The sequence below is a fragment of the Lathyrus oleraceus genome, chromosome 4 (genome assembly GCF_024323335.1).
Source record: "Lathyrus oleraceus cultivar Zhongwan6 chromosome 4, CAAS_Psat_ZW6_1.0, whole genome shotgun sequence".
Classification (NCBI taxonomy): domain Eukaryota; kingdom Viridiplantae; phylum Streptophyta; class Magnoliopsida; order Fabales; family Fabaceae; genus Lathyrus; species Lathyrus oleraceus.
This window is the reverse complement of record NC_066582.1, coordinates 108,016,767-108,088,855: the sequence shown is the minus strand read 5'-3', so window position 1 is coordinate 108,088,855 and position 72,089 is coordinate 108,016,767. Positions and strand designations below refer to the sequence as shown.

The 72,089-nt window shown below is 35.1% G+C and overlaps 2 protein-coding genes, 1 long non-coding RNA gene and 5 other non-coding genes across 9 annotated transcripts; 3 read left to right on the top strand and 5 right to left on the bottom strand.

Moving 5' to 3' along the window:
* The first annotated feature begins 13,765 nt into the window (after positions 1 to 13,765).
* LOC127073787 (agamous-like MADS-box protein AGL65) lies at positions 13,766 to 17,726 on the top strand. Of its 2 annotated transcripts, XM_051015008.1 has the most exons (12): positions 13,771 to 14,081; positions 14,189 to 14,374; positions 15,117 to 15,176; positions 15,269 to 15,287; positions 15,409 to 15,473; positions 15,559 to 15,574; positions 15,677 to 15,738; positions 16,192 to 16,288; positions 16,464 to 16,511; positions 16,596 to 16,723; positions 16,935 to 17,325; positions 17,395 to 17,726. In XM_051015008.1, exons 2-12 carry the CDS (start codon positions 14,190 to 14,192, stop codon positions 17,395 to 17,397), a joined length of 1,074 nt encoding a protein of 357 aa, XP_050870965.1. In that variant the 5' UTR covers positions 13,771 to 14,081; position 14,189; the 3' UTR covers positions 17,398 to 17,726. The 2 variants fall into 2 exon arrangements, with proteins under 2 accessions (XP_050870964.1, XP_050870965.1); XM_051015007.1 differs by lacking the exon at positions 17,395 to 17,726 and having other exon boundaries at positions 13,766 to 14,081; positions 16,935 to 17,337.
* Positions 17,727 to 42,734: 25,008 nt separating this feature from the next.
* On the bottom strand, positions 42,735 to 44,004 carry LOC127073786 (uncharacterized). The gene is made up of 2 exons (XR_007785867.1): positions 43,786 to 44,004; positions 42,735 to 43,058 (listed from the first exon to the last, which is right to left on the bottom strand). It is a non-coding gene; the product is annotated as an uncharacterized LOC127073786 (long non-coding RNA).
* Positions 43,174 to 43,262, bottom strand: LOC127077608 (small nucleolar RNA R44/J54/Z268 family). The gene has a single exon (XR_007787399.1). It is a non-coding gene; the product is annotated as a small nucleolar RNA R44/J54/Z268 family (small nucleolar RNA).
* LOC127077610 (small nucleolar RNA R44/J54/Z268 family) lies at positions 43,329 to 43,416 on the bottom strand. The gene has a single exon (XR_007787401.1). It is a non-coding gene; the product is annotated as a small nucleolar RNA R44/J54/Z268 family (small nucleolar RNA).
* Positions 43,491 to 43,579, bottom strand: LOC127077609 (small nucleolar RNA R44/J54/Z268 family). Its single transcript, XR_007787400.1, has one exon. It is a non-coding gene; the product is annotated as a small nucleolar RNA R44/J54/Z268 family (small nucleolar RNA).
* Positions 43,644 to 43,717, bottom strand: LOC127077607 (small nucleolar RNA Z267). The gene has a single exon (XR_007787398.1). It is a non-coding gene; the product is annotated as a small nucleolar RNA Z267 (small nucleolar RNA).
* Positions 44,005 to 51,944: 7,940 nt separating the features above from the next.
* TRNAI-AAU (transfer RNA isoleucine (anticodon AAU)) lies at positions 51,945 to 52,018 on the top strand. The gene has a single exon. It is a non-coding gene; the product is annotated as a tRNA-Ile (tRNA).
* Positions 52,019 to 65,455: 13,437 nt separating this feature from the next.
* Positions 65,456 to 69,388, top strand: LOC127073785 (chaperone protein ClpB1). Its single transcript, XM_051015006.1, has 6 exons — positions 65,456 to 65,715; positions 65,917 to 67,070; positions 67,186 to 67,367; positions 67,601 to 68,235; positions 68,400 to 68,877; positions 68,965 to 69,388. The coding sequence occupies exons 2-6, from the start codon at positions 65,921 to 65,923 to the stop codon at positions 69,256 to 69,258; spliced, it is 2,739 nt and encodes a 912-aa protein (XP_050870963.1). The 5' UTR covers positions 65,456 to 65,715; positions 65,917 to 65,920; the 3' UTR covers positions 69,259 to 69,388.
* Positions 69,389 to 72,089: the final 2,701 nt, after the last annotated feature.

Below are 72,089 nucleotides of genomic sequence, written 5' to 3'. Positions count from 1 at the left end.
AGACTTTGGGATGGACCTAGTGTGTCTTCCACTAGTGCAGATTGATGTTATTCTGGGTATGAACTGGTTGGTGTTTAACCGAGTTTCTATCAATTGTTTTGATAAGACTGTGGTCTTTCCTGAGAGTGAGGAAGGAAAGAGTTTGTTTCTATCAGCAAGGCAAGTGAATGAAGAAGTAGCTGATGGGGCAGAGTTGTTTATGCTGTTAGCGACTTTGGAGGCTAAAGATAAACTGGTGATTGGCGATCTAGCCGTGGTGTGTGATTTTCCTGATGTGTTTCCGGAAGAGGTGAATGAATTACCGCCAGAGCGCGAAGTGGAGTTCTCGATTGATTTGGTACCTGGTACTATACCGATATCGATGGCTCCTTACCGTATGTCTGCTGTTGAGTTAACTGAATTGAAGAGTCAGTTGGAAGATCTGTTGGATAAGAAATTTATTCGTCAGAGTGTGTCACCGTGGGGTGCACCAGTGCTATTGGTTAAGAAGAAAGAAGGTACTATGAGGTTGTGTGTGGACTACAAGCAACTGAATAAAGTGACGATCAAGAATCGGTATCCTTTGCCGAGGATTGATGATTTGATGGATCAGTTGGTTGGTGCAAGTGTGTTCAGCAAAATAGATTTGAGATCTGGGTATCATCAGATCCGTGTGAAAACCGAGGATATTCAGAAGACTGCTTTCAGAACAAGGTATGGACATTATGAGTATTCTGTAATGCCTTTTGGTGTGACTAATGCGCCTGGAGTATTTATGGAGTATATGAATAGGATTTTCCATCCGTACCTAGACAAGTTTGTTGTGGTGTTTATTGATGATATTTTGGTGTATTCGAAATCTGAAGAAGAGCATGCTGAACATTTGAGAGTGGTTTTGGGAGTTCTACGAGAAAAGAAGTTATTTGCTAAACTATCCAAGTGTGAATTTTGGTTAGAAGAGGTTAGTTTTCTTGGTCATGTGATTTCAAGAGGTGGTGTTGCTGTTGATCCTTCTAAGATAGAAGCGGTATCTAAGTGGGAAGCTCCGAAGTCTGTTGCTGAGATTCGAAGTTTCCTTGGTTTGGCTGGTTATTATAGGAAGTTCATTGAGGGATTTTCTAAGTTGGCGTTACCGTTGACGATGTTGACTAGGAAGGGACAAGCGTTTGTTTGGGACTCAAAATGTGAAGAAGGTTTCCAAGAGTTAAAGAGAAGGTTAACTACTGCTCCTATTCTGATATTACCGAGTTCGTCGGAATCATTTGAAGTTTACTGTGATGCTTCATTGTTGGGTTTGGGTGGTGTGTTGATGCAGAATAAGCAGGTTATAGCTTATGCTTCAAGACAGCTGAGGGTTCATGAGAGGAACTATCCGACGCATGATTTAGAGTTGGCAACTGTGGTATTTGTTCTGAAGTTATGGAGGCATTACTTGTACGGGTCAAGATTTGAGGTTTTCAGTGACCATAAAAGTTTAAAGTATTTGTTTGATCAGAAAGAGCTGAATATGAGACAGAGAAGATGGTTAGAGTTTCTGAAGGATTATGACTTTGGTTTGAATTACCATCCGGGTAAAGCAAACGTAGTGGCTGATGCATTGAGTCGGAAATCATTACATATGTCTATGCTAATGGTTAAGGAATTGGATTTAATTGAGCAGTTTAGAGACTTGAGTTTGGTGTGTGAAAGTACTCACAATAGTGTTAAATTGGGAATGTTGAAGTTAACAAGTGGTATTCTGGATGAGATCAGAGAGGGTCAGAAATCCGATGTGCTTTTGGTTGATAAGTTGACTCTAGTGAATCAAGGTCAAGGTGGCGAATTCAGAATTGATGAAAATGGTATTCTGAAATTTGGTAGTCGGGTGTGTATTCCGGATGTTACCGAACTTAAGAAGAGTATTCTTGAAGAAGGACATCGTAGTGGGTTGAGTATTCATCCTGGAGCTACGAAGATGTATCATGATTTGAAAAAGTTATTTTGGTGGCCGGGAATGAAAAGAGAAATTGCGAGTTTTGTTTATTCCTGTTTGACTTGTCAGAAGTCAAAGATTGAGCATCAGAAGCCGTCTGGGCTAATGCAACCGTTGGCTATTCCAGAGTGGAAGTGGGATAGTATCAGTATGGATTTTGTTTCTGGTTTACCGAGGACAAGTAAGAATTTTGAAGCTATTTGGGTGATTGTTGACAGATTGACAAAGTCGGCTCATTTCATTCCGATTAGAATGGATTATCCGTTAGAGAGATTAGCTGAGTTGTATATTGAGAACATTGTAAGTTTGCATGGTATTCCGTCGAGTATTGTTTCGGACAGAGATCCTAGATTTACATCGAAATTCTGGGAAGGTTTGCAGAAGGCTTTGGGAACTAAGCTGAGATTGAGTTCTGCATATCATCCGCAGACTGATGGTCAGACTGAGAGGACGATTCAGTCACTAGAGGATCTTTTGAGAGCTTGTGTTTTGGAGAAAGGAGGTGCTTGGGATTGTTATTTACCTTTGATTGAGTTTACCTACAACAATAGTTTTCATTCGAGTATTGGTATGGCACCGTTTGAAGCTTTGTATGGTAGGAGATGTCGGACACCTTTATGTTGGTATGAGTCCGGTGAGAGTGTTGTGGTTGGACCGGAGATTGTTCAACAAACTACGGAAAAGATTAAGATGATTCAGGAGAAGATGAGAATTGCTCAGAGTCGTCAGAAAAGTTATCATGATAAGAGGAGGAAGTCACTTGAGTTCCGAGAGGGAGATCACGTGTTTCTTCGTGTTACTCCGATAACTGGGGTTGGTCGAGCTTTGAAGTCAAAGAAGTTGACACCTCGATTTATTGGTCCTTATCAGATTTTGGAGAGGATAGGAGAGGTAGCCTATCGTATCGCTTTACCGCCGTCACTTGCGAATTTGCATGAGGTTTTTCATGTGTCTCAGTTGAGGAGGTACATTCATGATCCGTCGCATGTAGTCCAAGTAGATGATGTACAGGTGAGAGATAACCTGACTGTTGAAACATCACCTATGAGGATTGAGGATCGAGAGTTGAAGCAGTTGCGGGGTAAAGAGATTGCCTTGGTGAAGGTAGCTTGGGGAGGACCAGCAGGTGGCAATGTGACTTGGGAACTGGAGAGTCAGATGAAGGAGTCTTATCCGGAGTTATTTGCTTGAGGTATGTTTTCGAGGACGAAAACTCTTTTAGTGGGGGAGAGTTGTAACACCCCAAATAAAATAAGAGGATTATTTAAATTAAGTTAATAATATATTTAATAATTTAATTAAATAAATTGAATTATTGGATTATTATTATTATTATTATTTGGAATAATAATTATTTGGAAAATATATATAAGTTGGAATAAGGAAAAAGGGTTTCAATTGTTGGTAAAGAGTTTTCACGTGAAACAGAGAAGCGGTTGAAAAGTGAAAAGTGGAGAAAGGGCAAAGAGGAGGAGCAAGAGAGCAAAGGTTGAAGAACGGAAAAGCTTGAAGCTTAGAGATTGCCGGATTTTCTCAGGTAAGGGGGGTTTATCGTCGTTTGATGGGTATTATAGATTAACATGTCATGGGTAGTGATAGCCGTTGAATTGACCCTAATTGGGATTTAGAATGCTGAGAAAATTGTGATGAATAAGTTGTATGAAAACTGAAATTGAATCGATAATTGTATGTGTCGTGATTTTCCGATAATGTAGCTTTTTACGGAAGTTGAATCGGAGGTCCGGAAGTCCTCCAACGGCGGAAAATGCGGAGAACTCTGCATTCTGCCTTGTGTTAGCGCAGGAACTGCTGTTTTGTCTGCGTTAACCGGTTAACCCAGGGTGTTAACCGGTTAACACTGTTATAATTGTGAAAATGTGCTGTTTTGCCTGCGTTAACCGGTTAACCCAGGGCGTTAACCGGTTAACACTGTTGCGTGTTGCCAGAAAATGTATTTTTGTCCTGCGTTAACCGGTTAACCCAGGGCGTTAACCGGTTAACACTGTTGCAGAGTGGGAAAATTGATATTTTTAATGTTGTGAACATAATTGGTGATTAGCCTTTTTCGTTAATTTTGATGAGTAATTCTGTTGGGTTATGTTATGAAGTGTTGATATAAATATGTTGATAAGTTGCGTTAAAGTTGTTGAAAATACTGAGTTGTAGGCTTGATGAGCCAAAGTTGATTATAAGTTGATTTTGTTGAAAATACTGAGTTGTAGGCTTGATGAGCCAAAGTTGGTTATAAGTTGATTATGTTGAAAACCTTGTTGTGTTGCTATTATGATTATGTTGTCGAAAGTTTAAAGTCGTGTATGCCATGTACATTTCATATGCATTAAGTCGGAGCTTTGCTCACACCACGTTGGCCTGGATTGGCAAAAATCGGAGCTTTGCTCACACCACGTTGGCCTGGATTGGCAAAATTTTAAGTTGAAAGTTGAAGGCTTATGCCTTGATGCCCACTAAACTGGCAATGATTTTAAGTTGGGAGTTTTACTCTGAATGGTACCACATGCATGACGAGTCGAGTCTCATTTGAGTTGCATTTTATGTTGTTGTTGAGTTGCAATTTATGTCGTTATTGAGTTGCATGTTACGTTGTTATTGAGTATGATATTTGAGTTGATGTGCCGTTACTGAATGCATGATATGATTAGGGTGATTAACGTGTAAATTTACTTAACATAACATGATAATTTATAATGTTTGTTATATCGATTGAGGAACTCACCCTTACAACTATTTTTCAGGTAACGAGCAGTGATTGAGTAGAAGCTAGTGCCTGGAGTCTAGTGTAGTCTACTTAGTGGGTCGTGCTCTGATAGATGTAACATCGGGACGGGATGTTTAATTGTTTTATTGTTGATTGTTGAACCTTTTTATCTGTAATATGTTATATGTTGGAATGGTTGGTTGATTTATATCCGCTGCGAATTATGCAAACAAAAATGTTTATTTTGATTGAATAAAGAGCATGACAGTTTTTATGGTGTGAAATGTTGTGTGACACCCTTGGTGCATGATTACTCTGATATATATATATTTGTTGTTATTAAATAATTGGGGTATTTTAGAAGGGTGTTACAGAACCAGTTTACATGTAATATGCTACATGTTTTGAATGATTGATTTGATCTCTATCCGCTGCGTATTGTGCAATGCTTTATGTTTTGAATTAAATAATGAGCATGACTAAATATTATGGTGAATGGTGTGAAGTATTTGTGTGACACCCTTAATTGCACCTTTACTCTGATGTATATATTTGTTGTTTTAATTAAATATTTGGGGTAATTTAGAAGGGTGTTACAGCATGCTCTTTCCTACCTGTCCCGTCGTGTTGACCGAGAACACAACCCATGGAATTGTCTAGTACTGTCAAATACATAATCAGCGGTCTCCCTGGGACCGGAGGCACAAGGATAGGAGGATTCTGCAAATACTCTTTTATCTTCTCGAACGCCCTTTGACAATCATCATTCCACCTGATAGCCTGATCTTTTCTCAACAATTTGAATATTGGCTCGCACGTGGCTGTTAGGTGAGAGATGAACCTTGCAATGTAGTTCAACCTCCCTAAGAAACCACAGACTTGTTTCTCTGTTCTTGGCTCAGGCATTTCCTGTATCGCTTTCACTTTGGTCGGATCCACCTCAATCCCTTTTCCGCTAACAACAAAACCCAGTAGTTTTCCAGATCTCACCCCAAAAGTACACTTGTTCGGATTAAGCCTCAGCTTGAATTTCCTCAAACGCTCAAACAGTTTCTGCAAATTCACCAAATGTTCTTCTTTTGTATGAGATTTGGCAATCATATCATCAACATAAACCTCGATTTCATGATGAATCATATCATGGAATAGAGTCACCATCGCTCGCTGATATGTTGCTCCGACATTTTTCAGACCAAACGACACCACCTTGTAGCAGAAGATGCCCCATGGGGTTATGAATGTTGTCTTCTCCATGTCTTCTGGTGCCATCTTAATTTGATTATAGCCAGAAAAGTCATCCATGAAGGAGAATGCTGAGAACTGAGCCGTGTTATCCACCAAAACGTCAATGTGAGATAAGGGGAAATCATCTTTAGGACTAGCCTTGTTCAGATCTCGGTAGTCAACACACATCCGTACCTTTCCATCCTTCTTAGGTACCGGAACGATATTTGCAACCCATGGCGGATAATTTGTGACTGCTAGAAACCCTACATCCAACTATTTTTGCATTTCTTCCTTTATCTTGACAGCCATCTCTGGTCTTGTTCTTCTGAGCTTCTGCTTGACCGGAGGACAACCTTCTTTGAGCGGCAAGCGATGTACCACGATGTATGTGTCAAGCCCTGGCATGTCCTGATAAGACCAAGCGAAGATGTCAACATACTCTTGCAGCAATTCAATCAACCTCTTCTTCACATTATCTTCCAAAGCAGCCCCTATCTTGATTTCTCTCTTGGCGTCCTCGGTGCCGAGATTAATCACTTCAACAGACTCTTGATGCGGTTGAATGACCCTTTCCTCTTGTTTTAATAACCTGGTAAGTTCTTCAGGGAGTTCACAGTCTTCATCACCCTCTTCTTCAGCTTGAAAGATTGGATTTTCAAAGTCGAAGTGAGCCATAGCAGAACCGTTATCAATAGGATCCGGTGATGTGCATCTGCATGAGTGATGGTATGTGTTTATGAGTGTGAAAAAAAAAGTGAAAACTAAACAAAACATTGCCATTTTTTTTTTGAAAAACTGCAAAAATAGAAAGACAGGGAACGAAATATTTGAATGCAAAAAGACGTCCTTTATTTATGATAAAAAATGCAAGTGTCACATAGATGAGCCCTACAATGAGTCATTACGCCATGGCGGAACGTAAGACTTGGATATGCATGAATAAACAAAGAAAATTACTCCTCCAGACAAGTGGCTTGGACAATCTCCTCAGAAGACCAATTGTTGAGAACTTCGCCCGGGATCCTCGGACGCACCCAGTTATCAATGTCGCAATCACTATCCCCATCTTCATTGTTGACCGCAGATACTAATTTGACTTCTCCTTCAACCATGTTAACGTTGGCTCCACCATGCTGGGGCATGGGATTGTTGACGACATTAGGAGCTGGTGCAAAGTTAACGGCCTTTGAATCAATGAGGTCCTGAACTACGTGCTTAAAAGCTTTGCAGTTCTCAATATTGTGGCCAGGTGCCCCAGAGTGGAAGCTACACCTAGCGTTGGCGTCATAACCCACCGGAAGCCTACCAACGGGAGGAGCCAGATTGCGCAACTGCATAAGTTGTAGTTGTTGAAGACTAGAAAGCAACTGAGCGTACGACATTGGAAGAGTGTTGAAACGCCGGTCCATCGTCCTTGGCCTCGGTTGATAGGCAGGTCTGTTACCCAATTGTTGTGGTTGGTACTGAGCTGGTTGACGCTGTGGTTGTTGTTGTTATAGTGGTGCTGCAGCTGGAATGGTCACAGCCGCAACATACGGTTGTTGATGATAGTTCTGAAAGTTATTCCTCCGGTTATCCCTGTTCTGATAAGAAGATATGGCACTTGCATCCCCTTCTCTCTTCTTCTGTCCCTGAATGAACGGCTTCTTCACCCCTGATGAGGATCCACCTCCACTCTGGGTCTTGTATGTCCTCAGGTAATTCTCCACCCTCTCTCCGGTAGAGACTACATCAGCAAAATTAGAGGCATTGCAACCCACCAGGCGCTCCAAATAAGGTCCTGGCAGAGTGTTCATGAACATGTTAGCCATTTCCTTCTCCAACATAGGAGGTTGAACACAGGAAGCTGTTTCTCTCCAGCGTTGAGCGTATTCTCTGAAGCACTCATCGCTTTTAAGAGACAGATTTTGTAGTTGAGTTCTGTCCGGAGCCATGTTTGCATTATACTGATATTGCTTCACGAAAGCCTCAGCCAAATCCCTCCAGCAACGGATGTGGGCTCTGTCCAGCCTCATATACCATTCCAGGAATGCCCCAGCTAGGCTGTCCTGGAAAAAGTACATAAGCAACTTTTCGTCATCGGAGTATGCAACCATTTTACGGAAATAGGCTTGCACATGGGTCTTCGGGCAAGAGTTGCCATTGTATTTGTCAAATATCGGGACCTTGAATTTCGGTGGCACTCTCACACCTGGGACCAACCCCAAGTCAGCAACATCTACTCCCAGAGGATTCTGTCCTTCCACTGCCTTCAACCTCTCTTCCAATCTTCTAAACATGGGGTCCACACCATGACCCATACCAAAGTCTTCATGCAGCAGGGGGAACTGATCGTCCTGATCATCATGAACGGGCTGTTGACCGGAGGTGACATGTAGGATTGTGATAGGCCCCGGTCCATTGGGTCCATTAGCCTCTCCAGCTGGAGGATCAGTCACCGTCTCTGGTTGAGCAGGGGGATTCCTCTGTATCATCTGCCTGAGCTCTTGCTGTCCCTGAGCCACCCCTTGAACCACATCCATGAATTGATTCATGCGGATTTTCATCTCGGCGAACTCTGCCTGTAGGCTTTCCATTACTCTCTGTTGGTTTCTGCGGGTACCGTACCGGTGAATGCCTGGGTCAGCTATCCTGCTGATTGGAACACCAAACAAACTGAGAACACTGTGGCGGTACCTGTTATGCAAGACATGCTAATGAATATGTAAATGCAATGACGTGTTTATCAATTCCAAAGGTATTCTACCCCTTTGATTCCAGTCTCTCAATAGTTAAACGATGTAAAAAAAAGACTAAGCTGTTGATGAGAACCAAGAAAATTCCGACTAGAATCAAGTAGAAGATATAAACCCCACAGAGATGGATAAACATGTGTGAATGATTATGAATGCAAAAAGATGTGATGCAAAATGATGTGAATGCAGTGCAGTGGCATGGGAATCAGGATCACTGTATTTGCTTGAACATCTGTCAGGTTGCACTGTCTGGAGAGAAATTAAGAGCACACCAAACAAAGGTCATGGGATGGATCATGTTATCCTTAATATCAACCACCCATTTTGGTGGATTATGGTTTACACCTTATTAACACCCAAGTTTCATTGATATTAAGGATACCTGATCGGATCAACCATGAATCAAGGGTTTGTTGCAAGTCACGAGCATGGAGTTTAGGTTAAGAACCACCCAAAAGGAGCGTACTAAGGTTTAAACCTGCCAAACATGTTCTACAAAAGGTTCCCATAGTCATAATCCCATCTTTCGGATATTATCGGAGGAATGACTACTCGTATTCCAAAAATATTCTCAAGAGAGACTCTTATGAGTGTAGTATCGCGTAACAATCGTATTAAATCTTACACTTGAACGACTTTCGCACTACGTCCTACGAATAGGCCAAGATGGGTTTGGTAAACTAAGGTCCTCGGCTTCTAAGGTCTATATTGGAAAAAGTAATGTCTAACCACAACTTACTTGTGTGACATTATTGATCTCAACATGACCTCCACCAAGTGAATGGGCTTGCAAGTCAACTTGCTAAGGAATAACTCCACACAAGTCGACAAGACTATGCCATTCTCCTATCCTAAGTGCACTCGAGTTCAGGTATAGAACTCGTCTCACAAAGATCACCAAGCAGCCATAGCCAGCCAACAGATACAACAATGATACGTAACCATGCAATAAGGTAAAGCAGGTAAATAAATAACTGTACAAAAGCATGAACACCCAATAAACAAACAAACTACAAAAGCTAGGAGGGACTCGCTTAGGGAAACCGGGTCCCCAGCAGAGTCGCCAGCTGTCGCAACCTGAAAAATTCAGTGTGCGAAAAAATAACCGGCGAAAGAAAATGACAGAAGAGTCGCCACCGTGCGTTATTTATCCCAAAGGAGGGAAAGGAAACGCTCAAAGTAAACCTGAAAAGAGGAAAGGAAAAGACAAGGTCTCGCCACCAAATCTTGGGTTCGGGAGTCGGTTATGCGAATGGAAGGTATTAGCACCCTTACGCACCCGTAATACTCTACGGGATCCACTTTTGTAGTTCTTGTCTAAAGGGTGTGAGTTTATCTTGTGTTTTTTACTAAAAAAGGGGTTAAATGAAAATGACTCGCGCGGATGTCGCATCCACTGCATACGTCTCTCATCTGAATATGAGAATCAGAGTCGTCGTAGCTCGGCTGACCTATGGGTTTGGGGGATGTGTGCTCGCTAAGACATCGCGTCTTATGCCTACGTATCTCATTTGGAATGAGAATCAGAGCAAGCCGTAGTTCGGCTAACTACGGGGTTATGGATTGAGTTTTGGACGAACGACGTTACTACGCAATCTACCGGATGCTCGACCTTTGGAGACTTACTTACCTGTAGTAGAAGGAGTAAACGTGTGTTTAGGAGAAGAAAAATCAATGAAGGGTTAGGGTTTGGTAAACTCATGCAAAAAGGCAGTCCTTGACGAAGGAACCTGCATAAAGTAAACACAAAAACATTGCCTCCTATCGAGGTCTTCCAGCTAGGAAAGCAGTAAAATGCAGGAAAAATATAAAAGGTACCACACGGATGAAGATCCGAGGTAACAGCAATTAAAGGAACGATAAACCCTGAGATCCCTTCAAGCTAACATCATCAAAGAAAGTGGGTCAGTACATGTAACCGGAATGAACCTCCAGGGGGTATCCCACAAATAAAGTGGAAAACCACGCAAGTTATCCCTGCAAAAGTCATGTGAGCCCTCACAAAAACTCAACAAACAGGTTAGAGACAAAAAAATAGGGTAATCAAGGGTTGCCCCCAAATCAAAATATAACCACATGAATCATGCCATTAAAATTCACAAAAAAGACATGCATCAAAAGGGTATCAAATTCACCCATAATATCTCAAACATTCAGAGTATTCAAATTCAAAGCTCAAAGGTAATGGGAATAAGGGCAAACCTGATTGGAGAGCTTGATTGAAATTGGGTTGCACCCGTGAGGTTTACAAAACAATCTTTAGGGTTTATGTGAGGCAGAGGTGATTCTGTGCAGTTGAGTTCCCTTCAGGGTTTGGAGGCTGCTCTGAACTCTGTTAGCTCTTCTCTCACTATCTTTTTCCAGTCAGGGTAATAGGAATAGAATTAATTTTGTTTCATTGAAACTCTGAATTTATAACCTGATTTTTGTGGACCTGTGGGCTCAAATGAGAGAGGTCCACGTCCAAGATTTTTTCTTTTATTTATTTATTTATTATTATTATTATTATTATTATTATTATTATTTTCGTTTTCCGTTTTTTTTCGTTTTTCGTTTTTTTTTCGTTTTTATTTTTATTTTTAATGAAGGGTAAATTTTGGGGTATTACACAATCTAATATAATATCATATCATATCAATTAAGTGGTAGAAGTTCTATTATATTGAACAAATATATTTTCAACAATATGATTTTCGTTTCTTATATCTTACTTTATGTCTCATAATAAAAATATTAAAATATTAAAAACAAAATCAGACGAAACAAATTGAAAATGGAGGGAAATTCAAGTAGTTCTTTCCACTTAGTTAATATTTTCTTTCCAAACTCATACTAATGACTTAACAAAGTGAAAGAGAAATATTGGATTTCATTTTTGTGACGTGGATACATCTCAAATTAAGTTCACCTAACAAAGTGAAAGTGTATCAAAATATATACTTGAGAACTGTTAGAGAAAGAAATGCAAAGGAGGAAGATTTTTGAATGAGTTCATAACAATACTTGTGATTTGTTAATCTTGCTGGGTTCTTAGTGGCTCACCCGATTATGAGTCACTATTTTACTCTTTATTGAACACACCAAATATCAAGTTCATCAATTTTTACTTTTTCTTTATGCAGCTTCTGTCTTTTATATTTTAGATGTTGTGAAAGAATTTTCGGTTAAATTAGATTTTGCAACAGTTATCTTCAGGATTTTTCTTAGTATTGCAGTTACATTATATTTTTTTGAAATAATTACACAATGTAAAGGATAAAATAAGGAAAAAAGTAGGTCATGCCAAAATGATGTATTCCCATTATATATTGTTATAAATTCGTTATTAGTATAATTGATTTTAACATTTACAATCATTTAAAAAAAATATTAAGTTTATATTTTGTCAAAAAAATTATTTAAGGTTATATTTAGATTTATAGAATATCACGGAGAATGATATATAAATTTTACTAGATTGTTTTGATATTTTATTAATAATATTTCGTATACTTTACAAATCAAATGAAATGAAAAAGGAAAGAAAATAGGATGGGATGAAATGGGAAAAAATATATATGTCCTTTTTTTTAATTTTGATACTTTGCATCGAATCAATCATCTTAAAAATTATATTTATTGATCGAAGAGACACAACATTCATTTTGCACGAGTCTTTAGACTCTCTATAAAATATCACCACCTTTAATTAGGTATTGACATTGGAAAGGGTGGGGCAAGTTTAAGCAATAACATTCCTAACTCGCCTCCTTGTACCAACCTCTAATGGTGGGAATAGATCAGACAAATTAAGAGGAGTCTACGGTCTAATCTACATAGGCCTAGATCAAGCCCGATTTTTTTTAAATAGAAAAGACTTAGGTTTTCTTATAAGTCTATTTAGCTGAATAGATTAGGTCATAAGTCATAAAAAAACTTGTTAAGTCTATCAGACCGACCTATTTAAATAAACAGGAATAACCTTATTAATATTATATGTACTTCGTACTTTGAATTAAAATATATAAAAAAACAGTTATTTTGAAGGATTTATGAAAAAAAATGGAGAAAAATCTTATAAACAATATTCTTAGTTGTTCTCATAAGTTGTTTTCATAACTTACCTCAAATAAATAGTATAGTATAAAAAACTTATATTAATAGATAAATTTGAATGAGTTAATGAAAATAAATATTTAGTCTCATTGATCTTTTAATTTATTAATCAATTTAACATTAATTGAATTGTTTATTTATAAATATTCAAATGATGTAGACTTTTAATTAGACTAGTAGGTCAACCAAACCTTCTAAAAACATAAACTTGAGACTAAAAATAAGTTTATAATATGCTTCATATTAGACTTATGCTTTAAAAAATTTAACAAATCAAACTTAGATTTGACAAAATCTAACTCGGTCCAGCTTATCCCACTCTTACAAACTCCGCTCCAGCCTCTATCTCTAGTTTGGGTAAAAAATAAACATCCACCTCGTTCTCAATAGAGTGGAACAAATTTTCTCGTCCAGCCCTGTCCCATCCGGTTGAAATTGCAATTTCTTTTAAAATGTATTTGTTTTCATACCAACAAAATTCAATAATTAAATATCCGACCATTTTAATATAATGATAATAGTTGTTTGTTTTTATTTAATCTATACTTAAAAAAAAATAATAAATTTTAAAAAAATATATGGATAATAAAATTATTAAAAATAAAAATAATAAAATATTTAATAAATCGGGTAGGACGAGAGTGAGTGTGGGACGAATACTAGCATCACCTCACTACAATCTACCTTCCAATAAATATATTTTTTTCTCATTAATTCGGGTTGGAGTCTGATGTGGCTTTTTTTTTCCATACTAAACTCCAGTTAGGAAAGCAAAAATATCAAAAATCAAATTATATTATGTTAATTGTAAAAAAAACGAAAAAAACATAATATCCACATATAAAAAAAAGGAAAACTCTAATCAAATATTCTTCCTAACCAACCCTATATCATAATATTTGCTAGCCTAATTGTGAATCTCAATTAAATAAATATAAGTTGATGAAACAAAAGATAATTATATCCACCGTTTCATGCATGAAAAGACACAAAAAAAAATGAAAAGAAAGAAAGGTGACACCATTGAATATATTTTGGACAACATGGCATCATGCAGAAGCTAAAACTTTCCCTGAATGTAAGGGATGGGACAGATAGAGGATTGTGTTTGTTTGTTGGTAGAAAAAGAAAGAAAAAAAAGTGGTTGTTTCTAAAATCTCACCGTTCATTTTCAACTTTTTCTCTTCCTCTGGTTCCCCAAACACCATCCACCGAAATCATAGCTACACCCATCGTCTTCAACAATTCATTTCCTCTTAGATTCGTCATTTTTCTCTCTGCATTTTTTCCCTCAAAATAAATCATCATTTGCTTCCACTTAATTCTTTTCTATATTCGTCTTCAGTGTCTCAACAAGGTTCGTTTCATGTTTTATTACAATTTTCAATTTTTCTCTCTCTTTCTTTTTCTTCGATTAATATACATTTTTAACCTAAAAATAATGTGTTCGTTCTAAATTTGCAGGATGGGGAGAGTTAAACTCAAGATAAAGAAATTGGAGAGCACAAGCAATAGACATGTGACTTATTCCAAGAGGAAAAGTGGAATTCTAAAGAAAGCAAAGGAATTATCAATTCTATGTGATATCGATATTCTCCTTCTCATGTTTTCTCCAACAGGAAAACCTACCATGTTGCAAGGAGAGCGCAGGTAATAACATTATCAATGAATCATTATGTGTCACATGTTTCTAGTATGATCAACAATTTTGCATTTGAATAGGCATGTATTGATTTGCATGTGACTATGTACTTGACCTTGTAATTTCAAGGGACGAAGTTCAAGTTTTTCAAAAAAGAGTTGTAAGACGATAAAGTTTTTCTGGAAGAAAAAAAATAGGAGTCAATAAGTTCATTTTATGGTAACTATATTACTCAGTTTACAAAGTCTGTAGAGTTAGCTCACGTAAGGTGAGAAGCTCTCTATGCATGCATTTTTTTGTATTCGAGTTAGGTTGTTATTTCTCAAACTGTAATGTCGAGATATATATATATATATATAGCCGGATTTGGGCCTGATTTTCCGGGAGCGTCGATAACTCCCACAACTTCTTGTGCATCATCGTGGTCCAAACACACGTCATCCCCACAATCACGCGATATGGATGGAATATGGAGGATTTAGGCGATGTATCTCTAAAAGGGGGTGTCATATCCCATAAACGGGTGCTCGAACCTAAAATGGGCGACCTTGAAGGGACAGTGGGCGAAACATATACCTCTGCCACGCCCCATGCGGGCCCCTCCAATTACACCAATACAAAGCCAATTCACCTGTATATCAGATCAATTATAATATTAGAATCCATTTTTGAAGTTTTTAAAATTCAAAGGTACATATTAAATCTTTGACAGGTTTTTAACAATTGTGCATTTGTTGGTTTTATTTCCAGTAATATGGAGGAGATCATTGCAAAATTTGCCCAACTTAGTCCACAAGAAAGGGCCAAACGGTTAGACAATTTCTTCCACTGAAGTTTTATTTTAATTTCATCCATGATGATGAATGAGCTAATTAATCTCTTTTCTTGTTCTAATTGAGCAGGAAAATGGAAAGCCTTGAAGTAAGATTACTATGCTCTTCTCATATTGCATATACCATTTTGGTTGCAACAAGTGCATATTTAATGTTGTCTCCTCATTTTTTTGTCAATGATTAAAAAGGTATTCTTGTTTAAAATGTAGGCACTGAAGAAAACCTTCAAGAAATTGGATCATGATGTAAAAATACAAGATTTCTTGGGCTCAAGGTAAGCGACTGTAATTATCCTATTTTGAGTGTCTTCTTTGTTAATGGTTTTGAAGATTCTGACTTGTCCTTATTTTCACTTGCAGTAGTCAAACGGTGGAGGTACAATTTATTCACAAACATCATCTTGGTTAATAATTACTTCAAAATCTTAACTTGGTAGTTAAAAGACCAAATGGTTACTAGTTGAATTGCCATTTGCAGGATCTAACTCATCAAGTGAGAGTTTCGCAAGCACAACTTGCAGAAATACAACAGAGACTGAGGTGCAACTTTGGAGCTTTTGGTTGTTAAAGTATTTCTTTTTCTTTTTTGGTGTTATTTTATTGCTCTCTTATTGAACTACTATTCATTTAAACCTCATATTCTCGTTTGCATGCCGGCAATGTTGTTTCAAATGATGCCAATTTACATTTCTCACGCCTATAAAACAAGGCTAAAACAAATCTTTTTTATTTTAGACATGTTTATATGTTTGATACAAACATTATAGATATTTTCGCAATCTATTTGGCTTTTGATTCTTTCAATCATAAAAATGGAGAGGTAAAACAAAGTTAACTATACATAGTCAATTTATGTCAATTACTATCATAAATTGAGAAATATCATTTGGTGTGTATTTATGTCAATTTGTGTCCAACTCTATTCATAAATATGTCAAAAACACTTAAATTGGCCATCATAGTAATCATGTTTTGAATTTTGTAATATCTCAGCTATTGGAGTAATCTAGAGAAGATCAACAACTTGGAACATCTTAGAGAAATGGAAGAATCGCTCAGGGAATCAATCAATCGGGTGTGTATACAAAAGGTAATATTTGGTTTCATACCGATTTGTCATATCTTTCTGTCATTTTCAAGTGGTTCTGATGAATAGCCAATTAAATATTAGATTGGTATTTCAACATGCTTTCATCCCCTTAGAGGATCCTTGCTATTAAGAGTTATGAAGTAGTGTGTCTATTGATATACCATTTTCATTGCAGGAAAATTTAGGAAAGCGCCAATTAATGTCACTTGAATGTGCTAACCAGGTAAATAGTGTTGCATTCTCTCTCTCTTTTATCTCTTCATATTTTCTTCGAGAGAATCTTATTTGGGATTACATTGCTTCATAGTTACCGGAAGGGATGACTTTACCCTTGATGATGACTGGTCTACAAGAATCCCAACCCTTGTCTTGGCTTCTAAGTGGTGATAATCACCAGTTGATGTTACCTAGTGAACCAAAATTTCTGCCATTTAGGTGAGTTAACTATGATATGAAGCTTGCATTCACAATTATACGACAGCTTTCTTTCTATCATAGTTACACGGTCTTAAAAACTATTATATCTGCTTTCTAACTAATGTTCCATTAGACCAATGATTTTTCAAATTTTCCTTAGGAGCATAATGTATATTTCCTTGTGCTTCATCTTACAATCTATTTACTGGTTCAATTCTATAACATACAGTGATAATGGCAATAGAGACACGGAGTGCTCCACCGACATTTCACTCCCAGGGTACTCCAGTTTTATTGGGAATGGAAAAATTGAGGTTGGAAGCTCTCCAAATGTCACTAATTTGGGTCAGGGAAATGGTAACTTGAATGAGTTAAATGGAAATCCAAATCCTTACTTAAATGTACAACATTGTGAGCAGCAGTTTGCATACCCTCCTTCCCAAGATCTCGAGGACCCGAAACATCACCAAACAATGAATAGTAAATCAAATACTACAGATTACCAAGTTAATAACAATTACGAACTTCCAAGATCACTATTTGAAACGGAACATCAGTTCTGGAATTCTACTCCTGGCTCTTGCGGGATTGCCATGTATAATGAAAATGGCTTTCATAGGGTAAGCAAATAGCCTTTTTTTTCTGTTTTGGTTTCTACAAGTTGGCTTATAATTTCCTTTATTTTGCAGTAACTGATTGGTCCATGCCAGCTTCATGAATTAAAAAGGATGATGATTTCAATGATTTGACCAATATTACTGCAAGAACTAGATTATGTTGCTTGCTTATTCACCAATGAGACCAAAGATGTTCCTAATAGAGGGTTGTCTATGATAGTTGTATATAATGTATGCCATAGAGGATATAGTTTGTCCATATACAGATATTTTCTTGCCTTGAATACTGACTTGTTTACTAGTAGTTTTTTTAGTTAAGTTAGTGATCCAAGTTGTAAATTTGATTTCTTTAGAAAATAAAGTGTAATCATATATTAATATCAAGACCCCTAGATGTGAGTCAAGCTTTCTAAGGCCCTGCGTATACCAAATGTAGGTGTATGGCATATTTATTTGATATTGTAAAACAATTTTTAAAGTAAAACAAAACCTTTAAATGAGTTCTTAAAATCAAAATCAAGTTAAAACGAAGTAATCTTATTATATCAACAAATTAAAACTAAAACAATGAATCATTTTTAATGTTAGAGGTGGATTTAGAAAATCAAAAGTAAATACTAAAAATAAAAATTTGGTACATCCCCATTACATCAATGTGATGGTTGTTTTGTATAAATCTCTTTAATTAAAATTATTTTAAGAATTTATTTTTTGACATTCATTTGATATAAAATGATATTATTACTATTAACACCATTAAATATTTTACTATAATTTATAGGTTAAATATCATTTTTGGTCCTTATCTTTATCTCGAGGTTTATTTTGGTCATTTAACTTTAAAAAACACTAATTTGATCCATTATGTCTTCAAACAATATCATGTTAGTCTTTTCTATTAGATTTGTTAGTCAAATTCAAAATAAGAGGCCACTTGACATACACCTGACGCTGACGTGGATAAAAAATTATAATAAAATAGAGATGCAAAGGAAAATTCAGATTGAACGACGGGAAAAAGGAGATAATGTCAGAAGGTGAAACTGAAGGTGAATTTAAAGGTTAAATCAAAGAAGAGAAGCTAAGACTCCATTAATTATTGACAATTGACAACGGTTAGTAATTAGTTTTATGGTCTTATTTTTCAACTATTACCTATTTTAGTTTTTAGGATTTTATGGTTTTAAGTGTTACCTCTTTTAAATTTTAGGATTCTATGCATTAAGGTGTTAAATATTTATGGTTTTAATTGTTACCTCTTTTAAATTTTAAGATTCTATGCATTAAGGTGTTAAATATTTATTTGAAAACGTAAAACAAAATCTTTATATGAGTTCTTAAAACCAAAATCAAGTTAGAATAAATTAATCGTTATATCAACAAATTAAAACAAAAACAATGAATCGACTTTAATTTTAGAGAAATTTAAAAAACTTGAGCCAATTGAAGATGTGGGGCATCAATCCCCTTTTCCATGCTAAGCGACGGTTCTACCATTTGAATTACATCCCCTTGTCGTTGATTTCAAATAATAGCGCATAAATATTTATTATGTATTCTTATTTATATTTGCGTGACCACATTTATTGTCAAAACTAGATGGTTGGTTTGCATAAATTTCTTTAATGATAAATTCTTTTAAGAATTTACTTTTGACATCTATTTAGTGTATATTATAATTAACAACATAAATTATTTTAGGATAAATTATATTTTATTAGAGATTATAACCTTGAACTACTAGTCTAACCTTACTTTCTACCATTTCACCTTATCCATTCATCTGTTTGTTTATGAAAATGCACTTGGTTCCTATAGGATTTTTCCTTTAAGCTATGGAACTAGGTTTGTATTTTTTTTAAATCCATCGAGTTCTTATTGCATTTGAACTACTAGCGAACATCTCTCAAAGCTTTATCTATAGATGTTGGTTATATAATGACAAGTAAAATGGCCACCTAGGAATCATTTCTGAAGGATACTTGATCTTTAGAGGATCATCTTTTCTCCCAATGATTTGATCCTCACAGTAAGATTATTTATACTTTTGTTGATGTAGTTAGTCATAGGGAATTTCATTCCCATCACCATGTGTCTGACCAAAGACTTCTAGAATTATGTCTTTTTCACTATACAAATCTTTGTTATCAAATTGTATATATATTGACTCTTGTACTAATAAGATTTATTTGTTATAAAATTTGTAAGTTTTAGAACATTCATAGTATCCTAACAAGATAATTTTTGCGCCTTGAAATTAATATTTATGTTGGTATTCCTTAGTGTTCATAATATAACATGTATAACCAAATTGATGAAAATAAGAAATATTGGATTTTCTGTTAGCTGATGTAGTAGGTGTACTATGAGTTGATGTAACAGGTGCACTATGAGTTGATGTAACAGACTCGGTAAGGTTTGGTTGAGTCTGAGTTGCCTGAAATGTTGCTGCAAGATTTGCAACAAGCATGTCGAACTCAGGGTCAATTTCAGTCTGTAATTCATTTATCAATGGTTGTTCCTGGGTTGCAGCTCCAGCCTCAGTAGCTTGAGTTTGTGCTTGACTTTGTTCTTGGGTTGTATTACCATATGGTTGGGTTGTATTGCATGTTGCAGTTTTCTTTGGCTTTCTCTCAACATAAAATGCATATCACTAGTAAAATATCAATGTTGTTAATAACATATTCAAAGTATGGGCATGTTCAATACCTTCCTTTTTTAGCTTCAGAGTCAACCACTTAACTTGTACAACTTCTAGCATTATGGACAAATATACCACATCTTGTAAAACAATAACTTGTTTGTGTTCTTCCCTTATTAGGGTCTTCATCAGGTTCCTTCCTCCTCAACTTCTTTGGCCTTCCAGGTCCTCTTTTATATGATAGAGGTAACATATCTTTCATGTCAACCTCTGGCCACGTGTCTTATCCATTAATAGGACTTACATTATAACCATATCATCTCACATAAGTCTCCTTGGAATAATAATCATCCACATAATTTCCAGGGCATTGGTTCCTAAAATCTAATGCAGTTGTTGCATGTCTACAGGGTACGCCTACTAATTCTCAAAAGTTACAAGTGCGTGTTTTTTTGAAGTATCCACAGTAAAACTATTCCTAGTGTGGATATGTTCAACTTTCCATAAGGTTCCACCGGACCAGATTGGAATCCAATTCCTTGCATGTTTTACCTCCTTATCTAACCAAAGTCTAGTGCTAAGCATTATCTTAAGTTTCCATTTATCAACCTTTTCTCTTAAGTTAGCATTCTTATTCATGAGGTATTTTTTATCCATTCACACATAGTTAATATTGGTTTATCTCTGGTCACCAATATAATCTTATTAAATGTCTCAAATACATTATTCACAAGCACATCACATTTGGGATAAAAAGTAAAAGCATGTTTACACCATGCTTTGGTAGGTATGTTTGACATCCATTCCCAAGGTTTCACATTAATCTCCTTTAATTATTTCATCTTAACATCCCAGACTTGGATATATATGGAATTTGCAGCTGCCATCATCAAGTCTCTGATCTGAGTCCTTCCATCAAACTTCTTTTTGAAATTGGCATATCAATGCCTAAGACAAAGTATATGCTCTACCCTCTCAAACATTTCTTCAAACATAGGGATCAGACCTTGCAAACCAGTTTCAAATAAACAAAACAAACATATCTCAATGAAAAAGAACCTAATAGAAATCAGGGATGAAATCTAAAAAATTCAAAACAAGTTAGGGATGAAATCCAAAATTGAAAAACATACTTAGGGATGAGATCCAAAAGGTTTACTGAAGTGAAATGTATGTGAAAGTACCTTTTGTTGATTGGAAATGAAAACCTATCTTTTATCTTGATCGATGTCCTCCAAAAGCAAGGTAAGAAACCACCACCATGACTCTTTTGTCTCAAATTCACATACACCAAAAGCTAATGGATAATATTGTCCATTTAGATCTCTACCAACAACAATAAGAAAAGTCCATTCATACTTACTCTTTAGATGACATCCATCAACTCTAATGAATGGACTGCAAAATGTTATGAATCCTTTTTCAAGCCCATCAAAGCAAAAGTAAAAATAGCCAAACCTTTGTGTAATTTTTGCTCCAACCATTGCCACATTAATTTTACAAGTGTTCCCATAATTGACTCTCCTTAAATTTGCATAGTATCTCCATAAAATATTGTATTGTTTCACAGCATCACCTTCAATAAATGCTTTTGCAATATGTTTTTCCTTTCATGTCCTGCTCATTATTACGCCAACAAAAAAGTTACTCCTAATCTCAGAAATAATATCCCTAATATCAACACCATTAGAAGATGACACTCTAGCTGTCACAATTTTAGCTACCCATTTGGATTTGGCTGAACTGTTATTCAATACCCTGCCACACTTGTGAGTTCCAATCCATCTCTTCATCCTATACACATGCTTATTCGCAACTTTACTTACTAGTGCTAAAAACCCACATTTGCCCTTGCAACTTACCCTTACTCAAACTTTTTCATTTTTTACGTACTCTCTCTCTCTCAAGTGTTGCAAACTTCAATCCCACTCTGAACTTGTAATTTTTGTCCAAAGCCTTCTAAACCTTGGATATTTTGGGTCCTTCTCTATATCAGAAGCATCATGGTCACTGCTGCCAAGCTCTTTACTAGCATAATTGATGTCCATCTCATTATCCACTCCCTTAGATGAACGTGCATTATCAACAACAATTTGAACTCTTTTTTTGAGTGCACTTGTGATCCTTTGTTGCAACTTTTACCCCACTAGTTTTGCCCTGGTCTTCAAAGCAATCATCCAACTCAAGAGTTATCTCATCCTCACTATCATCAAATGATAAACCATCAACTTCAAAGTCATTATCATCACTACTACCACTATCCTCATTTTCATCTTCTTGAACATCACCTCCATCATTTATATGAATATCACATACTTCATCTTCTTGAGCATCATCAACATCATCTTCTCGAACATCACCTACTTCATCTTCTTGAACATCACAGACTTCAACTTCTTGAACATTACCTTTATGCTCAACATATATGTGCAATGTACTTTTCATTTCCATGGTATATTGATATACCTTTTCAGCATTAGTATCACTAACCATTCTATTGTACCTATCATCATCATTGTTATACCACCATGACCAAAATTCTGAATGTTCAAGCTCAATTATCTCTTTCACAATACCAGTTGCTTCAAATAAGCTTCATTTGTCCAGATCAATTTCTATTTCATGCTCATATCCGCTCGTGTAAGATACTAAACAGACCCTTAAAAACCTACCCATGTAATGAAAAATCAAGTTGAAATTCATCACTTACTGAATCATACTTGAATCTGATGAAGTTGCATTAGTTGGTCATGCAACATAGCTTCTCACCGTCTTCATTCATCTCCTCCATCCCAATAAATGTAACAGTTTCTTTTTTCTACCAATAGACAAAACCCTAATTTAAAGGGACTAAAAGTAAAATATTATTTCTGAACTTAATTGGATTTTTTGTGGGAAATTTTTCATGGCCACGTGTGTCATTTATTAAACAAAAGAACATATCAGTTCATTTCACATCAGCAACGTCAGACATCTTATCATTTTTTTAACAAACTTCTAATGTCAAGTCTAATGCCCCATACTGCTTTCGGGATTAACGACTGACCCCACAAACCAACACAAGTCTTTTCAACATGCTTTGTCCCCACTCACACGTTTTCAGGAAACTTCCCAGAAGAACACCCATCTAAATGTCAAGTCTAATGCCTCATACTGCTTTTGGGATTAACGACTGACCCCACAAACCAACACGAGTCTTTTCAACATGCTTTATCCCCACTCACACGTTTTCAGGAAACTTCCCAGAAGAACACCCATCCAAATACTACTCCAAGTCAAGCATGCTTAACTGTGCAGTTCTTATATATTGGGCTACCGAAAAGAAGACGCATCTTGTTGGTATATATATATAGTACCAATTAATCCTTATAAGCTTTCCTTCAACCATGCAGTCTCATGCATGCACAACCTCAGGATCTCTCTCATTCTGATGTGAATTTGGTTTTTCCCTAGAAGCTACCAGGAGTGTCTCATTTTCACACCTTGTGCATCGACGACCACTCCCTGGCCCTCAGGTGTTCATTGTAACCACTCTCCATTCTCCGCCCTCTTTGGCCTCGGGTGTTACATACCCACCAACTTTTGCTTAGTTCGTCCCCGAACCACATCGTACAGAGATAGGTATGGCTTTGATACCATTTATAATGCCCTGTATTGCTTTCAAGATTATCGATTGATCCCATAAACCAACACGAGTCTTTTCAGCTTGTTTTGTCCTCACTCGCGCGCTTCCCAAGAAACTTCCCAGAAGGTCACCCATCTAAATAATACTTCAAGTCAAGCACGCTTAACTATGGAGTTCTTATTTGTTATGCTATCGAAAAGAAGATGCATCTTGTTGGTATAGGTTGTACCAATTAATCCTTATAAGCCTTCATTCAACCATGTAGTCTCATACCTGCACAACCTCAGAATCCCTCTCATTCCGATGTGAATTCGATTTTCCACTAGAATTTGTTAGGAGTATCTCATTTGCACGCCTCGTGCACCGACAACCACTCCCTCTCCCTCGGGTGTTACATGTAACCACTCTCCGCCCTCTTTGGCCTCGGGTGTTACATACCCATCAACTTTTGTTTAATTCGTCCCCGAACCACATCGTATTGAGAGAGGTATGGATCTTATACCATTTATAATGCCTCGTACTACTTTCAAGATTATCAACTAACCCCATAAACCAACACGAGTCTTTTCAGCTTGTTTTATCCTCACTCACACGCTTTTCGGGAAACTTCCCAGAAGGTCACCCATCCAAACACTAGTCCAAGTCAAGCACACTTAACTATGGAGTTCTTATATGTTAGGCTACCAAAAAAAGATGCATCTTGTTGGTATAAGTAGTACTAATTAATCCTTATAAGTCTTCCTTCAACCATGTAGCTTTATACCTACAAAGCCTCAAGATATCTCTCATTCCAATGTGAATTCGGTTTTTCCCTAGAAGTTGCTAGGAGTGTCTCATTGTCATGCCTCGTGCACCAACAACCACTCCCTCACCCTCGGGTGTTACATGTAATCATTCTTCGCCCTCTTCGGACTCGGGTGTTACATGCTCATCAGCTTTCGCTTGGTTCGTCCCCGAACAATATTGTATTGGGAGAGGTTTGCTCTGATGCCATTTGTGATGCCTCAGACTGCTTTCATGATTATCGACTGACTCCACAAACCAACACGAGTCTTTTCAACATGTTTTTTCCTCACTCACACATTTTCCGAGAAACTTCCCAAAAGGTCACTCATCCAAATACTACTTCAAGTCAAGCAAGCTTAACTATGGAGTTCTTATTTATTAGGCTACCAAAAAGAAGATGCATATTGTTGGTATAGGTAGTACCAATTAATCCTTATAAGCCTTCCTTCAACCATGCAGTCTCATATTTGTACAACCTCGGGATCCATCTCATTCCGATGTGAATTCGGTTTTTCCCTAAAAGTTGTTAGGAGTGTCTCATTGTCATGCCTCGTGCACCTACAGCCACTCCCTCATCAGAGCTTTTGAATAGGGCCTTTGACCCCCAAAAAAATTTAGGGACCAAATTCAAAAACACGCTAACTTACAGGAACCAAAGGATTATTTAAGTCTTATTTTAATCAACAATTGCATTTATTTGAGAGGCAAAATTCTTATTTTCAAATATCAAAATTCTCTTTTTTTTCTTTCTCCATCTCATGAATTATTTTTTATTTTTTTATGGTCATTTAATACAATTGAGTTTTTAGAATCATTGTTCATTTTATAATTAAATTTAAATTTGCATATGCATCTAAAGACATTTTATACCGTATCAAATAAACTTACTCATGTGAACACACAAGTATCTTACTAGTTCATAATACAACATGCACAACCAAATTGATGGAAATAAGAAATATTGGACTTTCTACTCTTTTTAGAGGCAATAAGGAGTCTTATTCAAAATGTCTTATATAGATTCTATTTTAGATGTAACAAGTAATGTTAAAATCTTTTATCCAAAAGTATTTGCAATATTTTTTCATTGATGGTTCTTGCTATCTCTTAAAGAGATATTTTTTCTACAACCTTGTTTTGATGCGGAGTTATAGTAAATGAGAAATCATGGGAAATCATAATTTCTTCACACAAAAAATTAAAATTGTTTATTTTCAAAGTCTCCATCATGCTTACTTTTCTACTTGTTGCCATTTAAAAAAAATCAACATGCATTTGTTTGCAAAAGACTGGGAATATTGAGTGTGACTCATCCTCACATTTAAGGAATTTCATTCATTTACATCTGCTATAGTCATAAAAAAAATGATACATACATTCTTTTTATCATTGACTAGGGAAGTTTTAATTGAGCCAAACATATTAATGTATAAAATCTCTAATGATCTCGAGAAAGAAACACATTTTTATTGAAAATAAGTTTTCACAAGTTCTTTATTTTTTAAATTCCTCGCAAAAAGCATCTTAGTGAAATTTTATATTTGGTAGGCCTCTCACAATATTTAACCTGTTAAGCTTTGATATTAATTCACTAACATGAGGCATCACACCTCTTATTTTTATGAATTAAAGAGATTTATTTTGTAAATATCATTTTTCCTCGAGCCACTATTGAGAGCATGGTCTTCTTTTTGACTAATTTATTTGCATTTTTTTTATTAAAGGGAACGTCATACTCAATTGCTATTAGGTTTTGCATAAGTCCTTATATTAACAAAATATTATTAATGGAGGAAAGCTTTCCATGTTTACAACATAGGAAAAAATTGTGACTAAGACCTCCCTTTAAGCAATAAGATCGCAATTCATTTGGATCATGAGCTTTAAAAGTTGGATCATCCATAAAGATAATTTATCTCATATTATTCCTTCTAACCCCATGAATCATATAAACTACTTTGATTTTATCTATGTGCTCTAGATCGGCCACATGCCCAATATGGAATAGCCTTTACTATTGCCCGTTGCATATATACAGTAGCGTGAACCTCAAAAAGGTTTGATTTTATTTAAAACCCATTATACCCTCTCTTTTTCACACACTGACTTCGGAGTTTAAGTATTAACCTTATAGATCCACCCCATGCAACCGCACCTGAGCAACTTGCACCGAAAATTTTGGTTTTGGAACGGAACAGTGGCGCCCTATGTGAGAACTGACTTTTGATTCATACGAATTTACACAATTAGATATTTGATTCAATTAAACCTCTCCTTATTCAATTAGATCTCCTTCAACTCAAACCTCAACCGCTTTTGATTCATACTAATATGGAAGCAACATTTAAATCTCCTTCCTGGATATCCTTTAAAATCCTCTAGATCAAGATCTTTTTCAACATTCACCATAGACACGATTGGTGGAGATTCGTTCAAGTAGGTAGGATCTACATCGCAAGGATCTGTTGAATAAACTTCTCTAAAGAGAAGCGGAAAGATGATAGACTGGTCCTAGTGTTTCAAGACTGTGAAAAGATGGATGGGAATGTAAATGTGATGCTTTCGTTGATCATCAATACTACTATCGATAATCACTATGTCTCAAGGATCCTCATAGATGCCGAAAGTTACTAAAACTTGATCTACTTCAAAATCTTCATCGAGCTAAGGTTTAAAAAGCAAGATATGAGTTCGTGCGAAGTCTATAGCCTTTTGGCATTCAATGATTATTCCATTTGTTAGTATGGATAGATGTACCTACCAGTCTCCTTGGGAGAGGGGAATAGCAAGAGGACTATAAATATGTGTTTCTTTGTGATCCTGTACGAGAGTGTATGTAATGGTATTCCCGACTAATCGTTCTTCTCAGCTCTAGATGTCGTGGCCTCCCCTATACATATTAAGATGAAATACCAAAATGATTTTGGAAGAATAATGGTAGTCAAAGTTGACCTGTGTGGAGAATAATGGATACATGAAGCAATATTGAAGAATCCCATGTCGGAGGCCATCATCCCCGAATAAAAATGAAATGAATCTCGTGAAACACTTGATATGGTTGACCTCGATGTGTGCAAAGACGAACCATTATAAGGCGACAAACTAGGCCCCTCAATTGAGATCAAAATGAAAATCCTAAGGGCATACTTAGATGGAGAGTTTAAAGTCATACGTTTGGATGATAATACAATAAGGCCAGTAAACATAGGACTTGTCCTACCTACCGGTGTAAAAAAGGTACTGATTAAATGCTTAAGGGCCAACGATGATCTCTTCGCCATCTCTACCCATGATAAGCATATATCTTAGTGCAATGTGTCATCAGTTAGACATTGATACTAACGCCCGGTGCATGTTCTAAAGGAGAAGGTGGAAGTCTCCCGAGAAGGTCAAGGCGATAATGAAAACAGTCCAAGGTTTATTGGATGCTAAATTCCTTTTTGAAGTAAAATACACTGAGTGGTTGTTCAATGTCGTTTTAGTCAAGAAAGATTCAGGGAAATGGAGAATGTGTGTCAATTATACTGACCTAAATAAGTGATGTTCCAGAGACTTATACCATATCCCAGTCGTAGACAAGTTGGTCGATAATTCAACTGGGTATAATTTTTTGTCATTTATGAATGCATATTTCAACTACAATCAAATATCCATATACGAAAGGGACTGGGAGAAAATTTCCTTCATGACCAAGCAAGCCAACTACCAGTATAGTGTGATGCCCTTTGGTTTGAAAATTTTTGAACCAACAGACCAGAGGATGATGAACAAATACTTCAAAGAATAAATATCAAAAACATTATAAGTGTCCATGCACGACAAGATCGTTAAGTCTAATGAGGAGGGGCTACACAACCAACATCTTTCTCGATTACTTCGAAGAGTTCGACAATATAATATGAGGCTCAACCCAGAGAAGTGTACATTTGGGGTGAGAGCCGACAAGTTTTTGGGTTTTTATATGACAGAGATAGGCATAAAAGAAAATTTGGACAAGTGAAAGATGGTCATCTGAAAGGAGACACCAACGACAAAAATAGGAAGTCGTGAAGTTGACCGGGATGCTAATAGCTTTGAACAGGTCCATCTCAAGATTTGTTCAACACACCCTTCCCTTTTACAAACTCTTGAAGAAAAAAATGTTTCTCTAGTGGACCTTATAATGCTAACAAGTTTTCATATCCCTAAAGATGTCCATATCAACTCCACTTGTGTTATCTTGACTTGTAGTCGAAAGTTTATGTACCTTTATCTGGTGCATCTAAGAATTCGTTAATGATGTCCTTGTAAGGAAGCTGAACGGCCACAAAAGTGTGGAATATTTCATCTCCAAAGCCTTTGTCGAACCAAAGACATAATATCAAAAAATAGAGAAAGATACTTTAGCCTTAGTAACGACATCTAGGAAATTACAGTGTTACATCATGTACCACACCATAATCGTCCAAATCGAATTACCATTAAAATAGGTGTTCCACCGTCTAAATCTAATTGGTCGATTGATGAAGTGGTCCATCGAAATGTTTGAATTTGATGTTTTCTACGAGTTGAGGAAATCCATACAGGCACAATTATTTGTAGACTTCATAGAATAAATAACTTAAGGCTCATCAGAGCTAGCTCATACATGGGTAGTGTTTATAGACTAATCATTCAATAGTTATGGATGCAGAGTCTGACTCATTTTTAAGAGATAAGTCATCTTGATGATCAAAGTATCCATGTGTTTCGACTTCTCACCAACATTGAATTCGAGTATGAATGTGTTATCATAAGTATCACATTGGTCGTTGAGATGGGAGCCAAAAGCATAAAGTTAAGGACGGATTCCCAATTTATGGTCCTATAAGTCAAGCTAGAACCTCATATCAAAGAGTCGATGTTGCAATGGTATGTCATCTTAGACAGAGAAAATTTACCAAAGTTCAAAGTGTAAGATATATTCCATGCTATAAGAGAGCATAACACTTGGGAAGATGTCTTATCTAAGCTAGCCAACAATAGATCGTCCCGGGTAAATCATTCATTTATCTAAGAAACTATAATAATCCCCAACATAGAAAATCCATGTTGTTATGATGGCGATAAGAGGAAGACCATTGGGTTGATAGCTACACAATTTTTTTAATAAAAAAAAATATTTGTTTGTGATCTATTCACCCCCCTCCCTCTAGACCGTTACCCTCGTCTAACAATTCCATTAAAAATAAGTAGGTTCTTCTCTCCAGCATTGCCTTAGTAGTAACTGTGTGGAAGGCTACAGATAGGATAGAGTTCTTCTCGGATCTTCGGACAATATCACCGCTCAAGGAATCGGTAGGATCAAGGGGTTGATAGCTACACACGAAGGCTTGCAGCATAATTTGTGTTATTAGAAGGTTCAAGAAACGTATTCGAGTAAAGATTACGTATAAGAGTTTGGCAAGTTTGCTAGATACAAGTCAAGATCCAAATTAGGAGAATTATTTTCTAAACTGTAAATTGTGGATTGGTGATTGTATGAACTCTTGGAAATATTTTTTAAATAACAAGGAACTATGCAGGTTCCAATGGGTAACCATTGAATAGTGCACGTAGGCCAAGCAAAGACAAACACCAAAGCACTATAAATCTCGGTGTCATCTTTGAAACTCTACTCTTACATTTATATTTCATAGTGATTGTGTTAGCTCCAATTTTGACGTCTGATATGGATTAAAGGAAATAAGCTCTTGTGAAGAAATTGAATACTTCGACAAAATTATAAAGTTCGAAATTTCAGTCGAAAATACCTTAATACAAGAGTAAAGGTGTTTTATGGACTTAGAAATGTTTCCAGCAGTAGGGAAATAGAAGCATCACTAACGGCAGTTCGACAAGGGATTTAAATTCAAATAATATTCTTTGTTCTTATCTAAACTGCTGAGCATACGTGGAGGCATGGTGGGCGATCGCACACATGCAAAGTGTCACTTGTCTCAATCTGGTGAATAGGTCATTAGAAGCGGTTATTTCGATTGATATAAATAGGGAGTCTGAGGGTCTGTTTGATTCCCTTTTCAAAAACAATTTTTTAGTTTTTGAAAATTAAAAAATTAAAAACTCATTTGATAAATAGTTTTTAAAAAAGTGGTTTCGAAAACTGTTTTTGTTTTTTAGTTTTAAAAACTAAAAAATCAAAACTTGTAAAATTTGTTTTGCTTTTGAATTTCTAAAACATCAAAATTGAAAACACGTGGAAAATTATAAATTTTCATTAATTACATTGATTTGTTAAATATGAATTTGCAATAGAAAATGTGTTTTTACAATGTTCATGTACATAAGGGAATTATTTGCACATGAAGAACTCAACAAATGAAAAATATTATGTTTGCATAAGGAAACACATTTTAATTGGTTGGATTTTTTCATGTTTATAACATGTACATTATATATTTGTCTATTTTTTATTTTTTAATAAAATTTAATTATCATTCTTTTATGTATTCATTTTGTGATTTTATCTTTTTTACATGAACATGAACAGACAATATACAAAAATATTTAACTTATAAAAAACAAATAAAAAATTGTAAAATTGTATAATAATTTGTAAATTTATCCCTACAAATTAAATTAACAAAAACACAAGTAAAATAATAGGATTGGAATAAGATTAACTTGCAAAGGGTATTTTATAATAAATTAAAGTAAATTATAAAGAGATTAATGGAGATGTACTGACTTAGTAAAAAAAAAACTTACATGATCATCTAATAAAAATATATCATTCTGCTATATCATATAAATAATTTTAAAAAATTCAATATGACTTAGCGAAATATAATCCTTATTGGTTGATATTATAAAATTAATTTATAATATCAGTATATCATCCATTTTCTCAATTGTAAAATAATTGTTTAAAATTTGTAATTAAAAAAATAAATTAGTTTAATTGGGTACTATTATATTGATTGAAAGAAATGATTTTATACTTTTTTAATAACTATTTAATATAGATAATATTTTATCATTTACTTATAATCACACTATTTCTAAAAGTAAAAATCAAACAATATTTGAATTAATTTTTCAAAACAAATCAAACAAACAAATTTTTTCTTTTATTATCTCAAAAATAGTTTTACAAAATACAGCTTCCAAATGAATTTTTATTTTGTTTTCTTTCTAAAAACTAATTTATAAAACAGCTTTTAAAAACAAAAAATTGAAATTGAATCAAACAAGCCCTTAGTGTTAGGATAAGAGTGTTCAAAAATTGTACAAATTCATCAAATTACTCAAAGTATTCGTGTATAGAGAAAGTGTAAATTGAGAAAATATATGTTCTTTGTGGAACCATGTTTTTATTCAAAGCAATTTAATCAATCTTTTCTTTTCTCTTTAGAAACTTATCTTTTTCGCCATTTACTTTCTAGTATTTTCATTGTTTTCCTTGCGTCATCTTTCCTCTATATTCTTTAATATGTCATGTAAATATGAACTTTGTCGAAGTGTTTATCACTCATCAAACTCCCCCTAAAACAATTAGCATATGCCCTAGGGTCAATCTGATCGATCCTGTAAGTAACAAAAATATTTTTAATTTGGAAGATCAATGGTTGTTTACCAATTTTCACGGTAAACAAATTGACACGCCCAGTGGGACACTGCTAACTATTTTTGAAAACAAAAAAGTAAATTTTCTTCATTTTATTAGTTCTTGTCGTTCAATCACCTTTCTCGTTTTGAAAAAAATCGTTGCATGTTATTGAGAAGTAGTAAAATAACCACCACCAACGAAGATAGACAAAGAGGAAGGTACACAAGGGGAATGGCAAATTCAAACCAGCCAAATAGTGTGAACCCTCAGAATATGTCAATTAATAATAGAGAACCACCAACAGTTCCTTCGACCTGGGGACCGACGGTTCTAACAACCGTTCCGAACCTATAGTGTCGATGGCAAGTTTGATGCCTACGTATTCGATTGCCCACACATGGCCTATCCTGGCTTTTACTGGGGCAATGGGTCCTTCACAAACTCCCCCGCCTATAGGGACTTCTGTGTTTAGACCTTTTACGCCTCCAGGATTTTCGATGCCATTAAGTGGACGAGATCAACCCTATGGAATGTCAACTTCATTGATGGCAAACTTACGAAACGCTCCTCCAGTATTTTCAGAACCTGTGATGACTTCGCCGTTGCAGGAAGCAGGTTCTAGGGTGAACATGGGTCGAAATATCCAGTCTTTAGGAATGGGATATTCTACCCGCATGCCAAATTTAACGAATAATTCCACTGCATTCATTAGATAGCAAATGGATGAAAGTAACCATGACATGGTCCAGATGTTGGCCCAAACTATGGGGACAATCCTTAACCCTTTGATCCAGGATACTATCTAGTCTGACTGACAAGCGGTAGCGTAGATGACGCGTCTGGAAAACTTCTTTGGTGCCTCAGTCTCCCCGTCGTCCACGGAGAGAGTATATAGTAGAAAACCAGGGGGTACCCGTCGAGGAGGATCCTACCATTAACCAAGTTCAACAAAACCAAAGAGACACACCCGGGACGAACGTGACAAATATGGGAGGGGAGGTCGAACAAAATAGGGTCGAACTCCCTAGAAACCAACCACGAGGCCGCGTGGAGGAAGAACTAAGGATAACATTGGTAAATAGGAATTAGAATGCTAATAACCTTATACAACAAATGTGATACGTTGATGTGGTAGAGGATATAATCTGGCAGCCATGGTTGAAAGAATCATGGCTCGAAACGGGGTAAACTTTGGTCTTCGAAGGCTAAACTATACGTCACCATTCTCAGAATATATCCTTCAGTCAAACTTACCGCATATATGGAAGGTCCCTAAATTCACTAAGTTTTCTGGGAATACTACTGAATCCACTGTCGAGCATGTGGCTTGTAGGAATAGGAGTAGGAGGTTGTACATATCTGTATCTGACAAGACTTTAGGGAGCATGTTGGCTAAGGAGGATGATAATGGTGTCGAAAGAGCCATTTACTACCTCAGTATGGTCTTGAATGATGCAGAAACTAGGTATAACATAGTTGAAAATTTGTGTTTATGCTTGTATTTTTATTGTACGAAGTTGAAGCATTATATAAGACATGTTGACGTTTATGTTTCATCGCATTCCGATGTTATTAAACATGTGTTGTCTAAACCAATTTTGCATTGTCGAATTGGAAAATAGGCACTAGCTTTAACTGAATATTCCCTAACTTACAGGCCCTTAAAGGCAATTAAGGGACAAGTGGTAGCAGACTTTATAGTTGACCACACAATAACTGACAACACATTGACTTATCTCGAATTAGAGTCTTGGAAGTTATACTTCGATGGGTCTAGTTACAAAGACGGAACAGGCATAGGGGTTCTAATTATTTCTCCTAATAAAATTCCAACAAATTTCCAGTATAAAGTGGAAGGCCTTTGCTTGAACAATGAGGTTGAATATGATGCTTTGATAGCCGGACAGGAGACATTTTTGGAATTGGGGGCAACTCGAGTCGAAATAATGGGTGACTCAGAGCTAGTTATAAAACAAATCACAAAAGAGTACAAGTGTGTTAAAGAGAATCTCATCATGTACTTCATAATAGTCATTCAATTGTTGAAAAGATTCGAGATGGCTAATATTCGACACATACCTCGGTTGGAAAATCAAGTGGCTAATGACTTGGCTCAAATTGCGTCTGGGTATAAAATTTCAAAAGAGAAATTGCAAAAAGTCATCGAAGTTAGAGGAAGAGTTGTGTCGACCAGATTAGCCCCATCAGACTTGGAAATGACAAAGTTGGGATACGCTGGCAAAGAAAGCTTTGAAGTATTGGTAGTAGATAGCCTGACAGGTTGAGGATTGGAGAAAACCAATAGTGGAGTATTTGCAGAATCTGACGGCGTCTACCGAATGGAAAACCAGGTATCGAGCTTTAAGTTATGTCCTTTTGGGTAATGAATTATTCAAAAAGACTCCTGAGGGAGTTTTACTCAAATGTATTAGTGAATCAGAGGCATATCTAGCCCTTTCGAATGTCCATGGTGATGCATGTGGGGTACATCAGGTTGGTCATAAGATGAAGTGGTTATTATTTCTCCAAGGGATGCATTGGCCTACCATGTTAAAAGACTACATTGAATTCTCCAAAGGATGCCAAGAGTGTCAAGTACATGCAGGCATACAACATGTCCATGCAAGCGAACTGCATTCTATAGTCAAACCATGGCCTTTTAGAGGTTGGGCTTTAGATTTGGTTGGAGAAATTCGACCACCATCATCTAAAAGTCAGAGGTATATTTTGGTTGGTATTGATTACTTTACAAAATGGATTAAAGCTATACCTTTTACAAATGTAGACCAAGAAGATGTGATTGAATTTATCCAGAAACATATTATTTATGGATTTGGAATCCCAGAGACCATTACAACAGATCAGGGATCAGTATTTACTGGTCGAAAAATGCAAGAATTTCCTAAGGAAATAGGTTTCAAATTATTAACTTCTACGCCATATTATGCTCAGGCTAATGGTCAGGTTGAATCACCAAACAAGGTGGTAATTAGTTTGATTAAGAAACATGAGGGGAAGAGGCTCAGAAACTGGAATAAGACTTTAGATCAGGTTTTGTGGGTGTGTCGAACTTCTCCCAAAGAGGTCACTAACTCGACTCCATTTTGACTGACTTTTGGTCATGATGCAGTTTTACCAGTCGAGATTTACCTACAATCAATAAGAATTCATAGGTATTATGAAATTCCATCAGAATCATATTGGAACATGATGCTTGATGAGTTAGTTGATCTAGATGAAGAGAGACTCAATGCCTTGGAATTATTGAAAAGGCAGAAGAAGAGAGTAGAGAAATCTTACAATAAAAGGTTAAAGTTAAGATGTTTTTGCCTGAAGACTTGGTTTGGAAAGTAATCCTTCCAATGGATCGAAAAGATAGGGCCTTAGGGAAATGATCCCCCAAATGAGAAGGTCCTTTTCAAATTTTGTAAGTATTCTATAACGGTGCTTATGAGATCGGGGAGCTTAATAAAGATAAAGAATCTTAAGGGTGAATGGAAAATATTTAAATATTTATAATCCAGCACTCCAAGAGATAAAAATAATGAACGAATAATTGCATGCGAATTGGTCGAAGCCAACATGGTGATAAAATGTTGCCAACATGGCTTAAGTTCATTACAATGGCCCAAGGGTCAATAATCAGTACAATCGAAATAAAAAAGTCGTGAAGGAATAAATGGAAAAGAGACTAAAGCTAAAAGGGGAGATGAGCCTTCATATGGAGGTATTTTGCTTTATGAAGCTCCAGGCGTTTTTCACATAATGATCTTTTCGACAGAAGAGTTGTGAGCTCTGATTCTAATGTTCATGCCTTTTCAACAAACTCCAAACCAAAATCTAGTTCCTTAGCCATGGAAGCATCATCAAACTTCAAAATCTCATCTTTGCATTTCTTGGCTCCAGAGATCTTCGTCTGCAGTTTCTTTATTTGAGCTTCCCAAGAGGCAATGTCATGGTCGTGGCTTTCGATCTCTGACTTGTTTTTCGCTTTGGTTTTCTCCAACTCTATTACTTTGTTGGTCGATTCGGTAGCTGCATCCCAAACAGCTGCTTTAGCACCAGCCTTTTTCTCAATTTCCTTAGTGATCTGAGGTAATAGCTTATGATCAATAACACTTTATTCGATCATAATGCATAATTCCAAGATGACGTTGGCAACTTTTGGAGAAGTTTCCAGTAAATTGACTTGGTTGAGGAAAGTCTTCAAAGATAAGGGGGCAAAAGGATAAGCCGGCAAGAGTATGAAGAGCTCACCTTTAAAGAGTTTTTCTTTGATTTTCGAGAGAGCCTCATCCACAGGATTGCTCGAAGGTTGATCCTCAGAGGCTGTAGAGGTGATAAGACTCTTTTCAGACAAACTTTCCCTTCTACTTAGCATAACCTTCATATATTCGAGAGGTTTATTTTGCTTCAAGGCCGCTAGTTCTTCTGAAGAAAGACCTCCAGTTATTCCTGTCGAAGCTTTGATCACTTCAGGAACAACATCAGCTGTTGGAGTAGTAGTGGTTGGGCTTTGAGGTTGTTCTCCATTCGTCTCGATTTTATCATCATTGTTCCCCTCATCATTGGCATCTTGTTCTTCGAGGTCTTCATCTTCCTCACCAACAGGGCCATCATGAAATAATGGTTGGTATTCTTCTTCATCTTCTCTCAGCTCTTCATCTTGAGCATCATCACCTCCCAAAGCAGCAGTGTTTGTACCATCGACATTAGGCGAGCCACCTTCAGAGTCATGGACTTCTCAATAACCGGTTGGTTAATTTCACTCATTGAGTTTTCCTCTAAACCTCTTGCAGATGTTGAATGATAGGTTGGTTTTCCAGCACTGTTAAGAAGGACTGGTATAGAGGGAGATTTGGCCGTTGTTTGTGTAGTAGCGCCCTAAAAGCCAAAATCGAAAGATAAGTTAGTCAAAGTATTAGAGGATAATAAAACTGAAAGAAGAAAAGTCATGTAGGCTTTTACCTTGTCCCCTTTGACTCCAGGGATAGAGTTATCACTTTCAACTTGCGTTGCTGCTATCTTCGACAATTCTTCATAAGTAGGCTCCAGAATGGAAAGAGCGGCAGGTCGGTTTATAACTCTGGAAATTTTTGCCTGAGGCTAACTGGAGGCTTCGACAACCTTTGGTTGTTTCTTCCTTTTCCTAAGAGTCAGATCTAGGATGGGAGATAGATCCTCTTCGTCTGACTCTATCACGACATGAGCTTCAACTGCTTTCGTTTTGATTTTTTGAGGAGTAAGGGGAGGTTTTCGAGCACCCTAAATGAAAAATCGAAGTGTTAGTATTATCATTATGAATAACAAAAGCAATAGGCAAAGTAAAGGTGTACCTTTATAGTCAAGCTACTTCCCTCAGCCTTTGCTTCGACTGATTTCTTGATCGTTGGTCTCTTGGGTGGAACTCTAGTAGCTAAGAGAAAAAAGAAAAAAAAAGTTATTAAGAGTCAAGAGAAAATATCCTAATAGATAGATGTGGTTCGAAAAACCTCCCACTCCACACCTTCATATATATCTGACTCGATGCGAACATCTTCGATCCCTATATGAAGATGACCTTTGAAACTGTCTAAAGTGTGCTTAGTCACAACCACCCGTTGGGCTTTTTTCTGTGATTGTTGTCGAAGGATTTTTATATAATCCCCACATATAAACCAGTCTAGGAATGGAGGGGCAAGGGCCACTCCAAAATCATCGTTTGGAAGTCGAAGAAATTTAAAAGGAAACATTTTGAAAGCCATTTTGTATCGTTTCTCAGGAGGAACGTACGAAGGGATTTTTAAATTCTCCATTTTCTTTTAAAAGAAATTCCTTTAGAGTGACAGCTGCCTCACGAATGGTTCAACTAAGATCATCAGGCCTATACGCAGTTCCAAAGTAGTTTTGGAATGCCTGGATTTCTTTGATGTGTGTGTAAGTACCTTTTTTAATTTTTTCCAGCATAGAGAGAAAAGCTTTGTTAAAATGTTGAGTGAATGAAGGAACATCATAAAATTCTTCAGCATAGTACTGTGACCACCATTTCCCAAATTCTGGGGTACAAAGGAAACTTGGCTCGAAGCTAATTGGAGTGAGGTACATCCGGCCAGTATATCGAGCTATTTGTTTGATAGTGGTGGTTTCGTTGTGGTTTGCGTTAAAGAGAAGGAGGGTGTTATTTCTATCATAAAGGCATTTTGGGAGAATCTGAATCAACCCAAATTATTGAGCCACGGGGTTGGATTGATAAGCAATTAGGGTAACCTGACTCTTCGACGAATTTAATCTAAGGGTTATGAGTTTTGGGGTTAGAAAAGCTTCCCAGATTAAAAGAGACTTTGTTTCCTGGTTTTTGGTGGGAGATGGGAAGGGGCTTGTGAACCATTCTGGACCATATTTTCTAGAAGCGAAAGGGGTCATGTTCGACATAAAATCATGACGTTTTGCAAACATCGTGACATAGATCATGAATGTTGGTTGAAGGGCTTTTCCTTCGCCACTATGGGTTAACTTAGCCAAATGGATTCCTTTGACCTTCCTGTTTCTGACTTCCTCAACTTCTTCATCAATAGGGCTTTTGTTGGGAAGACTTGTCTCGAAGGTGGCATTTAGCCAGAGTTGCAGCAACTAGAAAGGACTAGAAATGAGGAGATTTCCTTTCTCTCCCAGATTTTTGAGTTTAGTAACACTTTCAGTCAATGATTCGTAAAGACTGACCGGGATCATTTCGCTCAGACAGACGTCATGACCAAAATGAAGTTAGTTCGCCAGAGTGAGATACTTCTTAGCAACCTGGAGTGACTTCGAGCAGAAGATGCGGTGGGATAACCATAAAGCCAAGAAGGCGATATGTTCTACGTCGAAAATGGTGTTGGTATCTTTGTCATGATAGTGCATTATATGGGTCGAATTGGCAGCCCTATAGGTGGAGAAGGCTATGGAGTCATCAGATTCTACAACTGGATCATAAGTAATCCAAGTTGGTTTTAGCCCTGTGATAACGACTATGTCGAAAAGAGTGGGTGTTACCATTCCACAAGGGAGGTGGAGGGTATAGTGGGTGATATCTCAGAAGTACAATGAGGAAACTAGTAAGGTATAGTGGGTGTTACCTTCGACAGCATGATTAAGTCATATATTCCCATATCTTTCCAGGTTTGGGATTTAGTGTTTTCTATTTGGTTTAACCAGTTTAGATAATCAGTTGGGTCTTTAAATAAGGAGGTCGCTCAAAAGACTCTAAAGTCATTGTTCATAAACCTTAAGTTTATAGTTTCATCTGCTAAAGATTGGGATTCCTCACCAATGTTGATTCTTTCAGCCCTAAGTCTTTTTGCTTGGCCTATTGGTTTGCATTTGTGATAAGTGGGAAAAAAGTCCCTAAGTCTACTAGGTTCAACATTCAGATTGGGTAAAGGTCCAAACAAAGCATGATTTTTTCCAAAAACAGTTATGGGAATGAGTACCTGAGATTCGTAAATCTTTTGTTGTTCTTCAGTTCTTGGTTCTGGAATGTATTGTTGGTTACCCACCATCACTGGGCCAAGAAGTGTGGCAAAAGGAGGGAGGTCCGAGATTTTTTTAGGGGCCCTCGTGTGTTTGACAGAGACCTTGACAGCTTTGGTCGTTTCTTTGGGGGTTTTGCTTGAAGTATCCATTTTTTGTTAAAAAGATTGAAAAGAGAAAATCTAGGTTTATTGAGTTTGTTTTGAAGAAGATGAAGAGTTTGAGGATTTGAAAGGTTCATAAAAAAAAGTGGAATTAGTGAGGAACGCGGTTTTTATAGGGGTTTGTGGGAGAAAAACTGGTTCAATTCAACATTAATGATGACAAACAAGTGGGACACGTGTCCCTCCAGGATTGCTTAGTGGAACGGTGGAAATTAAGGTCTTAATCCCACGATCTCCTAGGGTCTAGGAAACGTGATGATTAAAAAGATTCAGGCATGAGTTGAAAAGACATGTCGGAAAAGGGTAATGATGATTCTGACGTCATTTGTCAGGTGGGAAAAGATGGATAGTTTTTGCAATGTTGGAGCACTAGTGGCATCAAAGCTATGCATGAATTGTTCAAAGGCGTCAAACCATAGTCTCAAAAAATGTCATTTTCTTCGAGGTGTCGAAAATGACATTTTGGGGGGGTAATTCGTTAGCTCCAATTTCGACGCCTGACATGGATTAAAGGAATTAAATAAGGAAATAAGCTCGTGTGAAGAAATTAAATACTTCGAAAAAATTATAATGTTTGAAATTCCAGTCGAAAATACCTTGATACAAGGGTAAAGGTGTTTTGTGGACTTCGAAATGTTTCTAGTAGTAGGGAAACATAACCATCACTAACGACAGTTCGACAAGGGATTTAAACTCAAATAAGAGAGGGAATTCTTTGTTCTTATCTAAACTGGTGAGCATACGTGGAGGCATGGTGGGCGATCATGCACATACAAAGTGTCACTTGTCTCAATCTGGTGAATAGGCCATTAGAAGCAGTTATTTCGATTGATATAAATAGGGAGTCTTAGTGTTAGGATATGGGTGTTCAAAAGTTGTACAAATTCAACAAATTATCCAAAGTATTTGTGTGTAAAGAAAGTGTAAATTGAGAAAATGTATGTTCGTTGTGGCGCCATGTTTTTATTTAAAGCAATTTAATCAATCCTTTCTTTTTTCTTCAGAAATTTATCTTCTTCGCCATTTACTTTCTAGTATTTTCATTGCTTTCCTTGCCTCATTTTTCCTTTATATTCTTTAACAAGGAATTTAAATATGAACTTTGTCGAAGTGTTTATCACCCATCAAACTTCCCCTTAAAACAATTAGCAAATATCCTAAAATCAATCTGATCGATCTTGTAAATAACCAAAATATTTTTAATTTGAAAGATCAACGGTTATTTACCAATATTCACGGTAGACAAATTGCATGCCAGGTTTTTAAATATTGTTGTATTATATCATTTTGTTGTTGATAACGATTAATGACGTAAAACCTAGGTTTTGTTGGAATTGGACACCTACTCAAGCTAGTTTTGTGATTGATAAATATGAAAACCAATTGAATTCGATAATCCACAAATGATAAATTGTGTACACTTCTTGTGACTAGACAACTTGAGTCAACTCATACCAAATGTTTCATTGCTTGTAATCTTGGATATTTGTGAAACGAATTGTATGTTTTCTTGATCCCAATTGATTGTATCATTTTCATATTTGCTTCAAACCTTCCACTTGCAACTCAATTTTGAAAAAACTATAATTTTGGAAAATGGAAATTGTATTTTTTAATTTGGTTCTATTCACCCTCCTCTAGACATTTTTTCTACTTTCATATTCACACCCATCAATATTCACAAAAACAGATTCTCAAAAGGATGGTATCTTATCTAAATTCCTTTGCTAAATATAAGTTTCTTTTCGCTAAAAAGAACTTAAAACAAAATCTTTTCTATAAATTAATTATGGGTGTACATGGGTTAATTTGGATTGGGTAAGGGTTAAACTCTATACACAATTCATATAGGACACTCCGATTTGGAAAAGATAAAATAACTACTCATTACACCAATGGATCGGTTTGAGCAAATCCATCAACTTTCGAGTTGGGTTGGATTAGATATTTGATTGCCCAAGTAATATTTCTTTCTTTATGAAAATTAAATGACAAAATGATGAATCATTATATTTTTTCATAAAAATTACTCAACATTTATATATTCTTTAAAAAATTTAGATAACATATTTTAACTATCTTTTACCATCATAAACTAATAAATGATATCATCAACTAATAAATTAATGGTAAAATACTAACAACAAATTAAACTTGCATAGCATAAAATTGTATTGGTATCAAAAGATTCTAAGTTAGAACCCGGTTAGGATTTATGACTTTTAATCTCTGAAAAATATTTGGCTATGAGATGCGTGACAAGATGTATCATTATCATCTAAGTTGTTAAAAGGACTTGAAGTACCTTTGGGTAATTATCATTTTCATTAGATAAAACAAAATCATGTTTTGGCACTCTGTGTTAGTAAAAAATTAGAATAAGCAAATATATATCTTTAAAACAAAGGAGGGAGAATTTTTTGGTCTTCAAACACATTTCCCAAACTTTGACTGCTTCTCTCTAAAATGTTGAGTTATCAAAAACAAATTGGTACAACTCAAGCATCGAAAAGAAGTTATCAATAATTCTAATTTGTCTCAACTTTCCTCTTTCTAGAATGATTATCTTTCTCTCATTCTCCTTGACACTCTATGTCCTCATTTTAAATTTTCTTCAAATTGATATCATTTTATGATTCTTTTTTACGATAAGAAAGGGAGAGAAGATCAATGATTTTGATCATTTTTAGAAAAATGACCTAAAGATTATGTTATTTAAAGAGGTCAATGATGCTGACTCTTAAGAATTTAATCTAACAGCACTAAAGAAAAAATATTTGATTATCAAACGAACTTCGTGGAATAAAAATTTTAAGCCTTATAAGGAGCCAATGGCCGTCAGGGTATCTCAAGATATAATTATTGGATTAATCCCATGTCTAAGTCAATTTACATGATTAACAATGGATCAGGAGAAAATGTTTCGATGTTTTATCATTGTTCTTTTTATTCTTATTCTTGTGTTTGTTTTGGAAAATGAAAAAATATCAAACTATAGGATTTGGAATAGCATTATAGAAGTAACCTTAGTAGGTTCCTACCCAAAGGAACTTAACGTAGGGTTCATGGTATTGTTTCTATGTAATCTCTTAACTATTTATTGGTGTTAATGATTTTAGACCAATCTCAGCATCAAATATAAACAAATTTAATTGTTCAAAACAAAATAAACCAAACATGTAAAAAGGATGTTTGCCCAGAATTCACAAACAAGCCTTCATTGATACCAACATAAAACGGTTTTTTTCATACGATGCTTTTGGAGCCCTTACTTTCACAAAGGCTTCTACAAAACCAACTTTCAAATCTCCGTTCTTTATGAACATCATTAGGCTTCATGCTTTCAAATAAAATCAAAAGGTAGGAAATGGCCTCAGCGGTAGTGACAATTAGCATTGATCATCAAACTATATATCTGGTAATACGTGCAATGAGTACATCACTGGCCAAATCAAACAACAATGGCTGAAACAAATTCATAATCGAATTTATCGCTAAAATTTTACATTAACATTCTGATATCAAATATAATTTATAAAAAAAACAGAAAATTTTCTAAAATATCAGTTTAGTAATAAATAATGCATCAGAGAGATTCCCATCGACAAGTCATCATTTTCTCTAATTAGGAGATCTGATGTCCCTGTCTGTTTTATCATCATTTGCAAATTGAATAACACTTCAAAATTAAAGAAAATCAAAACAAGACAATTCGAAAAACATAGTATTGTGCAAAACGCATCAGAGATTTTTCCCATTAGACAAATCAACATTCCCCATAAGAGTGCTGAGTCCCTGTCTATATCTTATCATCATCTGCGCACAATTTATTTCTCTAAAAGAAAAATGTCTCAATGCAAATCAACAAAAGTTAAAGACTCATGAAATAAAAAACATAATGCATCAGAGAGATTCCCAACGACAAATCATCATTTTCTCTAATTAGGAGATCTGATGTCCCTGTCTGTTGTATCGTCACTTGCAAATTCTATAATGACGAAAACATAATGAAAACAACACTAGAATGAATTTTAGGATTGAATGATTATAATCGGTGCCTCAGAGTAAAATTAGTTTCATAGAAATTAATCTCAAAGTATATTTAACACCATCATAGGCACGCGATGTTAAAAACATGAACGTACAAATGATAATTATATTGAAGGAGTAAAAGAACGAGAAAATAACAAACCGCGGCGAAGAAGAAAACACATGTTGGCTTTCGAAGTTGCTGAGTATATGTTAGGGTTTATGATTGTGGGTAAATATATAGAAGGAATTAGGGTATTTGAGAACGAACGCCGCAGGAATTTATGAAATTCAACGATGACCCGTGCCGTATGGAATATAAATTGGGCTATTCAAGAATTAGCCCAAACTATGTTCACAATTTGCATACGCTGCTTTTCTTTTACGCCTCCTTTTGAAGTTTGATTTGGAATTTTAGGGAAATAAAATTTTAGATTATTCAAATATTTCAATTCAATTCTTTAATTTTTAGTGTTTTTCGTAACCAATGTCAAAATATGAAAATAATTGGGGCCAATTTGTAAAATTTTAATAATTTATAGAGAAAAGTTTTCACTATTGAAATTATAAAAAGATGTGAAAAATGTAAAAATACAAAGTTATTGAATTTCTTTTTATATTTTTTTTAGATTAAAAGTAGTGTAATGAATTAGTTTTACACTATCATTCAATAAAAATTCATTAATTTATCATGTCATCAACCTTGATGCCCACAACAACTAAGTCAGAGAAACTTGATGATACGCTAGTCATCATTCTTTCAGAAAACATGGGTTTTATAGTATCCATGAACCAATTTGTCAACTCCTTCTCAGCAAGGGACGGTTTAACTTGCGAGGTCGCCTCTTTCAACCGTTGTGCATATTCCTTGTAAGACTCGTGGTCTCTCTATGACATATTAAGCAATTGCCTCCTATCCGGGACTATATCCATGTTATATTTATAGTGTTGGATGAAAGCATCAGATAAGTCTTGGAAACAACGAATTTTGCTTTGATCAAGGCTCAAATCATATTTGGATGGGGCACCCTTCAAGCTATCTTGGAAAAATGTATCATAAGTTTATCATCCTTGACGATTGAACCTATTTTCCGATAGTACATAATGAGATGACTTTTGGGGCATGAATGAACATCGTACTTATTGAAGTCAAGGGTTTTGAATTTCCCGGGGATCACAAGACCGGATACCAAGCACATTTTTATGGCAGCAGCACCAAAGACTTTGTCTCCTTCATTGCTCTTAACTGTTTCTCAAGAATCTAATAATTCTCCTTTATACCATTTATATCTAAATACCTTTCGTCTTCTTCATCCGAAGATTCTAGAGCATGGTGGATCGGATGCTGGTCTTCAAAGTGTGGTTGCACATGTGTATGGACAATTGATTGAGCGATAGTTTGGACCGCAGGATGCGCCTTGGTGGTGAAGGGTAAAGGTATCGCTTGTTGTGTAGATTGCATAACACTTATGGCTCCTTTAAATGAGGGCGTGAAGCCATAAGGTAGACCATAAGTAGGCCATGTAGTAAGCATGATTCTTGCAGGTTGGGGCTTTAGGGTATGACCAAAGATCTCTAATGAAGAAATTCCACTAATAGTGAAGAACTTAAAAAGATTCGTGAAACGAGAAAGACAAAAGGAAGGACAGACAAAAATAAAGGAAGAAATGGAATATAAGACCAAAATCCCCCCAAAATAAAAAAGAAGTTCAAAATCGGAAGAAAAAAAAAGGAAATAAACCCCAAAAGGAAGGAAATAAGGCTTATATCCCTTGGGACGACAATGATATGAAATCATGCAACAAAGAAACCAACGTGTGTATCATGAATGACCACAAAGATAACAATAAGTGCTTTACAATATCTAATGTTAAGTGGTACCTTGATAGTGACAGTTCAAAACATATGACTGGAGAAAAAATTTACTCTCCTTTTTCTCTCCTATGGCAATAGGGTTTGTCTCTTATGGTTATAATAACAATGGGATAATCACTAGTATTTGTATCGTTGGTAAGTTCCTCAGTCCAATGATTGAGAAGGTTATGTTAGTTTATGGCTTAAAGCATAATTTATTAATTACTAGTTAATTTTGCAACAAAAGGAACAATGTAATGTTTAGTTCTTCTGGATGCATGGTTACCAAATATAAATGAGATCAAACTATTGTCACCAGGTATAGAAGTGGAAACACATACATCGTGAATCTAAATAAGATTCCTTTAAATGATGTTTATCTTCTTAATAACGATGATGAATCTTGGTCATGGCATAGGAGAATAACCCATATCCAAGGGGACCACTTAAACAAGTCGGTCCACAAGGATTTAGTAATTGGCTTGTCAAATATGCATTTTGAGAAAAGTCAGTTATGTAATGCGTGCGAAAATAGGAAACAAGTAATGGCTTATTCTAAATCTAAAAATGTTGTTTGTACAAACCGACCCTTACAACTTTTACACACAGGTCTTTCTGGTCCATCTAGAATCAATATTTTTGGCAGAAAAGGGACAATCATTGGGATTGGTATCGTTGGTAAGTTCCCATATCCAACAATTGGGGAGGTTTTGTTAGTTGATGGCTTAAAGCATGATTTATTAAGTAGTAGTTAATTTGGCGCCAAAGGGAACAATATAACATTTGATTCTTTTAGATGCAGTGTTATCAAATATAAATGAGATCATACTATTATCACCGGGTATAAAAGTAGAAACACATACATCGTGAATCTAAATAAGATTCTTTCAAGTGATGTTTGTCTTCTCAATAATGAGGATGAATCTTGGCTATGGCATATGAGAATAACCCATATCCACGGGGACCATTTTAAAAAGTTGGTCTGCAAGGATTTAGTTATTGGCTTGCCAAATATGAGTTTTGAGAAAAGTTGTTTATGTGATGCATGCCAATAAAGGAAACAGATAAGGGATTCTTTCAAATATAAAAATGTTTGTACAAATTGACCCTTACAACCTTTACACGTGGATCTCTTTGGTCCATCTAGAACCAAGATTATTGGTATCAATCTCTATGCCCTTGTAGTTGTTGATGACTATTCTCGCTATACATGGGAATTATTCCAATCACAAAAAAGATACATGTTTTTTGCCTTTCAAAAACTTGTTAGGATTATCTAGAACAAGAAGGGATCAAACGTTACATTAATCTATAATGATCGCAATGGTGAATTGCATAAAAAGTAATCCTAAAGATACTATAATGAGTATGGTATTCAACATACATTATTAACTTCATGAACTCCCCGACAAAATGGGGTTGTGGATAGGAAAAATATATCTTTATAAGAGTTATCAAGGACAATGCTCAACAAGAATAATCCTCCTAAATACTTTTGGGTCACTACTTGTTATTCGAACATCCTACGAGTTGTATAAAGGAAAGAAGTTGAATATTTCTCACTTACAAGTTTCCGGATGCAAATGATTGAGTCTTAATAATACAAAGGATAATCTTGGAAAATTTGAAGCTAAAGTTGGTGAAGACATATTCTTAGGATATTCCACTTTCAGAAAGACTTTTAGAGTTTTTAATAAAAGAACCATGGCGATATAATAGTTCGTTCATGTTACCTTTGATGAGACTAACCCCTCTTTTGTAGAGGTAGATGTTGTTGACTGTGCATGTATTCTTGAGAAATCATCCATGGAAGATGATGATCAAAACAAAGACAGAGATCAAGATCAAGAAGAAGTCCAAAATCTAAATAAAGAGACTCGAACTTAAGAAGTCAACTTTGAGAATCAAAGTCTACCCACATAATGGAGGACCACTAAGGATCATCCAATTCAGAATGTTATATGGGATATTTCTAAGGGAGTTACGACTCAGTGCTACCTTATTAAGGTATGTAATCATATGGTATTTCTCTCCTATGTTTAGCCAAAGGAAGTTGACAAGGCTCTCATTGATGAATATTGGTATCTTTCTATGCAAGAAGAGTTAAATCAACTTAAAAAACCAAAATTTTGGCAACTCGTTTCTAAAGCTTCATCTCATCGAGTGACTGGGACCCGCTGTGTATTTCACAACTACCTGGATGAAAATGGAAAAGTTTTATGAAATAAAGTAAGACTTGTTGTGAAAGGATACAATCAACATAGAAGTATAGATTTCAAGGAAATATATGCTTTTCTAAATCGATTAGAGGCCATAAGGATGCTTCTAGCATTTTCTTTCATCATGAATTTTAAACTCTTCTAAGTGGATGTAAAGACTGTGGTGTTCTTGAACGATTGTATCCAATAAGAAGTGTATGCTTATTAACCTTCCAATTTTATAAATAATTATTTTCCTAATCATGCTTTCAAGTCGAAAAGGGTTGTATATGGTCTGAAACAAGCTTCTTGAGCTTGGTGATCATTTGAGCAAGTCTTCGTTTGAAAATAATTTCAAAGATGGAAGGTTGATATAACTCCTTCGTAAAATAAACCATGACATTTACTTGTGCATTCTTTTGTCATTTTAATTTTACTAATGAATCCTCTTGCAAGGAGTTTTTTATATGATGCAAAAAGCATTTTGAATCATATATGAGTGGGATTCTTCCTACTTTTTTATCATCAAAGGAATTTGGTCAGAAAAAAGTTGTCCAAAGATTTCCTAAGGGGTCAAAGAGTTCAAATGGAAGTAGACCCAAAAGAAATTCAAAAAGTTGCAAATGTTTTTAACAGTCATGAGCCATCAGAAGGTTATGGTTATGAGGAATTCCAGTCTCCAAAACAATGTGGCATTAAAGCATGATGTCCATGATGAGCATGCATACTCAAATATAGTGCGACAAGCTTCAAGCCCATCAGGTGGAGAAGTATGATCGTATGCTCTACTTTAATGTATTTCTAAGTGTTCATGATTCATTAAGTCGTGATCGTAAACCATCTCCATTACCACTCCATGAGAAATGGAAAAGGGACCGATAAAGATCAGATGGAGAGTTCACGCCAGAGGCTACACATATAGTTGCTGAGAATATTGTAAGTATATTCATTGACAATAATATTAATTGTGGGTTAATTCACTTTGGTAATAAAATGTTATTCACGTTGCAATACTTGTTGGTTTAATGGCCATTAAAGGTTAATTTCTTCCAAAATTACGACATGATATATTAGTGTAAGCAATTAGAATAAAGACTTCCGTTCCTAAGTATATTGGTTCAACTCTTTTGATTCTGAATGAGGTGGTCTTCTGAAGTGTTTCGTGTTGGTAAAACTTATTACTTCTGAGGCGCATATGGCCTTCTGCTCGTATTTGGATCCGTTGGGAAGCGTCCGCTCTTGCAGAGGTGGATTTCAAAAATATTAGTCCAAGGTTCATTTCCACCAACCTATTCCTTCTTATCACTCAGGGTCAACTTCTATGTCTCACAAGGAAGTGAAAATAAAAGAGGATTTGCACGCGTGGTATCAGGGAATCACCTCGTTGCCCTATCTCACTTCCTTTCATGTGCAGGCGATAAGGCTTTCCTTTTCTCTACCGCCTTGAATAAGAAGAAAAAATTTGAGTGGATGGCAGAACGAGATGAGGCTTTCCAGAAGGTAAAAGCCTTTCTCACGTCGCCTCTCATTCTCACTCGTCAAAGGGAGGAATCACAATTACTCATGTACCTCTTTGTCACAATCAGGCGATGAGCTCATTACTCGTTTGAAAGGTTTTAAAAAATCCATATGGTGAGAAGGATGGTATTATAGGCCGTAGATCTCTCGGAATATGATATCCAGTACATCCTTAGAGGAAACATCAAATCCCAGACTCTGGATGATTTTGTGGCCGAATTTAGCTCGCTCATCGAGGAGAGGACAACTCTAGAATGGACATTATTAATTGATCGCACCTCCAATGTAAAAGGTTGCAACATAGGAATAATATTGGAAGGACCTGACAACTTACTAATCAAACATATATTGAAGTTTGAGTTTAAAGCCAATAACAATCAGGCATAGTAAGAGGCTTTCATCGTTGGCCTGATCCTCACCTTAGAAATTGGAGCCTTTTGAATGAAACCAATAATACCTCCTAGTTGATCGCCAACCAAGTCTTTGGATAATATCAGGCTAAAGAACCTCGATTGATAAGATATCTACAAAAGGTACAAAGTTTATCCTCTCGCTTTACTTATTTTGAAATATAACATGTTCCCCACGAACAAGACTTCATAGTAGATCTTTTGTCCAAGCTTTCCACCCAGAAGATAACAGGGTTTAGCAAAATAGTGATCCAGGAGACTCTCGCCTCCCCCGGTAGCGAGAAGGGTGAGGTTTACTCTCTAGAAGTGGTCCTTGAGTCTAGTTGGATATCGTTCATATTGTGTTATATGTAGGCGGATGAACTCCCACTGGACGAGGGGGAAACAAGCAAGATCTGAAAACAAGCTGCTAAATACATTATTCCCTCGGGAAAACTCTACAAAATTGGGAGAGCGACTCCAATGTTATTATGCCTGGGAAAACATGAATTATCTGCAGGTTTGGGCTTCCCATAGCTATTGTCTCCTACACTGGAACCCAGTTCGCTAGTTTTATGGTCAATGACTTTTGCATAGATTTAGGAGTGCAAATGAAATTTGTATTCGTTGTACATCTGTAGGCCAATGGGCAAGCAGAATCAACAAACGAAGTGATTATGAAGGGGCTAAAAAAGAAGCTCGATGATGCCAAAGGTTTATGGGCGAAACTGCTCCATGAAATATTGTCTCCATATTACACCATCTTCAATTTACTACTAATGACACCCCATTCTGCATGGTGTATGGATCTGACACCATGTTGCCCATAGAAATAGACGCGCCCTCATGGTGATGTACTCAGTTTAAACAAGAGGTAAATAAGGCACGATCAGAGTGTGCAACAAATTTGGTCGACTTATTGAGAGAAGTCGCCAATTTCCGAGAATTTGCAGTCAAACACAGAGCCATCAGATGATATAACCTCACAGTCAAGCCGATGGAGATGCGAGAAGGTGACATGGTCTTGAAGTGGGTGGTTCTGCCTACTAAGTAAGGAAAACTACAACCCAACTAGGAAGGACCATACCGCATATTCCAAAAGCTTCCTCATGGGGCGTACAAGCTATAAGGATTAAATTGAAAACTCATACGCAAAACTTAGAACGTCCTCCATCTTAAATATTATTACAGTTAGATTATTTGTAATTTCCTAAAGACATCACAATTATGTGTATATGAACAGTTTCTTGAACGTCTATTACCAACAAGAATATTTTCTCGATATGTTGTATGTTGGACTTCATAGCGAATATCCTTATCGCCTCTTAAGGCATTTTTTATGATGAACTTCACAACGAAGATCCTTGTTGTCTCTTAAGAAAGTTTTTTTTACACTAAACTTCATAGCGAAGATCATTGTCGCCTCTTAAGGCAATTTTTTACGTTGTACTTCATAGTGAAGATCCTTGTCGTCTTTTAAGGCATTTTTTATGCTAGACTTCACAACGAAGATCGTTTTCGCTTCTTAAGGCAATTTTTTAGCTTAGGGTTTAGGAAACCGTCAGAGGCAGTATCCCCTCCCCCATGACTAGGGGGATTATTGACTACCTATTTTCCATCGAGTCGTATGACTCTTTTAAATCTCATACGACGCTCCCACCATCAAGACGTAAAGTATGGAGAAAAAACTTGCAACTATTCTTCATCTCATAAATAAAATAGTGTAACACAAGAGTAAAAAGAAACAACTCCAATAAACCGCCTGATCCAGTAACTCACATACTTATCTAATGACTAACATAATATATCAATCTTTAAAATAGTTTGACATTATTAAAATATTTTATATAATTAATTAATTAAATTCGTTTATACAACATATCAATCCACATGCTTTGTATACATCTATTGAATTAAAAAGGTAACTAAATAAGAATAAGAACATATTATTTCTTTTGAATATGGAAAAATATAAATACTTTGAATCTCAATATCTTTAGTAACTTTAGTTATTTTTATGAGAGAAAAACATTTAAAAAAATGAGAATATCATGTAGGTGAGAGATAAAAAAAAATTGGTGTATTTAACATCTAATCCCTAACTCTTCACACGATCTTAATTAAATACTGAAAATAATTTAATTACTAAAATATTAAAAATTATATAATTGCTATATGATAAAATCTCGGTGCTACTTGCAAAATAAATAATACAAACTTGTTTTCATTGGTTGTAAAGGAGATACGAAACAAATGTAACTAATGTAAATGTTATATGCACGGGTGAAGCTTTTAATTTAAACAAAATGAATTGTAGCTAATATAATACGTTAAATAAGGCTCATTGTAGCATTTAAACAAATGGCCCATTAGCTCAGTTGGTTAGAGCGTCGTGCTAATAACGCGAAGGTCGCAGGTTCGAGACCTGCATGGGCCAATTATTTTTATTGTTTTGATTTTCCATCGTTTGATTATATACCAACATTATTTCATTGAAACTATATACATAATAAAAAAGTTCTCATTATTTGGATTCGGTAACCTTTTGAAAAGGTGGATTTTACATAATTAAAAAATGTTTAAACACTATAGAATAATTTCTTTACTTTCATTAAAAAAAATTGATATTGTAAAATAAATGAGATATTTTAAATACGGGTATATTGGGTTAGAAATTTATAGGATTTTAGTTTATTTTTTATGATAAACTTTTTTTGTGGCATTTAATTAAATTATTATAAAATTCAATTTTTTGTGGTGTTTAATTAAGTTTACTATAAAATTTTAAAAAGTCACGTGTGTTCAATTAAGACAATATGTTACATCATTTTTAAATTATTAAATATTATTTAAATTTTTTTAAATATATTATTTTTTATTAGTTGTATTTTCATTAATTTTTTAATTAAGTTATTATTAAATATATTTTTAATAATATGTTTGATAATTAGAAAACTTTTGAACAAAAATTATTCAACCACATCCATTAATGTGATTGAGAGGATATAAAATATTTTATATTTTTAATTTTCATTCACTATTTTTATGCCAACATCTTCATTTTAATTAAAACAAATGTGATACTCGTTTGACATGCGCAACATTTGATTTCTTTTTTTTCTTCACGAAATTGTGTTTTGTGAATTTTAAGTTGAATTTATTAAAGAACTGTTATCGTTATTGTGCTTGATAAACTTATTATATATTTTGTTTAAATTTGTGAGTGTTCTATTACGGTGGACCTAATGTGTGGTGCCTTTTGATGTGGAGTATGTGATAAGTATGGACTCAAAAAGAATCCACTATTTATGATTTGTGTTCTTTTCTAAAGCCTTTATTTATGATCAAATTGTTTCTATACTCTAACTTGATGTGACCGTCGTCGTCTTTCCTTTTGAATAGAGAGACCATCTTTCGTTCTCTTGTTTACCTGATTGAAATTATTGATATGTTAGAGTTGGGTTCTAGACCCGCTAGGGTGGCAATTAACCCTACACCCATTTTCTACCTTAATTGATATTTTGAGTCCTGTACAATGGTTCAAGGTTTATATTCATTCAACTCCCTTTTGTCTGGTTCCATGGCCTTCTTATGTTTACTATTATCCACAATCCCAAGCATAAGATCTGATACGAGTACAGTGTCCGAAGAAATAACTATGGTTGCCCAAATGTTTAGTCAAATATTATAGCCCTCTTAGATTTAGTTTGGTATATCGTCTTATATTTACTCTAATCTAATTATCAATAACAAAAATCTTACTTAAGAGTGTTTCTTGTTCTTACTGATGGAGGATTAATATATCTTTAAATATATAGAGAAATGTTATTGGGGGAATATGAAATTAAAACCAATTTAATATTTTTTGGGAAAATATCCTTTTATTATTAAAAGGTTTAATATTTTATTGATTTTAGGATTTATTATCATCTTTTTCATTTTTTATTTTATTTTTTTGAATAAAAAATTTAGGGTTAAATATGTTTGTGGTCCTCCTAAATATCTCATATTTTACTTTTAGTCCCTAAAAAAATTTCCTTCAAAGAATGATCCTCCTAAAAAATTTCAACCACATTTTTGGTCTCTGTCGCTAAAACTGTCACTAATTCAGTCGCTAAGTAGTAAACTATCACTAAAATCGTCGCTAATTTTGTCGCTAAGTTGCAACATGTTTCTCATGCCAATATGTCAGACCAAACAAGGCCCCACTTATACTCATCACGAGCCAAAGAAGCGACGTAGACGACATTATCACTCATCAGCAAATTTCCTTCACCACCAGAAGAATCTAATCCTAATATATAATCACCCTGATCATATTTGGATCAAGGGTAGTGAAGTTCCAACCATATAATATTTACACAAACTCGGGGTTATCCACTCCCACAAACGACGAAAACTCTTTGCTGATGAGCTTGGGAACATCGTTCATGGGTGCATTCCCTGGGTTGGCCATGACAATACTCATAAAAAAATATAATGACATACCTGTAAAGGAGAACAAGAAAGATCATAGATAGGTAAGCGACAAAAAGTCCAAATGCACGAGCAAGAGAGTTGGTAGCTAAACCCATAAAGAAGAAATGAACATGGAATAATAGGAAAGAGAAAAGGGATTTTGGGGGAAAATCCTACCTTTTATAAGGAAGCCAGACGATAATCAACAGTCTAGATCGAAGGTAGGAAAAATATTTGAAGGTAGCAAATCAACCATCTCATAAAAAATAACGAAGGGTCAGAGTACTCAAGCACCTTATATAGGGGAATCATGCCCTCACTTGTACCCATGAGCCACATACCTAAAAAAGGGAGCAAAAAGTCTCGATGATTAGAAAACATTTAATGCACTTGTCTCCCTACTATTTTTTCAACTGATTCCAAGCGTTTACACTTCCAGTCAAAGAAAGCAACATCCTATAAGGTCAGACACGACTGATAAAGACTTCCATAGCTTAAAAATGTTTGACAAGCATTGGGTGAAACTGTTCTAGGGTGACCAAAGATCCAAATAACTAAGACCCAAATTAATACCATTCCAGTCCAAATGATCTAAGGTATAAAGTCATATCATAGGAAATGCAATGTACACTTTTGATCTTCACACACACACACACAAACACACACAAACACACACGCACACACACACACACACATATATATTATATTATATATATTATATATATATTATTATATATATATATTATATATATATATATATATATATATATAATATATATATATATATATATATATATATTATATATATATATATTAATGGGTCATCATGAGGGGAAAGTATATACATTGTGCCAAACACTCACCTAAATGTCAAAGACTCGCCCAAACAAGTGAGAAAGACACCACATATTCACCCAAATATTAAGGTGATAGGTTTATGGCTCCTCTCACTTATAAAGTGTTCAAATTCCACTTTTCCAAGCAATATGAGACTAACAACTCACACTTATTTCTCAACAATCTCCCCTCAAGCAGAAGTTATTTCATCATCACATGCATTACAATGAACACCCTTAGTTTTACTGTTAGCAAATTGATATCGATATTTGAAGCCTAAATGTTACTCATAAAGAATTTTAGGCTCTCTAATGGTATCAAACACGCCTTACATGAAACATGAAAAACCTTATTAATAGAAAATAATCAAATCAAGAGGAGATGCCTAAGAATAGCATAATGCTCTTTCAAAAGATATGTCGACCTAGCCCATCCATAAGAGTATCCAAGACCATTCTAAGTTCTATCAAAAATCAAAATCCATACCACATATCCCATAGTCTTTTGAATGATGTCATTAGATTAAACTGCCTCCTTTAAATCCTCTACGACGATCCCATTATCAAGATACAAAATATGGAGAAAAACTTACAATTGTTCTTAATCTTATTAATAAAGCGGTGTTACACAAGAGTACAAATAAGCGGTTACAACTAGCCTCCTTATTACACTATAATGATTTACATAATATATGGATCCCGTAAATATATTTAAAGAACAATTAGTTATTATAAAAATATTTGACAAAATTAATTAAATTCATTTATATCATTATATGTATATTGTAACACCCCAAATTCGATTAATTAATTTAATTGAATTATTTAGAATTTTATTTGATTATTTGGTGTTTTAATTAAAATAAAATTTTAGTGGTTACAGGGGTGTAATGGTATTGGTAAGGTGTGGTGAGAAATAGATGCTTGGAAGAATGAATACAAATAACGGGAATATTTACATTTTAATTAACAATAGAATATAGTTTATTTATTTATTTAATTATAATAATGAGAATTATTAATAATTAGACTATAATTATTTTATTTAACTTGTTGAAATAAAGTAGTAGGAAGTGGAGAGAATATTAGTCTTATTTTTATTAAAATAAAATTAGAGAGTGAGAAGGGCAATTTGGTAAATAAGAGGATAAGTAAGGGTAATGTTTGAAGTCTCTAATTGAGGGAGATTAGGTCAATGATAAGTAAGGGTAACCCGTCACGCGGCCAAATGAGCATTATTCGCTCTACTGTGCAAAATTGTTTCGTTGTTTCAATTTTTGGTGTTATGTTGTGTTTTAGGCTACTGATTTGTCATTGTTTGGAGATGCATGATGTTGTTATTATGTTGTTACAGATTAACTTCACATGTTTTGTATGACGAATGATGTTGTTGTTTATTTTGGTGATTATGTTATTGTTATTATGGTGATTATGTTATTGTTATTATGATGATTCCATTGTGAATATTTTTGGTGATATTGCATGTTATGGTGAATCATGCATCATGGTGTATGGACTTTGGTCCAGTTTTTGTATGCTCTGGTCCTATTGTCATACCCTAAATTTTACTCTGAGTTTTTTCACCAACATCAACATAGAAGTTCACTTTCATTTGATCATGTATTCTTTCAGTCAAAAGCATTCATCAGGGTTTAGATGAAAAGTATGGATTTCAGACATTTTATTTGGTTTTGATGACATTCATTCAGTCATCTGTTAATTAAGAAGTCAAATGCTTTTCTTCTCAATCTCAGTGCATCGTCCATTCCGTTGCATCATGTTTCAGAGGTCTAGAGGGTGACAGTCAAAAGTATTATTGTCATTTAAATCTTCGTAAGGTTTTGATTATGATTGAGAATAAGAAGCAAATGATTCAAGAGTGATTCCTTTGCATCAGATTATCTATTCATAATTCCTCAGTTAATAAATTGATACATTCATAAGACATCTACATCATCTACTCATCACAACATGCATTACGTTATGCATAATGTTTAAAATGTCAACCATAATAAGTTTTCAGATCTATATACAGATCGATTGAATTATTTCTCAAATGTACGTAAAGTTAGCGGACAGAGAATTATGAAATCAAGTTTGCAGACGTCAGTTTTATTAATCTACGATTCACGTAGTTTAACTTGACATGCTCATTTTATTTTTTCTACTCATTTTGCAGTCACATTGTCATCAACCTGAGTCTTTTCAATTGAGCATTTTTCACTTCAAAATTTGATCAAAACTTGTTTGTTTTCTAGAGGTTTATTTCACGTTGATTATTTTGGTGTATTTAGTTTAATTTTCGGGCATTTTTGCGCCCAATTTTATTTATTTTCATAGGAAATGTGATTTTGATTTCTTCTTTCCCCTGCCACATGTCAAATGCAGTTGGAGGCTTTTTTTTTGTAACTTTTCAAAATTTTAGATACCCTCTCTCCCTCTACTAGTTGCATCTGCCGCCCACCCTCCACACTCTTACATTTTTGCTTTTAATGTTTATTATTCTGTTAATTTTAAATAGGATTTTAGTTAGTTGGGCCTTGGGCCATGTTGATATTTTCACACTCCATATCATTTACATATCATTTGTGTTATTATTTATTTTTTATTATTTTCTTGATTAAATTAATTTAGTGTTTGATTAATTGATCACGTTTAATTAGTCGATTAGATCTTAATTAATTAATTATTTTTTTGAATCACCAAGTGATTGTTGGATTTTATTGCATTGCGGTTTTGAAGTTTAAATCCAATTTAGCTTTCAGAAATCGCTTAGGCTCATAGATTTTGCTGCCTAGCTTCTTATAGGGTAATTCCTAAATGAATCCACTTTAAGTTAGCTTAACATAGATCTAAATTCATTATTTTTTAATTTAGTTTATTTTACCTTTGTAAGTGTTGTACATAATTCATCGAATTGTTGTTATGCGATTCATTACGTTGCGACTTTGAAGCTTAAATTCAATTTACCTTTTAGAAATCGCTTAGACGCATAAATTTTGTTGCCTGACTCCTTATAAGGTGATTCCTACATGAATCCACTTTAAGTTAGCTTAACATATAGCTGAATTCATTATTTTAAATTTGTTTTATTTTACATTTGTAAGTGTTGTACATAATTCATCGAATTGCTACTGTACGGTTGATTGCATTGTGATTTCAAAGCTTAAATCCAATTGAGCTTTTAAAAACCGCTTAAATGCATAGATTTTATTGCCCAGTTTCTTATAGGGTGATTCCTACCTGAATACACTTTAAGTTAGCTTAACATATAACTAAACTCATTACTCTAGACTCTGATTTACTTTTGATTTCTTATCTTTCTCTTGTGTATTTTTACATTGAGTTTTCTTATATGTTTACAATTTATTTGTTGGGCTGGTATTGTTAATCACTTTATTATATCCCTATTTGAAAAATTGTACCACGATTTCCGTGATGTGTACTAATTTTACCGCTTTCCTTTATTTATGTTCTTATTGCGTTAGTTAATGGTTAACTCAAATATTAAAATCAATCACTTCCATAAAAGAACAAAAATAATGCTCGATGCAACTTCGAGCCCCTTTTCCCAAATCAAATTCAAATTGAATCCAACGTCAAATATCTTTTCCTCTGACCATTCAAATGCTTTCATAATCAAACACTTGATTCAACGTCAATTTGTCCATCATTAAACTCTTTTCGTAATAAGTAATCGATTGAAAAAGAATGGGGCGAAAGTAATTTCCTTCTCCTTTCTCGAATATTCATGTAATGGCCGCACTTAGCCTACCGTTTGAATATCCGTCAATCACATCAAAATACTTTTAAATAACTGAATAAAGTTAATTTATTCTGTGGATGAAAAAGTATTAGGGCAGAAGTAATTTTCTCCTTTTTTCCCCGAGTATTCGTATGGTCACACGTAGCCTACCGTTCAAATACTTGTCGCCCGTTATAGAAACACGACTTGATTTGTCACACAATTTCATAAATAATTCAATTTAAAAAGATTGGGGTGAATGTAATTTTCTTTCCATTTCCTGAATATTCATGTGATGGTCGTACTTAGCCTATCGTTTGAATATTCGTCAATCACTCAAAAATATTCAAACACATCAAACTTTTTTTCCACCCTTGCATGACTTCGATTTTTTTCCAGAAATGGCTGTGCTTTATCTATATCGACGTGAAACAAACAAAGGCTCCTGCATCCAAGAGCGAGTAACAAGCAAAGGTTTAGTCACTCGATGTGTCTAAAGGATCACTCCTTAAAAGCAATCAACCTAGTAGTTCTTTGTTATCAATAACTACGTAACCTTGAGTTTTCCATAGCACCTAGAGATACCTAGGAGCAGGATTTTGAAATCTTGTCAGACACACCTTAATAAAAAGCCCCCCCTTTAATAAAAATATTTCCTTTTTTTCTTTCTCTTTTCTCACTTGATGAGCAGAAGATCACAAACGATATCACGTTAACACTCTTATACGAAACTAACTAAATGGGTTCCGTTGAGTACAATAGATGTGAATGGTGGTAATACCTTCTCCTTGCATAACCAACTCACAAACTCAATCTGGTTGTGACGACCATTTCTTTTTATTTTTCGTGGGTTTTATCTATATTTTCTCTTTCCCTCTTTGGGAATAATTATAATTCGGTGGCGACTCTATTATATTTTGAGTGTTTCTTACGCTCAGGTATTTTTTGCATCGTGACACCTATTGTGGAGATTCTGGAGCGAATAGCTGATTCCGTATGGGAATTTGTGAACTGTTATCTATGATGATGGTAACGGTTTTGTTGTGCTTTGGTCCTATGGTGGGGATTTAGGAGAGAAATGGACATGTGTTGTCCATAATGGTACCACATGCATTGTTGAGTCGTGGTGTTGAGTTCATTGCATTCATTATTTGTATGTATATTCAATGACTATGTTGATGTTGTTGTTTGTTTAGACCACCCTTGCATACTTTTGCATCGTTAACTATTATGAGCGTATTCTTACCCCTTTGTTGTTTGTATGGTTATGTGCTCTTTTTTTGGATATAAACGAGCAGGTAACTGAGTAGCTTCTTAGAGGTTGAAGGATGAAGTATAAATTGTTATTTCTTTTCCTATTTTATGCATTTATTTAGTATTTCGTTGCTCTGATATGTAATATTGGGTGGCTGAACGAATCGTTTAATTTTGTTATTAATTGCTATGTTGTTGATGTTTGAGGCATTTTGCCATGTCCATGTTTATGTCATGAGACTTATTTAAATGTTGAATTATTTCCATTAAATAATTCAACTACGATGAGTCGTGCTTAAACGAGTATGTGGTGACAAATAGTTTTATTGATGCATATTTTGAATAACCCATGTTATTAAGCAAGTTTATGTTATGTTTAAGTGACACCCTTGTTATGTAATTGTTTTATTTTCATATTATTTAGTTTTTTGTGGTTTAGGTTGTTACATATATTAACTTGTATGCTTTGTATATAATTGTAGAATTAGAAATAAAAAGGGAATTGCTAATTCCACCACAAGAGGTGGAAAATACTTTATGAAAATCCGAAAAATATCCATCTGATTTTGGAAATGAATTTTCGAATGCGCTATTTTCCTCACTGAAATACTCCCCAACTGAGGCTAACCCCATTTTTTATCCAAAGTTTATCCTAGAGATGCATTTTCGGACTCACCCTAGCAATTTATATCTAATTTAACAACCCAATGACTTTTCTGGAAGTTCATTTCCGAAATTGTGAAGCGGGAATTTGAAAAGCTGTCACCTTTGCATCTCAGTTATTTCTGGAGATGCATTTTTTTGGAAATATCAAACATGATTTTTAATAAAATAACACCCTACATGATCAAACACCATAACCTTTTTACTTAAAACCTTCACAAAAAACCCTTAAATTCTCAATCAAGACTTGCACTCCAAAACTTAAATATTGTGTTTCATCACATCAAAAGGGTCAAAAGAAGTTGGAATTTAAGGTAAATATCGTTTATTTCAATCCTCACATTAATCTTGTTTTGCAACTGAAAAAAGTTACGTTGTGTCTGGAAGTACAGTTCCAGATTCTATATGAAATTCCTTCGGAGATGCATTTCGAGAGTCTGCCTGTTTTCATTCTAGAATTGTCTTCGAATATTTTATGGTATTTCTTACATTAGATATGGTATGTAACACCCCGATAAAAAATAAGATAATTATTTAATTTAAGTTAATATTATATTTATTAATTTAATTAAATAATTGGAATTATTGGATTATTATTATTATTATTGGAATAATAATTATTGGAAAGTATATAAGTTGGAAATAAGAAAAGAGTTTCATTTTGGTAAAGAGGGTTTTACGTGAAAAGCAGAGAAGCGGCTGAAAAGAGGAAAAGGGCAAAGAGACAGAGCAAGAGGAAGAAGGTTGGAGAAGAGAAAAGCTTGAAGCTTAAAGATTCCCCGGATTAACTCAGGTAAGGGGGGTTTATCGTCGTTTAATGGGTATTATGGGTTAACATGTAATGGGTAGTGATAAACCGTTGAATTGACCCTAATTGGGATGATGAGTGCTGAAAATTGTGATGAATAAACTAGGTTAAAGCTGTAATTGAATCTGTAATTGGATGGGTAGTGATTTTCCGAACGTATAGCTTTTTACGGAATCGGAATCGGAGGTCCGGAAGTCCTCCAACGGCGGAAAATGCGGAGAATTCTGCATTCTGCTTCGTGTTAGCGCAGGAACAACTTTCTGTCTTGCGTTAACCGGTTAACCCAGTGTGTTAACCGGTTAACACTGTTAGGAATTGTGAGGTATTGCTGTTTTGCTTGCGTTAACCGGTTAACCCAGGGCGTTAACCGGTTAACACTGTTGTGATTTCTGAGAAATTGCTGTTCTGTCTGCTTAACCGGTTAACCCAGGGCGTTAACCGGTTAACACTGTTGAGTTTTGCCAGAAAGCGTGTTCTGTGTTGCGTTAACCGGTTAACCCAGGGCGTTAACCGGTTAACACTGTTGGAAATTGGAAAAATTAATATTTGAATAATGTGTGCATAATTGGTGTTTGGCCTATATTGGCGTATGATGTAATAGGGATTAATTCCCGCTGTTTTAAGCAGTATAGGTATTAGTGGAGGGTGCTAATACTGTGATTAATTAATTGACATGATATGATGTTTTGATACGTGTGTTGATGAATGTATGATGGTATGCATAATGCTGTGAATGTATATGTTATGTATGCAATTGTGAATGGACTGTTTATGGCTTAGAGTGTGAGCATATGTCCATTGTGGATTATTGTTGATGATTCTGCATTGCTAGGTGATTTAGCATGCATATTGTGGCCTTTATGGTGGTAGCTAATTCCCATGGTGAGGAATTAGTGAGTTAGTCATTATGGACTGTTGTTGATGTTTGCATGCTAGGTGAATTAGCGTGCATAGCATGGCCCTTGGGGTGGTAGCTAATTCCCGTGGTGAGGAATTAGTGAGTGAGTCACTAGGTCTCAAATGAGTGGGACTAGTGGGCTTGGTAGCCGTATCTGGATTTGATCGGTGAGGTGAACTATATGTTCACGAATAGTCGGTACCGCATGCATGGAGTCTCATTGCATAATGTATGTATGGCGTATAATATGAATGGATGTATTCCAATATTATACGTGTGTTTGTATTGGCATTGGGTATGAGTATGAATTGTGTTGGTATTGAGTATGATATTTGAGTTGATGTGCCGTTACCGAATGTGTGATATGATTAGGGTGATTAATGTGTTATTTACTTAGCATTACATGATATTTTATAATGCTTCTTATATCGATTGAGGAACTCACCCTTACAACTATTTTTCAGGTAACGAGCAGTGATTGAGTAGAAGCTAGTGCTTGGAGTCTAGTGTAGTCTCCTTAGTGGGTCATGCTCTGATAGATGTAACATCGGGACGGGATGTTTTACCTTGTTGAATAATTTTACATGTAATGTGTTACATGTTTTGCATGATTGATTTGATTTCTATCCGCTGCGTATTGTGCAAATGCTTTATGTTTTGAATTAATAAAAGAGCATGACAGTTATTATGGTGAATGGTGTGAAATGATTGTGTGACACCCTTAATTGCATAATTACTCTGATTGATATATTGCTATTTTAATTAAATATTTGGGGTATTTTAGAAGGGTGTTACATGGTACACCCCAATATTTTTCCCAAACCTATTGTGTCCCAGGATGCCAAACATGTTGATGTGAAAAAGGTGGATGTTGGCAACCATTTACAAATGGACAAAAGTTTGAATATCGTGATCATATGCTTTAATGGATTCATATGGAGACATCCAAATTTGGATTATGTGTTGTAATCAGAAGGTCTGATAATGGTTCAAATAAAAGAGTTGTATTTGTGATAATGAGATGCGAAAGAAGTGGAAAATATAAAATTTCTCTCCAGAAATTCAAACGAGATGACATTGGTTCAAAAAAATGTGAGTGTCCCTTTAAGTTGCGTGATTATCTTTTGTCAAATAACAAATGAAGATTTAATGTGATATGTGGTTTACGTAACCATGTCACGTGTGAAAAGTTAGTTGGTCATTCAATTGCACGTCGCCTCATGCCAGAAGAGAAGGAAATTGTTTTAGACATGACATTGAGAGAATTTCTCATGTCTAAAACAAGATAGAATTTATAAGGTCCATATTGGCCTAAAACTACTATAAGTATGGAACTCTCATCTCATATTTCTTACCAAATCACATTATACCATAATGAACATCATGTCCCATATGTCTACTTCAACAAAGCGAACCACTCAATTGAATTTAAGTTCAATGAGTACACCCCTTGAAGACGTGAAATACATACTAGAGAAACTCTTACCATACTCTAAAAAAAATGTAAATCTCAAGTACCATTCACCATCAGTTGACAACGATGGGAAGATCGAGCTCAACAACTTTGAGACGAAGACATGTCCATCTTTAAGGGTTATGTGGAATACTTTTCTTCTTTACGAAATGAAAGTTTTGATCAAGCTGAATGCGACGATTGCGAGATCGATCGAAGATATTATGAATATGTTGGAACTTCATTTGGATGTTGAAATATAATATTCAATTTATGTTAATGATTATCTATGTAATATTTTGTTTTTTACTTTATCAATATTAATTTTATTTTTCATTATGCATCTTTCTGGTTTTGTGATTGATTGTTTATGGTTCAATATGATTCAAAAATACATCTCGATAAGATTTATGAAGATGCATTTTTGGAATAAATTCAATCACATAATTGAATTGTGGCTCAAAATCATCATGGTTTGATGTGTTTAGGATTCGTCAGCAGATGCATCTTTAGAAATTAAGGGTATTTTATATTTTTCACGAAGGTGTGGTAACAATCTATATGATGTCTTAAGCAATTCCTAACAATAAATACATAGTATTTAAACTTCTACGCACGAGACAAAATAAAATGAGTATTTTTCAAGAAAAAGTGAATGACAAAACTAAAGAGAGAGAGAGAAACAAAAGAAATATTAAAGGTTTGTTAGAATGTGTTTTAAATTTTAAAAATTATTTTGTAAATTAATTTCAAAAAACAATTAAAAAAATAAAATATATTCAATAATTTTACTTTCAAAATTCATTTTAAAATTGCATAATATTATAAAATTGTCATTAACGTGAGTATTAAAATCTTTGTGTTTGGTACCATTTTTTTCGACCTAATTTCAAAAACTAAAAACTAAAAACTATAACCTCTTAACTTATTTTAATTTTTTAATTTTTAAAATTTTTAAATAAATAAAATAGTTTTGTAAAATTACAATAACAAACAAATTTTATTATTTTCAAATTTTAAAAACTAAAAAGCAATTTTATAAAACAAAATCAAATGCTCTAATTGTGTTATGACTTACACTCTCTCTACTTCATTATAGGTCTCTCTCTACTTCATTATATATGTTTAAAAAAAAAGAGAAAAATTCTACACCACTATCTTACACCTATATCATAAATAATATTTTTTTAATTTTTTATTATTAAATTCTCTCTCCTACTATACTTATATATATTTTTCTTTATATTTTAATAAATATAAATATATTTAAAATATTATAGTAATAAATATTTTTTTATAAAAATATAAAAATTATTATTATTATTTTTAAAATTAATATGATTAATCAATTTTATATTTTTATTAACCAATATTTAATATTTATTAGCCAATTTTATTTTATTATAAAAAATATTTTTAAAATATCTGAATGTTTATTAACCACTTTCATCACTCTATTAACCAATTTTTTATATTTTATTAATCAAGTTTATTTTATATTAAAAAATATTTTAAATAATTAAATGTTAATTAACCAGTTTCATCACTTCATTCACGAATATTATTCACAAGATACTGTTTATAATACTGTTCATAAAATATTTTTTATTATTAAAAATACTATTTATCATATAAATAGTATAAATAGTTTATACGGTGGTGGAAGTATTAGTGTATAAAAAACTGATTTTGTTGGTTTGGTAGAAAAATCAATTAAAAAGGAAACGGTCATAATTATTTTGGGCACCGTTAGGATACGAAAAGACGAGAATAGAATAGAAAACTCTAGTAGTTTCTCTTGCTTTTCCCAGTAACATCCAGACGCATCTTCTTCGTTGACAAATACTCCACCTTCTTCCCTCCTCCTCATCACCGATCAGTTATTATCATTCTCACAGCGATAAACCCAACTCTCAAACTACAACCAATCCCAATTCCACATTCTCTTTTTCAAATCATCCTTCATTCTCGCTTGCTTTTAAAGAAAAATAAACTTTACTTCGTCTTTTGCAATCAAAGGTATGTTGAACTCTTGTAATGTTTCCGAATTTTCCAATAACGTTCTCTGTTTTCATATTGTCTATTTTCTGTTTTGTTATCGACATGTTATAACATAGCCTTATTACGAGTCATTGAGAAAAACAGAGTAATGATTGATTATTCAAAAACTAGGGTTCATGAGATTGTTCATATATTTATTGTTTTGTTTTTGCAATGTAGGTAAATGAATCCAGAGAAATTTACTCACAAGACTAATGAAGCACTTGCTGGTGCTCATGAACTCACATCAACTTCAGGACATGCTCAAATCACTCCTTTACACCTTGCTTCCATTCTAATTTCTGATTCCAGTGGTATATTTTTCCAAGCAATTTCAAATATTGGTGGTGAAGAATCTGCACGTGCCATCGAAAGAGTTATAAAACAAGCATTGAAGAAACTTCCTTCACAATCTCCTCCACCAGAAGATGTGCCTGCAAGCACTTCTCTTGTTAAAGTCATTAGGAGAGCACAAGCTGCACAGAAGTCACGGGGTGACACTCATTTAGCTGTTGATCAGTTGATATTGGGAATTCTTGAGGATTCTCAGATTGGAGATTTGTTTAAAGAAGCCGGTGTTGCTGTTTCTAGGGTTAAATCAGAGGTTGAAAAGCTTCGTGGTAAAGAGGGGAAGAAAGTTGAAAGTGCTTCTGGTGATACTAATTTTCAAGCTTTGAAAACTTATGGGAGAGATTTGGTTGAACAAGCGGGGAAGCTGGATCCTGTTATTGGACGCGATGAAGAGATAAGAAGGGTTGTTAGGATTTTGTCAAGAAGGACTAAGAACAATCCTGTTCTTATAGGAGAGCCAGGTGTTGGTAAAACTGCTGTTGTTGAAGGGTTGGCTCAGAGGATTGTTAGAGGTGATGTTCCTAGTAATCTTGCTGATGTTAGGTTAATTGCTTTGGATATGGGTGCTTTAGTTGCTGGTGCTAAGTATAGGGGAGAATTTGAAGAGAGATTGAAGTCTGTTCTGAAGGAGGTCGAGGAAGCTGAAGGAAAAGTTATTCTTTTCATTGATGAAATTCATCTTGTTCTTGGTGCCGGTCGAAGTGAAGGATCAATGGATGCTGCTAATCTTTTCAAACCAATGCTTGCTCGTGGACAACTTAGATGCATTGGTGCTACAACACTTGATGAATATAGGAAATATGTTGAAAAGGATGCAGCATTTGAGAGGAGGTTTCAACAGGTTTATGTGGCTGAACCTAGTGTGCCCGATACTATTAGCATCCTTCGTGGGCTGAAAGAGAGATACGAGGGTCATCATGGTGTTAGAATTCAAGACCGTGCTATCGTTGTGGCAGCTCAGTTGTCTAGTCGGTACATAACTGGTATGCTCTTTATAATGTTTGTTTCTTTTGATGTTGATTATTTTGTCTTGAATGTGGATGGTTGTGGTTGTGGTTTTGCTAACTTGGTATATGTTTGTATTTTGTATTTGTTAAGGGCGCCATCTTCCTGACAAGGCAATTGATTTAATCGACGAGGCATGTGCAAATGTGAGAGTTCAACTTGATAGTCAGCCAGAAGAAATTGACAATCTTGAAAGGAAGAGAATGCAACTAGAAGTGGAGCTTCATGCTCTAGAGAAAGAGAAGGACAAAGCTAGCAAAGCCCGTCTTGTAGATGTAAGTATAGATGCTGAGTTTTTATCTTAACTAGGACTTCCAAATTCAAGTTTGCCATGTAGCATAAAATGATATATTAGACAATGAACATATATTTAATCAATGATTGATAAATAACTTAGTTAATCAAATTTTATTCATTTGACCAGATATACCCCAGTGTTGGACAGTGGTGCAAATTTTGTATTTTTTGTAGGACATGACATGGTTCTAACTATTGATGTTATTTGCAGGTGCGGAGAGAACTTGATGACTTAAGAGACAAGCTTCAACCTCTGAAGATGAAGTATATCAAAGAAAAAGAGAGGATTGATGAGATTCGAAGGCTGAAGCAAAAACGTGAAGAGCTCCTCATTGCACTACAGGAGGCTGAGAGGCGGTATGATCTAGCCAGAGCTGCAGACCTAAGATATGGTGCAATTGAAGAGGTGGAGACTGCAATAAAAAACCTTGAAGGTAGCACTGATGGTAACACCGATGAGAACCTGATGTTGACAGAAACAGTTGGACCTGACCAAATAGCCGAGGTTGTGAGCCGCTGGACTGGTATTCCAGTAACTAGGCTAGGCCAAAATGAGAAAGTAAGGTTGGTTGGACTTGGTGACAGATTGCACACTAGAGTTGTGGGACAAGACCAAGCAGTTAATGCTGTTGCTGAGGCTGTATTGAGATCAAGAGCTGGTTTAGGAAGACCTCAACAACCAACTGGTTCCTTCCTATTCCTTGGTCCAACTGGTGTGGGTAAAACTGAACTTGCAAAGGCTCTGGCAGAACAACTCTTTGATGATGAAAATCAGCTAGTAAGAATTGACATGTCGGAATACATGGAACAACACTCCGTATCAAGATTGATTGGTGCACCACCAGGGTAAGTTGTTGGATCAGTACTTGAATTTTATTTAGACTAAAAGCGTACACTAGTTACTAGAGATTAAACATAGAACTATAGAAGTATTTGGTCTATTGGAATAAAAATACAAACTTGGTATCCAATATATATTCCATAGTTCACTTGTTGAACTGAATTTTCAGGTATGTTGGGCATGAAGAAGGTGGTCAATTAACTGAAGCTGTAAGGAGAAGGCCATACAGTGTGGTACTTTTTGATGAAGTTGAGAAAGCACATACGTCTGTTTTCAACACTCTTCTCCAAGTCTTGGATGATGGAAGGCTAACTGATGGACAAGGCAGAACTGTGGATTTTAGAAACACGGTCATTATCATGACATCAAACCTTGGTGCTGAGCATCTTCTAAGTGGACTTTCAGGAAAGTGTACCATGCAAGCTGCGCACGACCGAGTAATGCAGGAAGTAAGACGGCATTTCAGGCCAGAGTTGTTGAACCGACTTGACGAAGTCGTTGTATTTGATCCTCTTTCACATGAACAATTGAGGAAGGTTGCAAGATTGCAAATGAAAGATGTAGCTAGTCGACTTGCCGAGAAAGGAATTGCATTGGCAGTGACAGATGCAGCGCTGGATTTAGTTCTTGCTGAGAGCTATGATCCTGTAAGTGTTATACTTAATCGTAATGTTATAAAGTACTGCAGAAAAAATGTTTCTAACTAGTTTTTTTTGTTGTTGTGAATTGTATAGGTGTATGGTGCTAGACCAATTAGAAGGTGGCTAGAGAAAAAAGTGGTGACAGAGCTGTCTAGGATGCTTATAAGAGAAGAAATTGATGAGAATACAACTGTTTACATAGATGCCGGGCCTAAGGGAAGTGACTTGGCATACCGTGTAGAAAAGAATGGAGGCATTGTTAATGCTGAAACAGGAGTGAAGTCAGATATTTTGATTCAGATACCGAATGGACCAAAGAGTGACGCTGTTCAGGCTGTCAAGAAAATGAAAATTGAGGAAATTGATGACGATGAAATGGAAGAGTGAAATTTAGTGTAACTGTTATGATGTTTTTATGTGGATGTACTTTTTACTCATGTTTAAGTTTGTGTTTTTATGTGACTTGTAAGTTGTAATATCCTCTTTTTTGTCATCAATAAATAATTATGTTTAGTAAGTTCATTGGTTACCATTCCATGTTATTTAATTTGCGGTTTCTCTCTTCTTCTGGTGGTATAGTTCTGGTTTTGTATTTTTCCTAAACCCTATAGTTTAAGGTAAATCCCTAATCTCGATAGTCATAAATAAAACTATGTTTTTTTCCTATTAGGAATATATACGGTTTCAAGGATCAATATTTGAATATGTCTTTCCTATTTGCCTTCAACAATGCTCTTATCATTTGCTTTTGTATTTTTGTCTTCAAAATCTGAAGTAAAAATTCTTGTCTTGATTCTACTTATATAAGAGTTGATAGGAAACTTTTAGGGTCGAGAGTATTATAAAATAGCTCAATTTCATAATTAAGAGAGAATTTTATTTGCTATTTCTCGTCCTTTTTCACTCCGAATTATATTTTGACTTTTTTTTTTAAAATTATAGGTCTAGATGGTAAAAATACACTTTTAAATTTTCATAAAAATGTGTCACATTTCTTTTTCTGCACACCACATTGTGGCAGTTTCACTAACATGGCAGCCATAAGGATTCCATGACACTAAGTATTCCATTGTCTTCATCTTTTGGAGTATTGAACATTGTAATATTTTTTCTTTTGGAGCAATACCTTTGTGAGAGACACATCACATATTCATCTAAAACTGTAAGGTGATAGATGAGTGGGTTCTCTCACTTATAAATGTTCAAGTCTCAATATTTCTTACCAATGTAAGATTTATTATCCACACTACTCACACTTGATATATTCTCAACACTCCCCCTCAAGTGTGAGTCCACAATGCTCCCCCTCAAGTGAAAGCAACTTATGGTGACATTATCGCCACGTGAGGTTGAATATATAGCTGGATTCTACGCAGATTGTCAAGCAATTTGGATCAGATATGTGTTAGAAGAAATGGAGGTTAAAGTGAAGAAACCCATGGTGCTACAAATCGACAACAAGTCAGCCATAAATCTTGCAAAGAATCCAGTTCTGCATGGGAGAAGCAAGTACATCGAAGCTAGGTTTCACTTCTTAAGGCAGAAGGTGATTCGAGGTGAACTTGAAGTGAGACATTGCTCTAGTGAAGCACAGTTGGACGATATTTTCACCGAAGACTTGAAAATCGATAGATTTCTAACATTGAGAAAGAAATTAGGAATAGTTCAGATCGACTAGTTAATGTGTTTGACAAGTTTGTACGTTCGTGTTTGGCTAGCTTGTGCGTTCTACAACTTGGACTATAAGGGGGTATGTTGTGAATATAATCCAGGTTAGTTACTTGGTTAGGGTCAAGCCCAAAAGTTAGTTAGGGTTGAACATGTGTATAAATAGATATAGATTGCAATTCAATTATACACTATTCTATTGATTCAATAACAATAATCATATTTTCTCTATTCTTCTCTCTCTCTTTTTCGATACAAACCTTTCTCTCACACAAGTGCCTCATGCACTAACAATTTTGACACATTGATATCATTTGATCATGATATATATATATATATATATATTATATATATATATATATATATATATATATATATATATATATATATATATATATATCAATGTTGTTAGAAACATGGTTTTAAATTGCGATCTACAACTGCAATTGCGACCACAATATTGCTGATACGGTAGTCTCCGCAATCGCATCAAACCACAATTGCAGTCAGATTTCAAATCACATGTTCTTTCTCCTTAGGAACCACATCAGACAACTTGGCTCAGGTTTCATTCAAGTGTTTTCGTCGAAACTCAAAATTTAAAACCTCCAAATTTAATTTATTTTTGAAAAATATTAACATTAGGTGTTTTTAACGGTGTATTTCAAACTCTTCTCAAACAAGATTCACGCCGCAATGGCCGCAAAGCGCATCGCAGGAACCGCAATAACTGCAATCATAACACCTGCAACTAGAACTGCATCTGCGACCGTGAATACAACCGCAATTTAAAACCATGGTTTAAAATTATGTTTCTAAGTCAGAGTCGTCTTTAAGAGCTTACAAGATGGGCCACTGCACTGTTGAAAAAGAATTACAAATGTGAGTAGTGTGGGAAAGTCCCACATTGGTTATGAGTGTGGAGACTTGAGCATTTATAAGTGCGAGAACCCACACATCTATCATCTTAAGGTTTTGAGTGAGTATGTGACGTGTCTCTCACAAATGTGAGTTGCTCTTAAAGAAAAACCCTAAAGTGTAAAATGTTCCCTCATATTGATCCCCCCGAATAGCCCCAATAATGGTATCAAAGTTTGGTTCGAGTGAAGGAACCGACTTACTTGTATCAAAATTCCCTACTGGGTAAGAGGTGGCATGTTCAAAATTGTCAACACCGGTACAAGTGTATGTGGATAAAAGAGTTTCCGTTTGTGAGAGAGCATTGTAGATAGACTCACACTTGATGGGAAATGTTGAAATAAAATTACAAGTGTGAGTAGTGTGGGGAAGTACCACATTGGTTAGGAGTTACTACAAGAAAAATGCCATTTTGCGACACATAGATTGCGAAAGTTCACTAAAAACCGTCCTCTTATGTGTATTACGATGATTCCTACGATGGTTTTTTGTAACCGCCCTTTAATTTTAAAAATATATACACGGGTTGTAATGGTTCCAGTCCGACCACCCTAAACTATGGGTTGCGACAATTCCTAAACCACCCTTAAAAATATTCTAATGGGTTACGACGGTTCTTGAACCACCCTTGT

What these genes read in the sequence shown, in the direction of transcription:
- LOC127073787 (XM_051015007.1), top strand. Translation starts at nt 14,190, where the DNA reads ATGGGGAGAGTTAAACTCAAGATAAAGAAATTGGAGAGCACAAGCAAT. An exon ending in ATGTTGCAAGGAGAGCGCAG is followed by an intron (nt 14,375 to 15,116) that starts GTAATAACATTA and finishes TTTTATTTCCAG; the next exon opens with TAATATGGAGGAGATCATTG. An exon ending in GAAATACAACAGAGACTGAG is followed by an intron (nt 15,739 to 16,191) that starts GTGCAACTTTGG and finishes GTAATATCTCAG; the next exon opens with CTATTGGAGTAATCTAGAGA.
- LOC127073785 (XM_051015006.1), top strand. Translation starts at nt 65,921, where the DNA reads ATGAATCCAGAGAAATTTACTCACAAGACTAATGAAGCACTTGCTGGT. An exon ending in TTGATTGGTGCACCACCAGG is followed by an intron (nt 68,236 to 68,399) that starts GTAAGTTGTTGG and finishes CTGAATTTTCAG; the next exon opens with GTATGTTGGGCATGAAGAAG. An exon ending in TTGCTGAGAGCTATGATCCT is followed by an intron (nt 68,878 to 68,964) that starts GTAAGTGTTATA and finishes TGAATTGTATAG; the next exon opens with GTGTATGGTGCTAGACCAAT.